This window comes from Gigantopelta aegis, chromosome 15 (genome assembly GCF_016097555.1).
Source record: "Gigantopelta aegis isolate Gae_Host chromosome 15, Gae_host_genome, whole genome shotgun sequence".
Lineage (NCBI taxonomy): Eukaryota > Metazoa > Mollusca > Gastropoda > Neomphalida > Peltospiridae > Gigantopelta > Gigantopelta aegis.
The window spans coordinates 25437605-25509693 of NC_054713.1; the positions used below are offsets into that span (position 1 = coordinate 25437605).

Genomic DNA, 72089 nt, shown 5'->3' on the forward strand with positions numbered 1-72089 from the left:
TTATTTGTGAGAGTATAGCTCTACTGAATAGAGAAGCGAGGGAACTTTAAGATGTACTTTTTACTTTATCAGGCGTGGACCACTGGTTGGAACGAGGGAAAGCCCAATAGGTCTGTCGATAATCGGCAATTTTACGATCCATCAAACTTGAAGAGAACATTCTACTGTTCCTTTTTCTTTTGTCCAATCAAAAAACAACCCCAAAAAACAAAACAAACAAAAACAAACAACAGCTTACCATTTGTGCTCAAGAAGTGTAGGAAGTTATTTGATAATGACCTTAATGTGAACGTTTACACCGTTAATAAGACCAAGGCCAAATGATGAGATGTATTGCATTGTGTGTGACACAATAGCCCGAAAAAACATGAATTGATTCGCACAGACCTACCTTCTTGACAGTTTATGTGCAAGAGCAACCTAACTTCTAGAAAAGTTTTATGTCCTTACTGACGAACATTTTTGGAATCCATTTTGTATTATACATGCTTAACTAATGAGTTTTATTTTTGATAAAGCACTTAAATGATTTTTTGTCAAATCAGTTTTATTTTTCACCTAAATCTAATGCAGATTTATGCCTGTCAAGTTTTCTTCTTCTCTCCTTTTCTTAGTATGAGAACAGAATAGATGTTTTACGACAGCCCAGAACGAAAAATACATCGGCTATTGGGTGTCACACTATGGATAGTATTGGAACAGAATAGATGTTTTACGACTCCACAGAACGAAGAATACATCGGCTATTGGGTGTCACACTATGGTTAGTATGAGAACAGAATAGATGTTTTACGACTCCCCAGAACGAAGAATACATCGGCTATTGGGTGTCACACTATGGATAGTATGGGATGAGAATAATTCTTGATACAAAGTCAGAGGCTGTGTACACGGTGTGTTGGAACCGTAGGGATATAAACATGATATTGATGGAAGTTGAAAATAAACACAACCTAAAAGAGACAAATTCAAACAGTATTTATTTACTAAAACATGTCAACATTTTCAGGGAAATGACATTTTAAAAAATAAATTACTGTCCTTTATACATATATTATAGTTTGTAGTTACAAATGTGTATACATCAAAAAGAAGAAACGACATATATTAAGCTTTAAGAGAGAGAAATGACGACCAAAAGAAAGTATACCGAAACACATTATAGTTTCATAGAAAGTTAGGTAGGTATCATTTGATGTAGCTTAACTAATTAGAAATAGTCGCATAGAGAGAGAGAGAGAGAGAGAGAGAGAGAGAGAGAGAGAGAGAGAGAGAGAGAGAGAGAGAGAGAGAGAGGTGCAATAGCTATTTTTATCCCTAATGATCTAATGATGAGGGCTTCTAAAATTTTGTTTTATAAAATCCACTAGTCACAGGATCAGTGATTAAAAACATTTAGTAGCCACGATTAAAAATTCACTAGTCCTACTTTTAGTAAATGCAATTTTACAAATGGGAATAATTGGATATAGGTCACCTAAAGATGGAAACAGAGCATAAAAACCCTTAGATATGGGGGGCAGGATATTTATATTTACAAAATGTACTTAAATGCATCTGACAACTTTTTTCACTAGCCATCGGGCATGGATATAGTAGTTATTTACTCATCCAACGTTGAATATCACTAGCCATGGAAGTGGGGCTACCATAATCTAGAAGCCCTGAATGATATTTGTGAACTCTCCAAATGATTATACCTTCGAAATACAACACTTCTATCCATTTGTGTTTTGTGTTATTTTTTTTTTACTATTTTGAAAACCCGATCGATATACTTTCGTTTGATCGTCAGTCACGTCGACCTTCCAGATCAACAAGACAATCAAATAATGGTACAAAATTAAAGGTAAAACGTGTTACGTTATACAATAAAGTAAAAACGACTATGTTATAACTTAATCAGGTCTTTCACAGGCACGCGGCTCAGTTCCTTCGTGTTCGTGTAGCCGCGTTCTCTGCATGCATAATAATGCTATTAAAACATCAAACTCTTTTCTTTATCATTACGCCGTGCAGCACAATTTGCTACATGACTGATGTCATTGAAAACTGCAAAGCATGCCACAAGGGATAAAACAACGCTTTTTAAGAAAACAAATGCATGCCGCACGTCAATAATATATTATGCTACAAGTATGTGTTCTATTGTATTCCAATGGGATATGTGTTCCAAAGACATTTAAATTGATCTTTTGAATTCTGTTTTTATAAATGTTAATGCACTTTAAGAAAGAAAAAAAACCCTTATAAATTAACCAGTTTTAGGCCTGACCACCACATACCTCATCAAGCGCAAGCATGAAGCCACAAATGAATATTGCATCTGAATCTCGAATTCTATTTCATTAAAATCGCTGATCCTAGATTTTAGACAGTACAAATATCTTCCACTCGCAAAGGTGGCGATTGTTTTTCAGTTGAAGCAATCGTATGTGGTGTGAGCCTATATATGACTGCTAAAAAGGCTCACGAAGTGGAGACCATCGCATATGCAGAAATAATTAAATGATGTTATAAAATATATTCCTAATCCAAAAGTAGATTCGAGACCAAATTAATGTTTACGATGTCCTGAGTTTGATTGTAAGCTTCAGGCCCCGTGCTTATAAACCTTAAAGACTAGACTTTAATAAAGTCCACACTTTAACGTCATGGCAACGCCATTCAAATAGCATTACGTTAAAGTTTGGACTTTATTAAAGTCTAGACTTTAAGTTTTATAAGCACGGTCTCTGGTTTCCGGGTCACACAGTTTAATATTACACAGTGAAACCAGCTCTAACGAACACTCGTATTGAACAGACAACTAATGCTGTGTGTGTGTGTGTGTGTGTGTGTGTGTGTGTGTGCGCGCGCGCGCGCGTGGGTACTCGTTGAGGAGCCATGTACTATGTTCAGAATGAGTTGTCATGCAGTGTGTTAAATGAATGTAATCGATCGTACGACTCGTCGCGCCACGTGCGATCGCTCTACCACTGAGCCACATCCCACCACTGACGATAATAACCCATTCAGACGACTATACCGCTCCGTGTTGCAGTGTTGCTGAGCAATAAAGTGGAAATTGAAACTTCATATACCGCAATGTCGGAGACCTCAAAGTGTGTTTGTTTTATTTATCGACATAATTCTGACATAGTCTTCACAGGAACCCGCTACATGTTTCATTGTCAGAACGCTATCGTTTGTTCTAGGACAGACCTAGACACTTGCGTATTTATATTGGTCAATAAAACCTCCAATAAACACTCTGTAGTTTAAGTCGTAGGTGCGTTATGTCTGCGAAATCTCTCTCGGGATTTTCTTTTCTGCAGAAAACCAGTTTACACTTTATGGTACAGTAGACGAGCCTCCAGAGCGATTTGATATGTCATTACCACTGGCTGTCTAGGCTGGGTGTGGGGCTCATACGCGGTGGATCTCTCGGGGCGCTGAACTGACACCGTGCTGGTCGACATGCAGGTTTAGTAGTTAAACAACGATTGCAAATGTGCATTCTAACTAGTACATTTGCATATACATATATAACGTGCTAAAATCTTATAACCATACTTTATTTTGAACGGCGACCAATAGGTATGTTCATGTGTGTACATGTGTATATAAACAAGCATATAACAGCTAAAACAAACAATAACACGAAACACTAACATCCCTTTTCAGACGACGTATGAGTCATTGAATATATTAGATACACCAGAGTTCATTAGTATATTTAAGCAGTTCAGTGGAATTTCTTCTCGTTCCAGCAAGCAGTTTAAGGGTTTTTTGTTAGTATTGCAATCTGACTTGACGAAAAAAGACAATCAAAAATGTTTTCGAAACAATGTACTATTTTGATATGCAATAGGCCAAGCTATAAATACAACAGCTCATCCATTGTGAAGATGCCGACTGCTCGTGGAGTTTGGAAATTACAATTACTCATTTTTTTAATCGTACATAATTTGCATGTCGAATGTTCAGCTAGTTCGAGACAGATTGACAAACGAATAGCTAAACATAGAGTCCAGTAGGATCAACAAATGAAGGCAATGTAATTTCAAACTCCAGGAGGTTTTTTACTGTGGGCGAGTATTAACAGCTTTACTGGAACGAGGGTTGGGCGTTTTTTGTCTACAGACAGAGTGCATTTAGTGGACACACACGTTTCTTAAGATTCACCATAAGTCTTTTGAATGGTTTTGCCTTGAGCTACAAGATACCCGGATCTTTGTGGTTTCTTTCTGTCAAATATTGAAGCTGGTCTAGTACCTGCGCCTGAAAGAAACAACATGTTTTTAAATTTTACTTTCCACTGAATGTTTATATTGATATTATCCCAACCGCCATTATACTTTTGTTCTGAGGTATCTTTGAATAAATGAATGAATGAACGAACGAATAAATGAATATGCATGTAACTTAAAGACTGTTAATCCAGTTCCAGAATTTATAATTTTTATTATTGCAAAAGACAAATACGACTGTTGTCTTATAGACACATTAAATCATGAATGACACTATCTGGCCCTTCCAGAATTAATGCATTTAATAATTCAAAAGTCAAACATTAATTGTGGTTTTAATAATTTCACATGTCTGGAAAAGACGAAGTAAAATTAAAACGTTTTCTTTAAAATAAGAAGTAAAAAAACAAATTGCGCCAAATAACGCTGTGCTGAATAAAGGGCAGATAATTCTAATCCTTAATTAACATAAAACTGTTGAGTCTCAAAACTAAAATAAATATGTTCAATACTAACCTATTAAACCTTCTTAAACACAATTGTTTGAAAGCGGCCAGCTTGAGACGATATCCTTTTGCGTCTAGCTTCGAACTTTTTATCAAATGTCAGTGTAAGTTGTAATAAGAATCCCACTTACTGTCAACTTGTTGTTCTTTTGCGTCCAACTCTTTCTCAAGAATCTGATACGTCTTTGGGGTGACCTGTCTGAACTTTGACCCTTCGTTCATGCGTGGGTCAATGCTTTCCTCCACCAGCTCGACACGCCCCCCAGCGGCCGCCTGTCCCGCTGCTTGAACTCTGGGGTCCTGTGTGTTAACCATACCCCTGAAACATATCAGTTATATCACATCATCCGCTAACTGAACTCTGTGGTTCTGTGTGCTAACCATGCCCCTGAAACATATCAGTTATATCACATCATCCCCTCACTGACCTCTGAGATTATGTGTGTTAACCATGCCCCTGACATATATCAGTTATATCACATCAACCCCTGACTTAACTCTGGGGACATGTGTGTTAACCATGCCCCTGAAACATATCAGTTATATTACATCATCCCCTCACTGAACTCTGGGGTCCTGTGTGCTAACCATGTCTCTGAAACATATCAGTTATATCACATCATCCCCTCACTGACCTCTGAGATTGTGTGTGTTAACCATGCCCCTGACATATATCAGTTATATCACATCAACCCCTGACTTAACTCTGGGGCCATGTGTGTTAACCATGCCCCTGAAACATATCAGTTATATTACATCATCATCTCACTGAACCCTGGGGTCCTGTGTGCTAACCATGTCTCTGAAACATATCAGTTATATCACATCATCCCCTGACTGAACTCTGAGGTCCTGTGTGCTAACCATGCCCCTGAAACATATCAGTTATATCACATCATCCCCTCATTGACCTCTGAGATTATGTGTGTTAACCATGCCCCTGACATATATCAGTTATATCACATCAACCCCTCACTGAACTGCGGCGTCCTGTGAGTTAACAATGACCCTGAAACATATCAGTTATATCACATCATCCCCTCACTGAACTGAGGGGTCCTGTGAGTTAACCATGACCCTGAAATATATCAGTTATATCACATCATCCCCTCACTGAACTCTGGGGTCCTGTGTGTTAACCATGCCCCTGAAACATATAAGTTATATCACATCATCCCCTTACTGAACTCTGAGGTCCTGTGTGTTAACCATGACCCTGAAACATATCAGTTATATCTCATCATCACCTCACTGAACTCTGGGGTCATGTGTGTTAACAATGACGCTGAAACATATCAGTTATATCACATCATCCCCTCACTGAACTGCGGGGTCCTGTGAGTTAACAATCACCCTGAAACATATCAGTTATATCACATCATCCCCTCACTGAACTGCGGGGTCCTGTGAGTTAAACATGACCCTGAAATATATCAGTTATATCACATCATCCCCTCACTGAACTCTGGGGTCCTGTGTGTTAACCATGCCCCTGAAACATATCAGTTATATCACATCATCCCCTCACTGAACTGCGGGGTCCTGTGTGTTAACCATGCCCCTGAAACATATCAGTTATATCACATCATCCCCTCACTGAACTGTGGGGTCCTGTGTGTTAACCATGCCCCTGAAACATATCAGTTATATCACATCATCCCCTCACTGAACTGTGGGGTCCTGTGTGTTAACCATGGCCCTGAAACATATCAGTTATATCACATCATCCCCTCACTGAACTGCGGGGTCCTGTGTGTTAACCATGCCCCTGAAACATATCAGTTATATCACATCATCCCCTCACTGAACTGTGGGGTCCTGTGTGTTAACCATGCCCCTGAAACATATCAGTTATATCACATCATCCCCTCACTGAACTGTGGGGTCCTGTGTGTTAACCATGCCCCTGAAACATATCAGTTATATGACATCATCCCCTCACTGAACTGCGGGGTCCTGTGTGTTAACCATGCCCCTGAAACATATCAGTTATATCACATCATCCCCTCGCTGAACTGTGGGGTCCTGTGTGTTAACCATGCCCTTGAAACATATCAGTTATATCACATCATCCTCTCACTGAACTGTGGGGTCATGTGTGTTAACCATGCCCCTGAAATATATCAGTTATATCACATCATCCGCTAACTGAACTCTGGGGTCATGTGTGTTAACCATAACACTGAAACATATCAGTTATATCACATCATCCCCTCACTGAACTCTGGGGTCCTGTGTGTTAACCATGCCCCTGAAACATATCAGTTATATCACATCATCCCCTCACTGAACTCTGGGGTCCTGTGTGTTAACCATGCCCCTGAAACATATCAGTTATATCACATCATCCCCTCACTGAACTCTGGGGTCCTGTGTGTTAACCATTCCCCTGAAACATATCAGTTATATCACATCATCCCCTCACTGAACTCTGGGGTCATGTGTGTTAACCATGCCCCTGAAACATATCAGTTATATCACATCATCTCCTCACTGAACTCTGGGGTCCTGTTTGTTAACCATGCCCATGAAACATATCAGTTATATCACATCATCCGCTAACTGAACTCTGTGGTTCTGTGTGTTAACCTTGTCCCTGAAACATATATATCAAGGAAATCAAAAATAAATAAATAAATAAATACCTGTTTATTTTTAAGGTGTATGATGATTCGTTAACACGACACAAGCATAACTGTTTTATATACCTCGGGATGACAGAAAATTCTTTATTTCGTATCAAAATAAGGCTTATATCAACTTCGCAAGTTTGGTTTAACGTAACCCAGTTTGCGTTCGCACATACTATTTAGGACATCATATACAGGGTCATACGGGTTACGCAAAATCGAAATGGGTTACCTGAATTTGTTTCTGAATTTGTCAGCGTAATGAGTTTCTTAAATGTTCCATTGTCAGAGGCCTGAAGATGAGATAAAATAAGATATGCTATCAGCCAAAGCAATTTGATGGTCACACTCGGTCATTTCCTCGCTAAACAGATCCAATGGGTTTTGATTGGTAGAATGAAAACTCACCGTTGGCTTAGGTTAGATCCACAGATGGTGGTTTATATGGTAAGATCTCAAACACGTACGACCATGAAATTAACATATCCGTTGGGGACATCACAGTTACTTTCCTATCAATTGAATTTTGTCAATTTGTTTTATAAATACATTTGCTTTCAAGCATATTATATTAGAATTCAGAATAAAACAACAATAGCCTTTCCGAGAAGCGCGGTGGTATGTGATACGCTTGGGTATGGTAATGTGACTTGCATGTGAGCGGTAGTGTTATAAGCCCATATAATATTTTATACTTTGTAGTAATGTTAAACTCAGAGATGCGACAATGCTATTAGGTATGGATGTGGTAATGTTATACACAAGGACGTAGATATACGCCGATATGTGGTAATGTTATACACAAGGATGCGGTAATGTTATACGCCAATATGTGGTAATGTTATACACAAGGATGCGGTAATGTTATACGCCGATATGTGGTAATGGTATACACAGGTATGCGGTAATGTTATACGCCAATATGTGGTAATGTTATACACAAGGATGCAGTAATGTTATACGCCGATATGTGGTAATGTTATACACAAGGATGCGGTAATGTTATACGCCAATATGTGGTAATGTTATACACAAGGATGCGGTTATGTTATTACGCCACCCACCCCCCATCGTTAATACCTGAGCAGTCGGTAACCCCACCCCACCCCACTTCGTTAATACCTGAGCAGTCTCATCTGATCTCATGAATGTTACATAGTGTACATATCCTTTGTGTCCTCTCGGTATTTTTGTACCTGGACAGTCGGTACCGCCCTTTGTTAATACCAGAGCAGTCGGTCGATTGTTTTCCCATAAAGCCAGTATTGTGTGTAATTAGTTTTAAATAGGTCGCTTCGGGGCTGTGAATGATAAGACAACATATTTTGGTGGAGAAAATCTAGGTCATGATATGTTTTACTAAACGTTTTCACTTTTCCATTTACTTTAGCAATGTATATATACTACTCAAAAGAATTTAAGGGTCAAACATTTATAACCAAATAAGTTTCAGAGTGTATTAGATTGATGATGTAAACAACACCAACATTTTTATTTATTGTTCCATATTTACAAAAAAAACACAAATAAACGTCACTGTATACAAGAAAGTCACATGACATGCTGTCAAAGTTGAAGGTTGTCAAACATGGATTTTACACATTAGAACATTCGTTTAATAGTGTGTGAATCCACCCCTGGCGCGAATACACTCGACACATCGTTGCCTCATGCTGTTGATCAGACGTCTGAAGAACTCTTGGGGAATGGCCTGCCACTCTGCCATAAGAAGTTGACCCAGATCATGAAGGTTGGCCGGAGGGGCATGGTTATCCCGAACTCTCCTGCCTAATTCGTCACAGGCGTGCTATATTGGGGCCAAGTCAGGCGAATATGCTGGCCAATCCATCCTGGCGATACCTTGTTGTCTGAGAAAGTCCGTTACCACCCTGGCGCGGTGGGATCTGGCATTGTCATCCTTCAGAACTGCCCCGCCGCCAATCTGCTGAAGGCCTGGGAGAACCAACGGCTGGATAATCTCATTCAGACAGCGGATTCCATTCAGATTGCCATCCACCACATAGAGGGGGGTCCTGTGGTGGATAGAGATGCCGCCCCACACCATGACGCTGCCACCACCGAACCGGTGACGTCGTCTAACGTTAACGTCAGCGAAGCGCTCCCCAGGACGTCTGTAGACACGAACCCGACCGTCGTTGAACTGGAGACTAAACCTGGACTCATCAGTGAACATCACTCGACCCCACTGAACACGTTGCCACCGCAGATGAAGCGTGCACCAGTGACGTCTGGCCGTTCTGTGACGTGGTAGGAGTGGTGGTCGAACAGCCTGGCGACGGCAGCGTAGATTATTGGCTTTAAGACGATTGCGTATGGTTTGATCAGACACTCGAGTTCCAGTCGCAGTCCGCAGATTGTCACGTAATCGGCGTGCAGTGGTTGTGCGTTGACGTAGAGCCATATTGGTGATGTAGCGGTCCTCTCTATTTGTAGTGCTTCGGGGTCTTCCCGAACGTGGACGATTTCGAACAGAATTCGTTGCTTGGTACCGTTGCCACAGTCGGCCAACGACACTCTGACTGACACCAAGTCTCAGAGCAACATTTCTTTGCGTATTGCCATCCTGAAGCCAAACAATAGCCCTTCCTCGATCTTCGATAGTCAGTTGAAGTCGTACCATTGTCGAATTTGGAGTGTGCACCGTACACGAACGCAAGCTCCAATTATACGGAAATTCAGCTTTGGGAACATGGAATACACGTGCAAAGTGTGCAAATGAAGCGCTTTGTGAAAAAGCAAGTTATGGGCACTTAGCAGACCTTTCGCTTTCGCCCTAATTTACGTGCAAATGTAAGCATGTTTTCGCCATTAGAACTAGTCGACAGTGTCAATGACAGTGGATTTTAATTCATTTATGGGTTGCTTAGACCCACTTTCGTCAAAATGGAACAATACCATGCGTGACATTATGGTCTAGCTAATATAATTGACATTCAGAAAATAATGTCGAAAATATCGTCTGATCCTTAAATTCTTTTGAGTAGTATATACATTGAGCTGCCTCTCTGGTTGTATCTGTTTTATGGTTTTAGTTTATACTTACCCTTTTATTTTATTTATTTTTTAGCTAATGTCACCCTGGCTCATGTCTAGATCTCCATGACAACTGCAATAAGTGGGGGAAATAGTTTAAAAATCGAAGTAATGTTTCGTTTGGGTACAAGCTGAAAATAAATCAATAATTATAATAGAATGAAAGATCCAAACATTTCTGAACAATCTTGAATTTTCTGAATAAATCATACTGCATATTGTTTACTTCGGTGATACTAAATACGGCATATTAACACAGATACTGAGATATTGTTATAGATACAGCCGCAACAGGTGGCCACTTTGCACCTGCGTATCCGACCTAACCTTTAATAATCATAACAATAGTTATTTTCATTTCAGCTTATTCCATCAGTAACAATTGCCCTCGCATGACCGGATACTATTTGAAGTAGGTGCAATAAAACAGAGTAATAAGGTCATTATTTTATAGGCTTTGGAAGTAACTAAAAGAAATAAGAACAGATTTCCAAGTATCGGAATTCAAAGCACAAAGCAATTACTGATATAAAGGCAGATGCTAGGAAAACGAACTCTTTGTATCACACGTCGTTAAATGTTCCTCCGTGTTGCTTAATAGATAATAAACTAACAATGCACGTGTGGGGAAACTGACGGCGTGTGCTTTGTATATGACCATTTCATATCATATGAACCTCACTATCGCATTAATAAATAATACAAATTAACAAGATACATACAACAAGCACACACACACACACGCACACGCACACACACACACACGCACACACTCAGACACACACACAGATACAGATACACATACACACACACACACACATATATATATATATATACATATATATATATATATATATATATATATATATATATATATATATATATATATACATACATACATACATACATGTTTCATGCACGTAAGCGGGATCGACCGCGTAGATTGTAGGCCCCATGCATATGGTTGAGTTAAAAGAGCTTCCTTTTTATGGAAGCTTCGATAGCTCAGAGCGTATCGTGGTTAGTCTTGCAATTTCCGGCGAATCGGTGCCACAGGTTCGAGTCCCAGCAACGGCATGGGACAATTTGTGAGGCCAGAAAGGATTTAATTATCCCCTGCGCCAGTGCGTTAATATCTATGTATGTAATAGTCAACCTCGACATACATACAATATATAGATATTCATACATCAATGCATACTAGCCAGTGCCAGGTCTGCCCACTGTTTCATGCACGTAAGCGGGATCGACCGCGTAGATTATAGGCCCCATGCATATGGTTGAGTTAAAAGAGTTTCCTTTTTATGGAAGCTTCGATATCTCAGAGCGTATCGTGGTTAGTCTTGCAATTTGCGGGCGAATCGGTACCACAGGTTCGAGTCCCAGCAACGGCATGGGACAATTTGTGAGGCCAGAAAGGATTTAATTATCCCCTGCGCCAGTGCGTTAATATCTATGTATGTAATAGTCAACCTCGACATACATACAATATATAGATATTCATACATCAATACATACTAGCCAGTGCCAGGTCTGCCCACTGTTTCATGCACGTAAGCGGGATCGACCGCGTACATTGTAGGCCCCATGCATATGGCTGAGTTAAAAGAGCTTCCTTTTTATGGAAGCTTCGATAGCTCAGAGCGTATCGTGGTTAGTCTTGCAATTTGCGGGCGAATCGGTGCCACAGGTTCGAGTCCCAGCAACGGCATGGGACAATTTGTGAGGCTAGAAAGGATTTAATTATCCCCTGCGCCAGTGCGTTAATATCTATGTATGTAATAGTCAACCTCGACATACATACAATATATAGATATTCATACATCAATACATACATACATACATACATACATACATATATACATACATACATACATTATATATATTATATATTATACCTACTTACCTACCTACCTACCTACATACATATGGTTGATTTGAACAGCATCGTTTTATGGATGTCTGAATAATTCAGAACGTATCGTGGCAAGGCTGCAAGTTGTGGGCGATTCAGTGCCATAGGTTCGAGCAACGGCATGGGGCACTGTGTGAGACTTCGTTACCACTAGACATTAATGCGTGTTTTATTTAACCGGTCTAAAATCGTTATCACTAAACAATAATACGTATTTTATTTAATAGGCCTAAAATCGTTATCACTAGACATTAGTGCGTGTTTTATTTAACCGGCCTAAAATATTTACCACTAGACATTAGTGTGTGTTTTATTTAACCGGCCTAAAATCGTTATCACTAGACAATAATACGTGTTTTATTTAACCAGCCAAAAAACGTCATCACTAGACATTAGTACATGTTTTATTTAATCAGCCTAAAATCGTTATCACTAGACATTAGTGCGTGTTTTATTTAACCGGCCTAAACTCGTTATCACTAGACATTAGTGCGTGTTTTATTTAACCGGCCTAAACTCGTTATCACTAGATATTCGTACGTGTTTTATTTAACTGGCCTAAAATCGCTACCACTAGACATTAGTGCGTGGTTTATTTAACTGGCCTAAAATCGTTATCACTAGACATTAGTGCGTGTTTTATTTAACCAGCCTACCTCTGAACTGTCAAGTCCAAGTCGTTTCCGGTCCGAATCATCTCCGCCTTAGCCCGGTCGTGCGTCCACCCAGTGACTAGAGTTCGGCAGATCTTGAGGATACCATCGCCGTCCATCAGTCCAGCCGTCCCCGCGATACCCTTCGGCGACACCTTGATGAGATCAGAAATAGTTCGGTAATAAACACAATCGTTAAGGATCCATACTTGTAACACTGGTGTGATCAGAAGTATTTGGTAATAAACACAATCGTTAAGGATCCATACTTGTAACACTGGTGTGATCAGAAGTATTTGGTAATAAACACAATCGTTAAGGACCCATACTTGTAACACTGGTGTGATCAGAAGTATTTGGTAATAAACACAATCGTTAAGGACCCATACTTGTAACACTGGTGTGATCAGAAGTATTTGGTAATAAACACAATCGTTAAGGATCCATACTTGTAACACTGGTGTGATCAGAAGTATTTGGTAATAAAACAACAATTGGTTAGGAACCACACGTGTCATAACGTTTATACGTTGAACTTGACCATAAACACCAGTTAGACTTCAATTACTAGCAGGCAACAACAACAACAACAACACACCATGATTTGATCTCACAATGAGCAATTAGCTACTACTGCATGTACACTACATATTATTACAGCCCTACCTAATACATTTAAGAACTGACCGCAATTATTTTTTGGTTCATGCAAGTATGAACCGAAAAAACGATGTGCACATTGTATGAGCCCGCGTAAATGGTCATACAAAAGTGTGCACATCGTGTTTTCGGTTCATACTTGCATGAACCAAAAAATAATTGCGGTCAAATCTTATAATTAAATTTATATGCATACTTTAACAATACATAACTGAATTTATTTTGTTTAGCTTTAAATACGCCTGTAGTATTGTTTGTGTAAACTTCATTGATACTTATGTCGTGTAAGAATGCGAACGTTCATTCACTATCATTTGAATCAGGTGATTTTTTTTGTAAGTGACGTCATTTCCTCTAGCTGCTGTGCATGTTTACGGATCGTTTAGTTATATTGGAAGGAATTGTCCTATTCGTGTTTAGTTTATATTTTATGAAAGTGAACGAAGAGAACGTGTCTAACATTTATGCTGTTGGTGGAACCGTTTAATTTTCGCCAACTGCTGTAGAACATCGCTTACAAGTAAGTTACAGAAATGAAGTTCCCTACATGATTTCTTTGGCCACCGACCGAGTCTCATGCCATGACTAGCGAAGAGGTTGGGGTTTTTGGGTGTGTTTTTTCTTAAAAATCAATGCGTATATAATATATATCTACATGTCTACTCTGCTATAGCATTTTCCAGTAATTTATCGTATACATTTATTGTAGCTTTCACGTGTGTTTACTTCAAAATATCTAAATATGATTGCCAGAATAATCCGGCTTGTTGTACAAAAGTAGTGCGAGTCAGTAGGGAGGGGAGAGGGGGGGGGGGGGGCAGTAGGCGTGGCTTAATTTTTTTCGGTTCATCGAGATATGAACCAAAAAAAGTAAGCACCTCTGGACCTAACAGATTGCCGTAAAGTGTATAGACGCAAAGAAAATTTAATTATAAATAAATAAATGAATGAATAGATTAGCTTGGGGATTTAAATGTTTTTGAAACAGTCAATAAGTTTACAGATATTTAGTAACTTAATATTCGTACTACAAAACAGCTCACGGTATTTAATAATATTTGGTCTAGTAAAGAAATGCTTTGGTATATAGATGCATCTTGCTTTATTGAATAAAACGGCATTGAAACAACGATATCTTCATCACATAACATTTACGTTCATCTCTAGGAATATTCTCCCACTTTCCAACTTCGATTGGTAGATTGTTTTTGGTAGTGCGATACTTAACACAAGTAGATATATTGGTTTTATTTAGTAGTAATAAATAAGGTTCCAAGTTAATGCTGTCTTTTAAAATTCTGTAATTAGTATCTCTGTTTGAACAATAAACAGTATCTTTCCATGTTGCAAATGCTGGCCCTTCAGTCTCTCTAAAATAACGTTACTCAAATTACCGTAGTTAACATAATTATCGGATAACCATACAAAACTAAATCCAGTTTATTTAAAAAAAAGTTCCAATAAATTTAAACCATTGATATATGTATAGGTTCCATAAACATAATCTAAAACTAATACCTTATATATTCTAGGAGATAGCTTATTTATATTATTACTATATTATTACTATATACCGTATTACACCAATAACTAATCATTCTAGCTTTCACATAGATAATAAGTGGGAATCTTTCAAGCTCACCACATATCATATATAAAGGTGTACTACATTTTACGTCAAGAATACTTCTCAGGACCCTAGTATGTACACTTTCAATAACAGAACAATTATCAAAACCCCATATCTCACAACCGTATAGTAAAATAGGTAAAATGGTTTCGTCAAACAGTTTAAGTTGGCAATCAATAGGCACACTGAGGTTACATATTCGAGATTTAAGCAACAGCGTGGCTTTTGTGGCTTGTTCCTCGATACGTTTCTTTGCTAATCAAAATGTGTGGTTCTTTGAAAAATACAATATTTAATTAGGCTAACCCAGAAAGTTTCAAACGGTATTGACCATAGTTATATCGTATATGTTTTCCACTCTTTATCCCTTGTTGGTGAAAAATAGTTTTATTAGATATACAACAAAGATATTTTCCTTCATACGCATAGAGGATCCTATTTTTAAAGGGGAGGAGGCTAATTTTAGTGGTAAAGGGCTCACTTGTTGTGCGGTTAGTCTAGGATCATCCCTGTCAGTGGGCCCATTGGGCTATTTCTCGTTCCAATCAATGAATTACGACTGGTATACCAAAGGCCGTGGTATGTATTATCCTGTCTGTGGGGTGATGCATGTAAAATATCCCTTTCTACTAATGGAAAACTTGTAGTGGGTTTCCTCTCTAAGACTATATGTCAAAATTACCAAATGTTTGACATCCAATAGCCGATGATTAATAAATATATGTGCTCTAGTTGTGTCTTTAAACAAAAAACAAACTTTAAACTGTATCATTGTGTTAACTGGACAGAACCGTAACCACGCTGTGGATATTCATTAAACCGGGCAATGAAGACAGCAGCGACAATAACTCACCGTATATTGGTGGCATACACATACTTTCGTTGCGGATGTCCCGCCGCTCAAGTGACGGTCAGTGATTGGCTATTAGCGATTGTACCACAAACACCTATATGTCGATCAAGTGACGGTCAGTGATCGGCTATTAGCGATTGTACCACAAACACTTATATGTCGATCAAGTGACGGTCAGTGATAGGCTATTAGCGATTGTACCACAAACACCTATATGTCTATCAAGTGACGGTCAGTGATCGGCTATCAGCGATTGTACCACAAACACCTATATGTCGATCAAGTGACGGTCAGTGATCGGCGATTAGCAATTGTACCACAAACACCTATATGTCGATCAAGTGACGGTCATTGATCGGCGATTAGCAATTGTACCACAAACACCTATATGTCGATCAAGTGACAGTCATTGATTGGCGATTAGCAATTGTAGCTACTGCATTGCACACATGCACACACATCGTTGATCGAGGGGTAGGGGTTGTCATGCGACCATGAAGACTCCAGCAGAACAGCGACGTATGCCAAGCTCAGACTACCAACTGCCAGCACAAAGTTGGCAGACTTTCTGCTCTCGCTCTCACTTCTACGACTGACCAGTTGCTAGTCTGAGCGCTCTTACAACTCGAGTCTCGACGTATAACCCATTAGTTGTTAATCTGAAATAACCCGTGGTTAGTTGGGAGTTGCGGAAATTACAACGCAACCGTCGAGTTGGCCAACTTCGTCGTGACAATTGACAGTACGAGCCTAGCATAACATTCCGATCCACGAGACAAACGGATAACTTGCGATCAGCCACATGTCCGATCAGTGCCATTTATCGGCTGGTGTTTTTCGTGCATTACCTATTCTAGAGGATTATAGTGGCATTCCGCATGCAGAGGGCATTATAGTTCAAATTACATGAATTTACGGCCAGGATCAAACAACTATAACTCTTTCATTATTAATGCATCGAACCAATCACATAAATATTGCTACGAGATCAAATTCGGCGAGATTAGGTTAGTTTGAGAAAATTACTTTCATTTAGATGTCGCGGCGTGGACTAATGAAGCCCTGCATGTCATTGATTTACCCTAATACCAGGCGAAGTCAGGAGCCCGGCAACAAGTGACTGGTCAACTGTAGTGTGTCATACTACTTACCATATATCCACGCATACAGCAAGTGCGAGTTTTACAACACCTCGCTACATCGTAACCTAAAGCTAGTTTGTGTCCAGCATGGTGATTCCGTCCACATTGACTCCCCCAACCCCCACTAAAACAACTTAGCTTACTTCATGTGCACTTTCCACAGATAGGAGTTTACATACCACACCCATTGTTGTACCAGTCGTGGGTTATTGAATGGGACGGGAAAACCCGAGTCCGTCGAGGATAGTCGAACCTGCCACCAACTACATCCCAGGCGAGCACTTTGCCACTGAGCTACACTCCGTGCCAGTTACGAGAGAGACCGGATCAACTAAGTCTCTAAAACTTAAATAATACTGTGAATCGATTAATAATCGTATCCAAAAGTGGCCAGGTTCCAGAAGCGTCCGAAGATAAATATAGGTTTTTGACTTATATTGAAGAATTTACTCCAGATGTTATAAGCAATAGACTGATATTGAAATATTTACTGTAGTTAGGGTTATGCAGGCCTCAAACTTGTATTGAATTATATATTACAGTAATGGTTATATATAAATCACACTTATACTGGACGATTTACGGTAGTAATGATTACACAGATCTAACACGTATATTGAATTATTTACGGTAGTTATAACTGCGCAGATCACATTTATATTGAATTATTTACGGTAGTTATGATTACACAGACCTCACACTAATATTGAATTATTTACGGTAGTTATGATTACACAGACCTCACACTTATATTGAATTATTTACGGTAGTTATGATTACAGACAACATTTATATTGAATTATTTACTGCACTTAGGCTCGATTTCGCTTTGTCATTTCAGCCATGTATCGCGGTTCTAAGTGGGTTCAAACTCCGTTTAACAGAAATTTCCATTTCTCGTTTCAGCTCGTATTCTTAATAGGCTATAGTCTACCGTGTGTTGTTAGAATACGGTTTGACCAATTTGATGCATCCATTCGTACATTGAAGACGAAGTCCTACAGTAACGTATTTTCACGTACTAGAATAATAGTTTCTGGCATGAGTCCTTTTGTATATAGTTTTTCTGACACGAGTCTCAAGAAAATCAATCGTCACTATAAGGAATGGATGCAGAGTTAAGGAATGGATGTGTGCTTGTAGACGGTTTTTCTAGCAAGGCTTTGTGGCACTTTGCTACTGGTGGATTGAAATAAAGTACTGTCGGAAATAGAATGAATGTGATTTTCGTCGATTATTTCTTACGGACAAGTAAATATTTTGTAAAAATCTATTTAATGATAGTCTACCTAATTTAGCATTTACTTGTTTTGGCTCTCATTGATGTACAAGGTGGTGTTTACTCTTGAAATTAAAAGAAAGATGTCAGTAAACAGGTGATTTGTGCATTTTATTGGAACAGACTATAACAAATTTTTGTCAACATGTGTCAATTTCATTGCTGTTACAATATGTGAGGGACTGTTTCTGATGACGGGTTACCCCTATCCCTCTCCAAAACAAAATATTTGTTGACATTTATACGTAACTTTTGAGCAAAACTGTCAAGAACCATTCTGAGTTTGTGATCTATTATACTGGTATTAAAAGTGCTATCTCAAAGTTGTATAATGATAGCTATTGCAAATCATGTTTTTATTAAATTTTGCTTTAATATTTAAAGACATTATAGCAAATAATTTTATCTACTAGTAGAAAATAAATTTTTATTGAAAAATATTTATCACAAACAGGACATTTTTTTTATTTAACGACGCACTCAACACATTTTATTTATGGTTATATGGCGTCAGACATATGGTTAAGAACCACACATATTGAGAGACTCGGGGAAACTCGCTGTCGCCACTACATGGGCTACTCTTTTCGATTAGCAGCAAGTGATCTTTTATATGCACCATCCCATATACAGGATAGCACATACCACGGCCTTTGATGTACCAGTCGTGGTGCACTGGCTGGAGCGAGAAATATCCTAATGGGCCCACTGACGGGGATCGATTCCAAACCGACCGCGCATCAAGCGGGCGCTGTACCACTGGGCTACGCTTCGCCCTATCACTAACAGATGCTCACATATAACTTCTAATATAGCACCTTTAAGTGGTTGCAAGATTTTGTAAATTTCTAATGTAGTTATATTGAATTTATATTCACTAAATATGCTGGTCATAATTTATAATTTATGCTGCAATTCAAAATAATCAGTTAACTTGCAGTTTTAAATTAAAAGTTTGTTTAAGGGTAAATGAAATTGACACATATCATCAAAATGTGTTATAGTCTGTTCCAATAAATAATTTGTAATGTAAAACTGAAGACTAATTTTTTATTTATTTATTTATTTATTTTTTTTATAAATAAATAAATAATTTTTAATGTATAATTGAAGACTGATAACCCATCCCGTACGTATTGGTATAGTTCGCTGTACTGCGGCCACTAAAATAGACTAGCCCGATATTTTTAGAATTTGTATGCTCCCAAATAACGTTATAAAAGGCGAAGTGTGATTGGTCAATATTTAAATTATTATTTACAGACGAAATGTTACCTGGACATTGGAGACTACGCAGTGTTGTTAGCAATCTGATTAACATTAGTTCTACTGGTCTAAATAAGGAATTCGTAATTCACATGTGATATCGTATACCCTCAGAATAATTCGGAATATTTTCATATTATTTTCAAATGACTGGCATGATTCTGCAAGTAAGGTTTTGATTGGTGGACATGAGCTACAGCTGGCTGCTGTTAGATCCACATGTAATAGTGGAGCTAATTTTAATTAGACTGAAAGGTGCCAGAAAGCCGTGCTTGCAAAACGGTCTGGCACACGTCCCCTGACGGTAATGCGCCCTTTTCATTAGTTAATTGGTCTTGTACCACGCTTTGGTGTCGGTCCCTTTGATTTTACCCGTGGTGTATCCCATAGTTAGACTCGTGTCAGAAAAAACAACTACAAAAGGACTCATGCCAGAAATATTGTTGTCAGACTGTAGAAACGTTATCTGGAATTGGAGTGGGTGGGGAGGGGAGTACAACTGTTGCTTAAATCTATTATCTTTCTTTTATTTGGGGGTTCGTTTTTTGTTTTGTTGTTGTTGTTGGGTTGTTTTTTGTTTTTTGTTTGTTGTTGTTTTTTGGGTAGATGAGCGGCTATAATGAGCAGATGTTGTCATATTAATCACATATCATATCATATTAATCAATAAAAAAGAATGAAAGATCGGATTATAACGGGCAACATAATATGTACGTCTGGTTTAGCTCAGCCAAATAATGATTTTGCAAGCACGGCGTCGTGGTTAGGCCATCGGTCTACAGGCTGGTAGGTACTGGGTTCGGATCCCAGTCGAGGCATGGGATTTTTAATCCAGATACCGACTCCAAACCCTGAGTGAATGCTCCGCATGGCTCAGTGGGTAGGTGTAAACCATTTGCACCGACCAGTGATCCATAACTGATTCAACAAAGGCCATGGTTTGTGCTATCCAGCCTGTGAGAAGCGCAAATAAAAGATCCCTTGTTGCCTGTCGTAAAAGAGTAGCCTATGTGGCGACAGCGGGTTTCCTCTAAAATACAGTATTAGAATGACCATATTTTTGACGTCCAATAGCCGATGATAAGATAAAAAATCGATGTGCTCTAGTGGCGTCGTTGAATAAAACAAACTTTACTTTTTTGTGTCAACGTAGGGGAAAAACCCAGTTTTGGTAAAATTAAATAACATTGTTTCAAAAACTGTATTATTTAAGGATACTGTGGTGTACTTCCATGTTAGTCCTAAAATAGACGGCAATCACAGGACTGTTATTTCGCCTTCGTATTCAATAAAATATCGCATATCTTAGTGTAATTTGTTTGACTAGTTCGTCACATTTTGACAATCAGATCACTTTATGACATTAGTATCAGTACATACAAATCTGTGGGAATAATGACCTAAAATCCACACACACACACACACACACACACACACACACACACACACACACACACACACACACCGCCCATCCTCCGACCCCAGTCCCACCTACAATTGAATTTGTGAAGGAAAATAATGTTATTTGTACTGTTTGTGCTTTTAAGAACATCGTTGATCACTCCAATGCAACTGTTTTTAAAACAAAATTGCTCAAATTATTTATGGTGGAATTTGAATGAATTTGTATCTATGTATGGGGTATTTCAAGCTCTGACTGTGAAAACGTTTCATCGGTGACAGTACATTTTTATTATACCATACTGATTTATTCACTCAACATTACAATCTGTATAAAAATTATAACGATGTAATGACTTTTAGATCCTGTATATAATTATAAAGTAAATATTCAGTAAATACTTTAAAAAGTCACTTTTTTCTTCTATTCCAATGTATTTAAAACTCCGTTTAAGTAGTGAAGATGTGTACTTGTGTTTGCTGGGTGTCATTTTAAGCAACACAGCTAATCTTCTCTTCGTTGGATTACAGAAAAGTTTAAAATTAAACATGGTTAACGGGTGTGAAACATGATTAATTAGACAACACACAGAAAAAGGAAACGTCATAGTGATTCATACACCTATTCACTTTATGGCCCGTTGTCACGGGGATTCTATAATTCCCGTAACCGAATAAAACACGATTATCAAAATGTCTCTCCTACTTGTATATCTATTAGATATCTCTGTAACAGGCGGTTAAACTCTAGTATGGCTCGTCTAGGTATGATCAGAGATACGATCTTATATAAAGTATATATTATTATAGCACGTTAGTTCTCTAGAAAACACAACAAAACACAATACACTTTGGAATCTGTATTATCCTACGCTGACAAATGTACAGCCGTAGTAGTTAATTAATAACAGCAATAATAACAACCCAGAACTGATCACTTAATTAGTTAATCTCTAGGTGTCTAGTTACACAATATGCGAATCACTTCACCGTTACACCACACCCACACGTGTGATAATTGAGAAACGCTTCCAGGAGAAGTTAATTAATAAAGGAATTACAACACCATTCCTAACTGGTTAATTTTTAATTAACCCTTACTACTCGTTCAGTAACGTGTGATAATTTAGGAACGCTTCCAGGGGAACTTAATTAATAAAGGAATTACAGCTCTATTCCTAACGGGTTAATTTTTAATTACCCCTAACTACTCATTCAGTGACCTTGTAACACAGAATTAATACTGGTTCCGATCAAAATAAAGACAATAACCTACAGTGTACCTAGGTCTCCTAGGATGACTGGCTAAGCTTTATATTACCAAATACTCGTATAATGTTAGAACAAGAAGTCTACGATTTACTTCGTCAGATGACCGAAGACACTGTCTAAAGAATATTGGTATAATACAGTATTAAAATATTTAAAAGTCACATCAATCACATCAAGGTTATACACAGAGCAGAAATGATATTTACCAAGTCCTAACGGACTACGTTCGTGATCCCCTGGAGCCTTCCTAGTTCGTTCTCTCGATATCTCTAAAACACTAGCTATTTATTATAAATCAGGATTTTGCCTGGGGGTACAAGGCGGTACCTCACGTATCATCTCATATTCTACCTCTACTAGAGTCGGTATATTTCTCTCTGATCGTCAGTCTCGCTGTCGCCAAACGCGAGCAATCTCCTGGCCATAAACAGCACTACCGGAGATATTACGTAACTACTAGCCACATGGCCTCCGCACCTGGCTGGGTGTGTATTAGGCGTACCGATCGAGGACCGTCGCGCAGAAGTATTACGTAACAAGTTGCCCATCTGGGCTTAAGTGCAATGAAACTGCACACGGCCCTCTAACACAATTAAAATCGCCACAGGCGAAACAAATTTAAGAGCATGTACCGTCACACCCGTGGATCAAACTTTTGTCCGGTGATCTATGATTTTAGGGGGATATTCCAGTAATATAAGGATATTTTTTATAATATGTGAAAACTTCAAGAAGGTGTAATGACTTTTAAATTTTGACCGAATAGTATCATTTCCCCTCAACAGTACCGACAAATACATACTCAATATAACGTAAGGCGTAAAAAAAATATTTGTGTTTCCGGTTTCCCGACCGACCCTAATTTTACTCTACGACCCTAAAAAAAAATTTGACTACCAAAAAAAACAAAAACAATATCTACCGCGATTTTTGCAGTCCGCAAACTAGGTTCGTAACCAGGGGTGGGGAAAAGCCCCCTTTTCCCGGTCTGGGACCGATTCTCGATCTCTGAGACCGAAATTATTTTTTAAAAACGGGCGTTTGCCGGTCCCACTTTTGTCATTTTTGTCGGTCCGAAGCACCTGTCCTTTTCTATTACAGGAACAAATTCCCATCCGCCAATTGGATCGGCCTCCCCAGACATTGGTATCTTGTGCATGATTTAAAATAATAATAAATAAATAAATAGTGGTCAGACTGACTGGTGTTTCAGACGTCTGTGATTTTAAAGTCTGCCATAAGTCGAACCTACAATCAATCTACTGCCACTAGGCTAGACATTTGTCAAAGCCGCTGAGCTGGTCACGAGATAAAACAGACGTTAACAATGACATCATTCTTGGTGAAAAAGCTACCAAGGTATTACACCCCAGTTAAAACAAAGGACCCAGCGTTTGCAACTGGTCACAATCAACACATGTCAACAACGCCTTTTTAACGGAGCTCTGCCGCCAGTGTCGGGTCGAGTGTCCGAGTCCGACTCCGAGGTAAGAGGCTGTTGTGAAATACAAAACTGCTTGAAATAGCATAAAATATTCTGAAATAATCTATAAATGTGTTTCTTGACTGTTCAATGTAGTGTATCAAATAATTATAAAGGACTTTAAAATTTAAAAAAAAGGTTTACACCTTTTTTTTTTTAAAGTGGGAGTGAGCTGGAATAGCTAAACCGGCTATCTTTAGAGCCAGGAGAGGTCAAATGTCATCCGATCGGCGACAACGTTATTTTGTCTAAACGTGTGCTAGCTCAAGTTGTCAAACGCTCCAACGGTGTTATTGTTTATTAATTTTCAGGATACAGTACTGAATACTTGTACTTTTTATACATATATGGGAGTTAAAATGCTTAACTTTTATTCCTTTTTTATATTATTTATTCCATTATGTAAAAAAATATAATTAGGTTTTTTTTCGCTGATGTGATCAAATATTTTGTTTTTCTTTCATGTTTTGATGTTTATGGTTTCGCGTTCATGATTCAAGATAAAAATATACAAATGTCATGATTTTGTTTTTAAAACACTATTTGGCAAATATCACCTTTTAAATGATTTTATAATTTTTATTTTTATTCCTTTCTTGGATTTATGAAGCAAGCCGGACGATTGATCCCTGCAGTAGACCACGTGCTGTGAGGTAGGTTGCATGGACTAGGTGACTGAAATCAAATAGATGACATGGATCACTTCGGGGTTTTTTTCTATCGGTAAATAACTCGGTATCATTGTAAACTATAGCATGCGTATAACAGATTGTCAATATTTAATAAAGCCGATCGTGCCTGAAAACTAATGACAATCCGTGGAACAGCTGTTACTTAAAAAGATAACAACACGTTCTGCCACAAGTGTGAGGTACAAGACAATGACGCGCGCCGAGCACGTGGTCGCAGTGAGCGGAATTCAATTACCAGGTAGCCGACCTCGTGAAAGATTAAATAAAAGAAAACACGCATCCAAACGGACATCCATCCACCATCCATCCAACTATACAACCATACAACCATACAACCATACATACATACATACAATATATGCATGCATTCATGACTGCATGCATACAAACATAAAACTATGCATGCATACAAAATACATCCATCTATACATATATACATACATTCATACCGTCACACAATTTCGATCGACATATGTTTTTGATACCTCGTTTGTAACTGCATGTATCAACGTGAACATAAACAAAGACGTGTCTTCTTTTCTTTCTTTCTTTCTTTTTGTTCAAGTCTACCAACGTTATATTTTAATTATAATACCATGAATATTGTCCCTGTTATCAGTATTTGCTAATGCAATATTTTGGTACTAATAAAATGCCTCACAGAGCGAAATCCAGTTACCAGAAATCCCTGCAAAGTTATCTTCTGCTACGCTGACATTAGTTTTGTCAAAGTTAGATGATATAACGGTGAACAGTAAAATTGACTGAAGGCTAGTTAGGTTACCTCTTACATCGTTCACTGCAAAGTTCTTTAAGGCAAGTTCTAGTGGGAGCCTGTTTACATTTAGTATAAATCAAGGCGGTTTGGTCGAGGTAGATTTGTCGATATACGTTCTCAAACAGCAAGCGATGAAGCAAGACGTGTGTGCCTGCTCTCTTGAGTTACCCCCCTCTCCCCCCCCCCACTGGGGGGGGGGGGACTCATTGCTAGTTACGGGAAGTTAATGGAATACCGCGTCACGCACACCGGGTCACGGGCAACCGTGACCTTGGTGTACGGTGACCCGGTTACGAAGCCAACCAGGAAGAGAAGAAGGAGGAAGACGGACGCGCCAGGGGCGGACCGGGGGAGGACAAAACCGGCAGCTCAACTGCCGGCGGCGACCTTTCCCGTAGTTCACCCCCAGCACCGGTCTACACCAGCGAGGCCAGACGATCCAGCCCAGCCGGATCTACCTGTCGACTTGCCAGAGGCGGACCCCGACCTGAACCAGGCCGTGATGGAATCGCCCCCCACAACTCCACAGACTTCAGCTCCCGGGACTCCAGCGTTGCCACCTACACCTAGGAAGAGTGCCGCCGTAGAGTCCCAGGCCCGTCTTGTGGCCGTTGGAAAGCGGAAAGCGATTGCGTCCCCAGGCGACCAACCAGTCAAGCCAAGCCCGCCGACTCAACCGCCGACACCGCCTACAGCTTCAGCAGAAGATCCGCCCTCTGGACAGCCTTGGTCACTCCAGGCCGGCAAGTTACCAACTCGCTATTCCAGGCTCGTCAAGACTAACATTGGGGATGTTCGTCGGCTACTCTGTGAACCCAGACAGGAAACGTACGAACCTCTACCACTAACTGATGGAGAATACACGGTGCGCAGGATCACGATGCAGGATGGGCGTGGGATTTGTCTCACCGTCCGCCGGAGGGGACTTTTCCACCAAGGACTGCTTCTCGATGAAATGGACAACCCGACCATCCACCGCGTCATAAAGACCGTTGCCGGGGAAGACTACCGTCCTATCACCGAGATTATCGCAGAGTCTACATACCGGCAAGCCCTCCACCATCTTGATGCATCCCTGTTCATCGCTTCTCCTTGACGACATCCCCGCTAACAACCTTTCCTAGGACAGGTAACAACCTCCTTTTTGGGCTAGTTAGACTTTAAACGTTTTAGAAGCAGTTCAAAATTCTTATGTTTATTTTTTTTATAAATAGTCTAACGCATTTTATTTTGGCGCCCGATCAATTGCTCAAAATCACCTTAAAAACCTTTTGGCCGAGCAGTCTTAACTATTTTGGGTCAAATTTTAGAGTCCAGACATGTTTTTGGAGGCAGTTACTCTTTGTAGACTTAGGTAAAATACAGGCTTCACCGAGGAATCGAAATTCAGCCAATCAGAGCACGGCTCCCACTCGGTGTTACTTCAAGTTTGCGAAGTGTCTGCTATTTGGTCCGCGCTCGCGTTGACTTTACTAAATGGCTTTTTTCCAAATTCCGCCCACCTCAAACTTACCCCCCCCCCTGCTCCGGAGTTAGTCACTGGCGAAGTCAGAGGCTAAATCCGTAGTGGGCGTGCCTGAACCTTCGTGGATAGGGGCACGTTAATAGAGTTGCCCATTGCCCCCCATTGTCGATATAGTTCTGTGCCTCTGTCAGTCGCTATAGCAGCTGCATGTTTACGGCAGTCATAGTTTGTGAAAAGAAAATAGTGTTACAACTTACAATGCACCACTGTTGGTATCGTCACAGTGTAACATTTACAACTATATTCAAAATATATTTATATTTTATCTGTGCATATACGATTCAGTAATTGTTCTGATATCACCTGTCGATTATGCAACAACTTAGTCTTTAGTTACTTAGAGGCTAGCAATCAGACCAATTAGTGTGAAACAAAATTACAGCAATCACGAAACATACCTATTAATTAGTATGTTAGTAGTTAGCGCATACAATTTATCATGTGAAAAATAATGGGTATGTTCCGACTAACAACACAATTCACAAAGTCTTAGCCTGGGTGTGTTGGCTAGGGCAGCACTGTTGGCGGGAGATCAATTCCCAAGGAACATTAAGATGTAACTATTTGAGCCGGGTCTTATAAAAGAAAACCCCCCAGAAAAAGACAGACCAAAGCGGGGACCCAAGGACGGCAGCCCTGCTGTCATTCCCTTGCGGGGTCCTCAACCGCAGTATGTTGCTAACTTATTAATCATGTGCTGGGGTGTCGTTAAACATTCATTCATTCATTCATTATTAATGATGTTTTATGTTGGAAAGTGAAATAGAAAACATACATCACTAACGTGTGAGTTCTGTTCCTTCATTTAACATTCCGGTAAAGCAAAACAAACAGAACTACTCTTTGTTAGTATTATGGACACAGGGCACAATTATTTACACTATATGGTTCTTTACAGCGTTAGTGGCTATAGCACTTTTATTAATATCAGTAGGCCCAGGGATTTGTTTTTAAGCCTGAGGGCAACATACCCTGAAAAGGACCATCCATATTGTCCAGTTCTTTCTCCCAGAATATTGGTTTAAACAAACACACCCACTAAACCTGGCCGGAGTACACCCATTTTACAAAAAAACAAACAAAAAAACACAAAAAAACACCCCACAAAAACCCACTACTTTTACATGGGCCGAGTTTACCACAAAACAGTCATCAATGTTAATAAGTTACACGTGTTTGCAAATTACATGCTCTCATGTCAATTTCAGTCTAATAGTTGCCACTTCAAAGCTGTCTACCATGAAATAATCAGTCAAACAGCAGACTACAAGCGCGGATATATTTCTGCATTTTGGTCAACCTAATGAGAAGATAAGTGTGATCTAATGTACAGTGTATGTAGTGTAGTTTCTCACTGGTATAGCATTGTTTTAACGTAACGTGATGCATCTTAATATAGTATTATAATTGTAGTGAATTACTTGATTGGATCATAATTAACAGTTTATATACCTTTATCATGCAACCATGTTCCCTGTGAGCCGATAACCCTTACATGATAATAAGTGGTATTATGTCACTGCCTGATAACATCTCCGTTGCTAGCATGATAACCTTGGCGTTGCTATTCGGAGATTGTACAACCGGTGGGCGCACTATGAGCACAGCACGTAAAAAATACAATGTTACAAAATGGTTAGATCATAAGGCTGATATGATTACAGCTAGTAAAATATATCGTAAAACTGTAAGTAAATATCTTAATAAACATAGAAGAAATGTTCAATGTAAACTACGTCATATGCAGAGTAAACGACCTAAGGATTTTTTGAGATTATTTAATGGAGTGAATAGAAAGGAAACACCAAATGATATTGATTTGAACGCTTTATATAAATATTTTGAAGCTGTAAATAGTAATGTAAGTGATGCAACGAGACCTTTCTAATGTCGACAATGCTCTACTTGATGCTGCTATAACTGAAGAAGAAATTCGTTATTCTGTAAGATGCTTGAACAATGGTAAAGCACCTGGTGATGATGAAGTAATCAATGAACACATATAATCTACTATTGACATTTTATTACCTTTCTATGTCACCCTGTTTAACAAGATATCTGACACAGGTATAATTCCTGACACCTGGATAAATGGTATCATTTTACCTATATACAAAACACAACGAGGATGCATCATTATCAGAGAACTATCGACCTATCACTATACTTAGCTGTCCAGGTAATTTTTAACCTCCATTTTAAATAAATGTTTAACGAAATTTATTGAAAATAATAGATTTCTCTCTGAAGTGCAAGCTGGTTTTAGAAGAGGCTGTTCTGAGACTGATCGTGTATTCACGTCACATTCTGTTATTGAGTATATGAGATGTCGCAATAAGAAATTATATTCTACATTTATTGATTTTAGTAAAGCGTTTGACCAAGTCTGGAGATCTGGACTTTGGTTTTAGGTTTTAAATATTGGTATATCTGGTAATTGTTTTAATGTTATTTTCAATATGTATCAACACATCAAATCCTGTGTACAGTTTGATGTCAAAATGTCTGAGCCCTTCTTGTGTCAATCTGGCGTAAGACAAGGAGAAAATCTGTCTCCCTTATTGTTTGCCATTTATCTTAATGATCTTGAAAGCTATTTAAATAATGAACATTGTAATGGTGTGAAGATAGATGATATTGCTTTAATAAACTTTCTTAAAATACTTATTCCACTTTATGCTGATGACACTGTTATTGTTGACCGGCCTCGGTGGCGTCGTGGTAGGCCATCGGTCTACAGGCCGGTAGGTACTGGGTTCAGATCCCAGTCGAGGCATGGGATTTTTAATCCAGATACCGACTCCAAACCCTGAGTGAGTGCTCCGCAATGCTCAATGGGTAGGTGTAAACCACTTGCACCGACCAGTGATCCATAACTGGTTCAACAAAGGCCATGGTTTGTGTTATCCTGCCTGTGGGAAGTGCAAATAAAAGATCCCTTGCTGCTAATCGGAAGAGTAGCCCATGTAGTGGCGACAGCGGGTTTCCTCTCAAAATCTGTGTGGTCCTTAACCATATGTCTGACGCCATATAACCGTAAATAAAATGTGTTGAGTGCGTCGTTAAATAAAACATTTATTTCTTTCTTTCTGTTATTGTTGCTGAAAATATTTTTGACATACAAAATTCGATAAATGTATTCCATAATTATTGTATTAGATGGAAACTGACTGTTAATACAGCAAAGACAAAAGTTGTTGTTTTGGGGTCAAAAAGTCGTAGACCTCCTGTGTTTACTATAGATAATAGCACGTTAGAAGTAACTGGTTGTTATAAATAACTTCGATTGTACATTTCAAAGAACGACACATATTCATGAGTAAAGAAACGTATCGTGGAACAAGCCACAAAAGCCATGTTTTTGCTTAAATCTCGAATATGTAACCTCAGTTTGCCTACTGATTGCCAACTTAAACTTTTGACCAAACCATTTTACCTATTTTATTATATGGTTGTGAAATATGGGATTTTAAAAATTCTCTATTATCAAAAGTGTGTATACTAGGCTCCTAAGAAGTATTCTTGGCGTAAAACATAGTAGACCTTTGTATATGATGTGTGGTGAACTTGGAAGATCCCCTCTTATTATTTATGTGAAAGCTAGAATGATTAGTTATTGGTGTAATACGGTATATAGTAATAATATAGTAATGTAAATACGCTATCTCATAGAATATATAAGCCATTACTTTCAGATTATACTAATGGAACCTATACATATAAATGGTTTAAATTTATTGAAAGTATTTTTAATGAAACAGGATTTAGTTTTGTATGGTTATCCCAAAATTATGTTAACTACGGTAATTTGAGTAACGTTATTTTAAAGAGACGGAAGAACCAGTATTTGTAAACATGGAAAGATACTGTTTATCATTCAAGCAAAGGTACTAATTACAGGATTTTTAAATACAACATTAACTTGGAACCTTATTTGTTACTACCAAATAAAACCGATATATCTACTTTTGTTAACTATCGTACTACCGAACATTAGCTACCAATCGAAGTTGGAAGGTGGGAGAATATTCATCGATAAATGTCGATGGTGATGGATATTACTACTTGTTTCAATGCATTTTTTTTCAATAAAGGAAGACGCATCTATATACCAAAGTATTTCTGTACTAGACCAAATATTGTTAAATACCGCGAACTGTTTTGTAGTACGAATATTAAGTTACTAAATACTATCTGTAAATGTATTGACTGTGTTTTAAAAACCTTTAAATCCCCAAGCTAATTAATTAATTAATTTATTTATTTATTTATTAGGTAGTGCTGCAATAATTTGTATTGTACATGCAGTAGTAGCTACCGGTATTTACTCATGTATCATGTCTATGTGATCTGAGTTCAAATAAAGTTGTGTCGTTGTTGTTGTTGTTGCTGCTATGTGTTATCCGGTTACAAGGAAATAAATCCATTTTATAATTTCTGTTTTGTAATAGGCGTCTGGATTGGTTAAAATGCTATCACGTGATCTAAAAAAAACCGTGTTCTTTCTTCCATGATCGCGAAAACTGCACTTTTTCTGTAAACAAATAAGTGACAATTCAGGCTTTAAACGACTCCGGTTTTGAACTGAGATACATAATGTATTTGACAGGCCACAAAAAACGAAGCTTCTATTAGAAGTTATAGCAGAGAATGCTCAACAAATCAAAAGAGAGACATGAGCGCAGCTTTGTCACATTTGACAAAAACATCAAATCGACAACTTACACGCGCGAAAACGCATTCGACTTCGTGCACAATTACGTGGCCTGTCCTTTCCGAGAATAATATCACACAATCACAAACTTCCTCTGAAATCTACACATACAGTAACACTGAAACCACTTTATTCCTTTCAAGTCCGTGTTCACATTCACTTTTCACTAATTCAACTTTAATTAAAATTTATAAAACCTTATGTAAATCATTATAATGAATCGGAGATTTGACGGAAAAAAACGAATGTAACTTTCTAAGGGAATTCCATTATTTGTGTATTGATACAGTTGTAAATCATTGTGGAATAGAGTTCGATTGGGTTTTTTTTATTATAGTTTTGTATGATGGCAATATTAATGCATTTGGAATTATAAGAATTATGCGCATGACAGTGGAATAACAGGTTAATAGGAAATGAGTTCTGCGAATGACGGATGTTTACTCAGTTTCAAGGTAGGTTGTCTTCTCATTTTTCAAATATCCATTTACAGGAATAATTGATGAACTGCATAAATAAATATCGCTCCCATTCGGAACGAGTTGGCATTTTGAATTAATGATTTAAAAAAAACAAAAACAAGTAGCTTGTTGCAAAAAAAAAAAAATGTTTACATTGGAACAGCGTCTGACGTCACCAGTAGCCAGTGACGTAGATCTTCATGTCACATACACTTGAATTTATTTACACAGAAAAAGGTATCAGAATTGTAATGCATACAATTGTAATGCGATACAACAGACTTTGAACCCTGAATGTCCACAATATGTTCCATTGCTTGTTTAGTAGAATGTTGGAAAAAAGACAAATTATCTATTATTGCACGTGCTATTGCAGCATTAAATATTTTCTGAAGCTGAATAAATCAATATATTGTGTGGAATCACTGGTGTAGCTGGGGTGTGGGGAGTGTGGAAACTGTCAAAATGAACCCTGCGCGTGCTGTAACCTCACTGTGGTGCAGGAGTGTAACATTCTCTTTGAGAATGGCCAATATAGCAAAAATCCCCTTGTTCTCTTCGAGATACAATTGAAATTTTGAGTAAAAGTCAGTGATATTTGTGTTTTTGCACAGTTCTTTACGCTGTTTCTATTTGAATCTTGAATTTTTGTATTGATGCTGATCATCACTTTATTTGTTTGCATTGCCATGGTTTGACACCCAGTGGCCGATGTATTTTTCGTGCTCGGGTGTCGTTAAACATTCATTCATTCTGTCACAATGAGTGTCATACCATCCATGCCGCACCACGTCCCCACCACACCATCCATGCCGCACCACGTCCCCACCATACCATCCATGCTGCACTAGGGGCGTACGCTGGGGGGTTCAGACGACGACCCCCCCCCCCCACACACACACACACACTCCCAACCACACCATCCATGCCACACCAGGGGCATAGGCTGGGGGGTTCGGACGACACCCCCCCCCCCACACTCCCAACCACACCATCCATGCCACACCACGTCCCCATCACACCATCCATGCCACACTACGTCCCCACCACACCATCCATGCCGCACCACGTCCCCACCACACCATCCATGCCTCACAACGGCCCCACCACACCATCCATGCTGCACCACGTCCCCACCGTACCATCCATGCTGCACCACGTCTCTACCATACCATCCATGCTGCACCACGTCCCCAGCACACCAACTATGCCGCATCACGTCCCCACCGTACCATTCATGCTGCACCACGTCCCCAACACACAATCCATGCCGCATCACGTCCCCACCGTACCATCCATGCCGCATCACGTCCCCAACACACAATCCATGCCGCATCACGTCCCCACCGTACTATTCATGCTGTATCACGTCCCTAACACACAATCCATGCCGCATCACGTCCCCAACACAATCCATGCCGCATCACGTCCCCACCGTGCCATCCATGCCGCATCACGTCCCCAACACACAATCCATGCCACATCACGTCCCCAACACACAATCCATGCTGTACCACGTCGCCAACACACAATCCATGCCGCACCACGTCCCCAACACACAATCCATGCTGCACCACGTCCCCAACACACAATCCATGCTGCACCACGACCCCAACACACAATCCATGCTGCACCACGTCCCCAACACACCATCCATGCCGCGTCATGTCCCCACTGTACCATCCATGCTGCACCACGTCCCCAACACACCATCCATGCCGCATCACGTCCCCATTCGTACCATCCATGCCGCATCACGTCCCCAGCACACAATCCATGCCGCATCACGTCCCCACCGTACCATCCATGCCGCATCACATGCCCAACAGACAATCCATGCAGCATCACGTCACCAACACACAATCCATGCTGCACCACGTCCCCAACACACAATCCATGCCGCATCACGTCCCCACCGTACCATTTATGCCGCATCACATCCCCAACACACAATCCATGCCGCATCACGTCCCCAACACAATCCATGCCGCATCACGTCCTCACCGTGCCATCCATGCCGCATCACGTCCCCAGCACACAATCCATGCCGCATCACGTCCCCACCGTACCATTCATGCTGTATCACGTCCCCAACACACAATCCATGCCGCATCACGTCCCCAACACAATCCATGCCGCATCACGTCCCCACCGTGCCATCCATGCCGCATCACGTCCCCAACACACAATCCATGCCACATCACGTCCCCAACACACAATCCATGCTGTACCACGTCCTCAACACACAATCCATGCTGCACCACGTCCGCAACACACCATCCATGCCGCGTCATGTCCCCACTGTACCATCCATGCTGCACCACGTCCCCAACACACCATCCATGCCGCATCACGTCCCCATTCGTACCATCCATGCCGCATCACGTCCCCAGCACACAATCCATGCCGCATCACGTCCCCACCGTACCATCCATGCCGCATCACATGCCCAATATACAATCCATGCCGCATCACGTCACCAACACACAATCCATGCTGCACCACGTCCCCAACACACAATCCATGCCGCATCACGTCCCCACCGTACCATTCATGCCGCATCATGTCCCCAACACACAATCCATGCCGCATCACGTCCCCAACACAATCCATGCCGCATCACGTCCTCACCGTGCCATCCATGCCGCATCACGTCCCCAACACACAATCCATGCCACATCACGTCCCCAACACACAAGCCATGCTGTACCACGTCCCCAACACACAATCCATGTCGCATCACGTCCCCACCGTACCATCCATGCCGCATCACGTCCCCAACACACAATCCATGCCGCATCACGTCCCCACCGTACCATTCATGCTGTATCACGTCCCGAACACACAATCCATGCTGCATCACGTCCCCAACACAATCCATGCCGCATCACGTCCCCACCGTGCCATCCATGCCGCATCACGTCCCCAACACACAATCCATGCCACATCACGTCCCCAACACACAATCCATTCTGTACCACGTCCCCAACACATAATCCATGCCGCACCATGTCCCCAACACGCAATCCATGCTAACATACAATCCATGCTGCACCACGTCCCCAACACACAATCCATGCTGCACCACGTCCCCAACACACAATCCATGCTGCGCCACGTCCCCAACACACCATCCATGCCGCATCACGTCCCCACCGTACCATCCATGCTGCACCACGTCCCCAACACACCATCCATGCCGCATCACGTCCCCATCGTACCATCCATGCCGCATCACGTCCCTAGCACACAATCCATGCCGCATCACGTCCCCACCGTACCAACCATGCCGCATCACGTCCCCAACACACAATCCATGCCGCATCACGTCCCCAACACACAATCCATGCTGCACCACGTCCCCAACACACAATCCATGCCGCATCACGTCCCTACCGTACCATTCATGCCGCATCACGTCCCCAACACACAATCCATGCCGCATCACGTCCCCAACACAATCCATGCCGCATCACGTCCTCACCGTGCCATCCATGCCGCATCACGTCCCCAACACACAATCCATGCCACATCACGTCCCCAACACACAATCCATGCTGTACCACGTCCCCAACACACAATCCATGCTGCACCACGTCGCCAACACACAATCCATGCCGCATCACGTCCCCACCTTACCATCCATGCTGCACCACGTCCCCAACACACAATCCATGCTGCACCACGTCCCCAACACACCATCCATGCCGCATCACGTCCCCAACACACCATCTATGCTGCACCTCGTCACCGCCACACAATCCATGCCGCACCACGTCCCCAACACACAATCCGTGCTGCACCATGTCACCTCCACACCTTCCATGTCGCATCACACCATCCATTCCACACCACGTCCATACCACACCATCCATGCCGCATCATGTCCCCACCACACCATACATGTCGCACCACATCCCCAATACACCACACACCATCTATGACGCACCCCGTCCCCACCACACCATCCATGCCGCACCACGTCCCCACCATACTATCTATGACGCACCACGTCCCCACCACACCGAATACTGAATACGAATTAAATGTAATATTAGGAAAAACAAATCAGGTTTTAAAGGGACATTCCTGAGTTTGCTATACTTTTTTAAGACGTTATCGACTAATAAAATGTTTCTACAGTTTGTACGATTAAACTTACATATTAAATATATTTTCTTGTTTAGAATATTAGTCGCTGTATATCAAATGTGTTTCTGATCGTTCTAATATTTGTACTAGGTTAATTTTCATTTTATTTCCAAAAGAATATTTTTTCGTACGTATGAAATTATTTGAAGACAAAATCCGCATTTATAAGTTTGGGCTTCTTACAAATATTAAGACGACCAGAAACACATTGAATATACAGACACTGATATTTTAGACAAGAAAATATAGTTAATATGTAAGTTTAATCGTAGAAATATTTTATTAGTCGGAAACATCTTTCAATGCAGCAAACTCAGGAATGTCCCTTTAAATAATTGAACAGACCAATAGTTAAACCCAACATACAAACAATATATAGATATTCATACGTACATACATACATACATACATACATACGTACGTACGTGCACACACATACATACATACATACATACACGCACGCACGCAGACACACGTACACACACATACATAATTACAAACATGCATACTCACATACATACATACATACATACATACGCATATACATACATACGCATATACATACATACATACATACACAAATATATACACACATACATATAGTTAGGTACACAGCAACATATACGTACAAACAGGAATTCGTAAGGTTATATAAAACGGTTACGTGCTCGGTTCATAATCGATCCCCGTCGGTCGGCCCATTGGACTATTTCTCCTTCTGTGGGATGGTGCATACGAAAGATTTCTTGCTTATAAAAAAAAAATATGATTATAAAAAAAAGTGCTTTAGTGGTGTCGTTGAACAAAACAAACTAACTTTATGTAGAAAGGTCGACTGTGTTGGTTACATGTAATAGATCGGTCGGGGCCGCCAAAACGTTGTGTTCCATCCAGTTCGATAGATGAAGCTTCACATTTTTGTTATACAAAATTAACAGTTAAAATATTTCACTAAATTAAATATATATATATATATATATATATATATATATATATATATATATATATATATATATATATATATATATAATGTATATGTATATATATATATATATATATATATATGTATATGTGTGTGTATATGTATATGTATATATATATATATATATGTATATATATATATATGTATATATGTATATATGTATATATGTATATGTATATGTATATGTATATGTATATGTATATATATATATATATATATATATATATATATATATATATATATATATATATATATATATATATATATATATACATATATATATATATATATATATGTATATATACGTATATATATATATATATATATATATATATATATATATATATATATATATATATATATATATATATATATATATATATATATTCGACAGTTGTGGAAACATACTCCCGAACGCCTTTATTTTACATAAAATTATTTCATGAGACAACCACCATGACTACCATCTCACCACCCGTGCCTGCCGCCACGCTCAAACTCTGAATAAGTACCCGCCTTCAAAAGTATGTAATTAAACTGTTCCTACAACACGGTGAACTCGTGTTTGTAGTAAAACCTTACACAAAACGTGACGTTTGTTTACCTCGAAAAACGGGAGAAAAGGTCGCCATTGAACTGAAGCTACACAGCGGGATGCAACCCGCCCTCGCATTCCTCTCTATATACGGATCTAGCGAGCGCGAAGCGGCCCAGCCTCCTGTTCGTGTTGCCGGCTTGTGCGAAGACATTTTGTGCATAACTATTAATGTATAAATGCGCTGCATACGTGCGTGTGCGTGCAAATAGGCTTACCGAAATTAAAGAAAAACTAGAAATATTTGGTTATAAATGTGAATGTATTTTAGTAATTGACAGCGCAGTTTGACACAAGAGAATGAAATAGATAAAAACCCAAGTTATTTTGTTAACATATCCGCCGGGCAATATGGGAATACACAATATAACAGCTATTCTATTCGCAACTGAAGGTTGCGGGGTCCAAGGTCACGCTGGCAGCTGCAATCTGTTCGTCATTCAGTCGGATGAAAGCTCGGCATATTGGATGCATGTTACATATTTGAAACTAATATCTGTTGATTTAAATGAGAATCTGACGATGACTAAATATAACAACTAATCATCCATGCATGGTGGTAGGCCTATATATTTGTTAGTGGTCCCCCGGCGATCAGACTGCTTACACCTACATGAAATAGCTACCAATCACAAATATGTAAAAGTTTCCAACAGGTACTCTCTTACCCACGAAATATTTGAGTTCACCTGTTTTCACCTGAATGGTAGGATAACTATAGGCGTGTGTTATAATGTAGCTATTGAAACAAACCTGCGCAATAAACAGTGGAAGTCCGAAGTCCGCCCCTCCCTGCATTTTGAATCCCCATGGTTGACTTGTATCATATCTTCTCAGTTTAACGAGAACTACATCACCAGTGGCCATCTTGAGTTTGGTAAACAGCTCGCCAGCACAGACTGTGAGCGCAGGCAGCAGACAGCGAGAGTAGGCTCAGTGCGTGGATCAGTTACTGTACCTAGTTTACCTGTCTACCTCCGTCTACTTACGTCTACCGCCACACCACCGGCAGCCTGCCACTCAACACAAACATCACCGGGACATGTGCATAGCATGCTTTGTGTGTGTGTGTGTGGTGTGTGTGTGTGTATGTATGTATGTATGTATGTATATATATATATATATATATATATATATATATATATATATATATATATAAATTAGTGTGTATGTGTGTGCATTTTAGTGTGTGTGTGCGTGCGTGTGTTCTTATATACACGTGCGTATGAACATGCATATCTTTGGATGTGTTTTATACATGCTAGGGGTATTAAACATGAGGAACAGTAATATAGTCCTATCCAGCTGGACAAAGAAGGAAAAGGACACTCCAAGTATGTTCTGTTGTTCATCTAGTTACGGACATAATTTCTCTACATGCGTGCGTGTATGTGTGTGCGTGCGTTTATGTGTGTGCGTGCGTGTATGTGTGTGCGTGCGTGTATGTGTTACCAACTGTATTCAATGTCATTGTAAACACACCATTACATGCAACATCCTTCAACTGTTTGAAAGGTTCTTACGAGGCGTGTCACGGGGGTTGATGGCCCCTTTCAGAGATTTGATCTTATCTACAGTTCTTTACTTTAAACTTAAAAAAGCGAACATTAAAGATACTATTTGCTAATATTACATGCAAGTCCAATTCAGTATTGTTTGTCTTTACATACTCATGAAAACAAACCCAAAGTGCAACACATTTCATATATAATCCTTCATTAAAAAGGCACGAAGTTTAATTATTTCAATTTTAAAATGTTTTGAATGAAAGCTGTATCTACTGTCAAGTCACAAAGCTATAACAGAAACATATCTATAGTGTGTTTCAAAAAAAAATAAAAAATTATCATCCTATCAACATACGTTGATGTTTGACCTATATTAAAGAAATGATTGTAAAACATAATTCAAGAGAAATTACTGTTTTGTATTTTGTAGAAATAATTTTATTTAAAATAAAGACGTTCGTGAGTTATTGATGATTAAACTGTAAAGTGACTAAACATTAGATACTAGTATATAAGGTGGTTGGGTTCAGTATCATCTAGTGGTGTCTTTAAACAACACAAGCTTCAACTTTAACTTTATAAGGTATAGTGGCATGGCTGTTGATTATGACATTTTCCACCTCCACCAAGGCTATGCCAGTGATTCCACAAAATATATAGAGGATATACTCCCCGAGTGTCTTGTGATATCATAATTTATCAGCAGAGTTGATAAAAGTATGAAATCCGGGGCTTGCCGAGGATTTTATACTTTTATCAAAGACTGCTGCTAAATTATGATATCACAAGACACGAGGGGGGTATTCTTTTTATCATCCATTATTATTCTTTTCAATTGCGACAGTTGTAAACAATGTCAGTAATGTGGGTTGAATGTCAGCGGTAGACTCGTTAACTAGCAAGAGCCAATTTCGCTAAACATCGTAAGCTACGTTTTGCACGTAAACGTAAATCTACGACTGAAAAGCATTTCACAAAGAAGTGTAAACGTAAGTTACGAGTAAAGTTAGACGTAAATCTAAGAGTGCCCTCGACCACAACTAGTCGCACACGTTAATTGCTACATCCACTTCGACAATTCATGAAATGGTAACACTTTTGGTTTTTATAAAGTGTTTAACAAATTAACTCCCTTTATTAATCCAGTTTTGTTACCTGTGTCATTTGATCCACTTAGGGCGGGATTTAGCTCAGTCGGATGAGTGCTCGCTTGAGGTGTCAGCGTCACAGGATCGAACCACTTCGGTGAATCCATTCAACTTATTTGTTTTTCTTCTGGTTCCAACCAGTGCATCACAGCTGTCAAAGGCCGTGGTATATGCTTTCCTGTCTGTGGGAAAGCGGATATAAAAGATCCCTTGCTGCATTAGGAAACAAATGTAGCGGGTTTCCTCTAACAACTACTTGTGAGAATTACCCAATGTTTGACATCGAATAGCCGATGAATAACAAATCAATGTGTTTTAGTGGTGTCGTTAAACAAAAACATTTTTTTTTTTTAATCCACTCAATTTTAAAAAAAAAAATTCAAATAGGCTGATAGCGTTCTATTAAGACGAGTCTGCATATTTTTTTATATATGCAAATGTATGCAGAAAAAAACCCAGACGATATTTTCCCCCAGTACCTATTTCCTGCACCAGCTCCCATTAAACGCAGGGCCATACCGTGATCTGGACATGGGGGTGTGGTAAACTGTCCTGAAAACGCGTCTCTTGTTTTCATTACGAATATTTCGGACCTCGGCTCATTTGCCTTGCACAAACTCAACTTGCTGCTATTACAATTATGTGACACCCCTCTCCCCTTTACAACTGTCTAGATCCGTCCCTGCTATCAAATGTATTATTTTAAAACTTATATTTGACGCACTGTACCATGTTTTACTTTCATCTTTTTAAAATTCAACATCATATTTTCTCTATAGTTTAGAAATAAAAGATATATCCATGCACAAATGACTGCCTGGTCAACTGACTATTATTTTGATTGGGGTGAAAAAACAAACACCCCCCCCCCCCCCCCCCCCAAAAAAAAAACAAAAACAAAAAAAACAACAACAACAACAACAAACAAACCCAAAAGATAAAAAAAACACCCCACCCAAAATACACCCGAACAGTGGCGTAGCGTGGGCAGGGCTACCGGGGCGGTTGCCCTGGGTGCAAAATTCTGGACTGGTGGAAGGGACTCGGGGAGTGCTAACGGTCTACTGGTTAGGGGGCGCAATATTTGTTTTGCCCCGGGCGCTGGCAACCCACGCTACGCCACTGCATCCAAACGTCATCTTGCATTTTGCCTACACAAATAATAAACTCGTTTATGACCTGAGGAAATTTTAGTTGCGGAACCATGGGGTGGACATGACTTCTTTTTTTTTAATGCAGACCCTTTTTGCAGTATATCTACTACTTTGTTGAAAAACAACGAATTGAAATCACCATAATTGTTTTTTTTTGTTTTGTTAAAGTGCATATCGACTTGTTCAAATCAGGCCAGTAGGAACCGGAGGGGGCCTAGTGGTACGTCCAATGCGTATCAATCCGGATCAATGCGTGTTGATCTGTATTGCGTTTCGCCGTTGACACGCCGCCGACCAATGCGTATCAATCCGGATCAATGCGTGTTGATCTGTATTGCGTTTCGCCGTTGACACACCGCCGACCAATGCGGGTCAATATAGATCAACCCGGATTGGACCGAGACACACCAAATACACTTCCTAGAGCTAGGAATGTGTGGAATTCCAACAAATGACGTCATATATTCTACAGGATTGTGGGATATTGGGAAGTTCCTTCTCGCGTCAAATACAAAATGGGGGAAACTTGCTGACCATGGTCTTCCGCAGAAATATCGTGTTTAATTCAAATATGGTCGGACGATAGTGTACAAGGCCAGTTACATGGTCTCATACGAAATAAGAAGGTTTATGTGAGAATTGCATCTGAAATGGAATCCAAGGAACGCCGCCATTTTCCAAACGGAATGTCACATGACTTACACCATGTGATCTAAACCGACCCGTGCTGATGCGTATTCGCCAATGTACCGTTGACACACCAGAATCCAATACCGTACTGACCCGTAAGCGTGTTGCTCAATCCACATACATATGTGAATTGAGACCAAAACGGTTTGGCACCCGTTATGAATAAATTCTGCTATACGTAAATTAAGGTCCAGAGGGTAATCATTATTACCATATAGCACTGTATGGCGGTCAAAACCACCATTATAAAAATACATTGTTGTACGAATGTTATCATAAAGAGGACAGATATATAGGAAATGTAACGTATCTTCATATAGATGCTCACAACTACAAATGGAATTATCAAAAATATGTCTTGTATATCTATGAGCGTCAAGTTCTCTGCATTCTAAACATTCTGCATTCTACAATGAATTATTTGGTTTAGGCGTGATCCAAATTCTAAAAATTTCTTATTTAACCCATTTATCGGCGGGAATATACAATTTTTTTGTTATTTTTTTTTTTTAAGATTCTATTTGTCTTATATTTTCATCAATACTATTCCACTCACGAACTACTGAGGATAAAAACGATTTTCCGTATAATTCTGTTCTTGCGTGAATATATTACAATTGGTCAGCATTACTCAGTGATTGATTTCCTTAAACTGTTTTGGGTACCAGCGATGATAAATACTGTGGAGTTATGCCTTTAACCATTTTGCAGTACATGCTCTGGAGTTTGGGGTTCAGTGTTACGGTGGCTAATAATGTACTACACGCTGTTTTAGGGGCCCCAAGGGATCCTTCCTTTTCTTTTTTGTCTGGTGATGGGTTTTAGTTAAAAGTTCAAATATCACAACAATATGAGCCTCCGTATTTTAAAGTGCTAGATCCGCACTCGTTGACTCCTACTGGATTCTTCCTGGAAATTATTCAATAGATATATTTATTGGCTATTGGTTTATATAGCTTGTTTCTGTTTTATAATAGATATACATTTATAGTTGTTCAGTCCATGCGTTGTTTGATACTGATAGTTGTTCAGTCCATGCGTTGTTTGATACTGACTGCTGAGAGTCATGGGAATGATATTTGTTCAGTGTTACCGGCCTCGGCCGGGTGGTGTCGTGGTTAAGCCATTGAATATAAGGCTGGTAGGTACTGGGTTCGCAGCCCGGTACCGGCTCCAACTTAGAGCGAGAATTAACGGGTAGATGTATGACAACTAACCTACTGTCCTGGAAAGATAGCCCAAACACATGAGGTGTGTGCCCAGGACAGCGTGTTTGAACCTTAAATGGATATAAACACGGAAGATGGACACAACAATACATACCAGGACAGTGTTCTCTGTCTGCAGTATTTGAATCACAAGGACGGTCACAACAGTACATACCAGGACAGTGTTCGCTGTCTGCAGTATTTGAATCACGAGATGGACACAATAATACACAGTGTTCTCTGTCTGCAGTATTTGAATCATAAGGATGGTCACAACAGTACATATCAGGACAGTGTTCTCTGTAGTATTTGAATCACAAGATGGTCACAACAGTACATACCAGGACAGTGTTCTCTGTCTGCAGTATTTGAATCACAAGATGGTCACAACAGTACATACCAGGACAGTGTTCTCTGTCTGTAGTATTTGAATCACATGGTCACAACAGTACATACCAGGACAGTGTTCTCTGTCTGTAGTATTTGAATCACAAGATGGTCACAACAGTACATACCAGGACAGTGTTCTCTGTCTGTAGTATTTGAATCACAAGATAGTCACAACAATACATACCAGGACAGTGTTCTCTGTCTGTAGTATTTGAATCACAAGATAGTCACAACAATACATACCAGGACAGTGTTCTCTGTCTGTAGTATTTGAATCACAAGATAGTCACAACAACAGTACATACCAGGACAGTGTTCTCTGTAGTATTTGAATCACAAGATGGTCACAACAGTACATATTAGGACAGTGTTCTCTGTCTGTAGTATTTTAATCACAAGATGGACACAACAATACATACCAGGACAGTGTTCTCTGTCTGTAGTATTTGAATCACAAGATGGTCAAAACAGTACATACCATGACCGTGTTCTCTGTAGTATTTGAATAACAAGGATGGTCACAGCAATACATACCAGACAGTATTCTCTGTCTGTAGTATTTGAATCACAAGGATGGTCACAACAGTACATACCAGGACAGTGTTCTCTGTCTGCAGTATTTCAATCACAAGATGGTCACAACAGTACACAATGTTCTCTGTCTGCAGTATTTGAATCACAAGATGGTCACAACAGTACATACCAGGACAGTGTTCTCGGTCTGTATTATTTGAATCACAAGATGATCACAACAGTACATACCAGGACAGTGTTCTCGGTCTGTAGTATTTGAATCACAAGATGGTCACAACAGTTCATACCAGGACAGTGTTCTCTGTCTGTAGTATTTGAATCACAAGATGGTCACAACAATACATACCAGGACAGTGTTCTCTGTCTGTAGTATTTGAATCACAAGATGGTCACAACAGTACATACCAGGACAGTGTTCTCTGTCTGTAGTATTTGAATCACAAGATGGTCACAACAGTTCATACCAGGACAGTGTTCTCTGTCTGTAGTATTTGAATCACAAGATGGTCACAACAGTTCATACCAGGACAGTGTTCTCTGTCTGTAGTATTTGAATCACAAGATAGTCACAACAGTTCATACCAGGACAGTGTTCTCGGTCTGTAGTATTTGAATCACAAGATGGTCACAACAGTACACAATGTTCTCTGTCTGTAGTATTTGAATCACAAGATGGTCACAACAGTTCATACCAGGACAGTGTTCTCTGTAGTATTTGAATCACAAGATAGTCACAACAAAACATACCAGGACAGTGTTCTCGGTCTGTAGTATTTGAATCACAAGATGGTCACAACAGTTCATACCAGGACAGTGTTCTCTGTAGTATTTGAATCACAAGATAGTCACAACAAAACATACCAGGACAGTGTTCTCGGTCTGTAGTATTTGAATCACAAGATGGTCACAACAGTTCATACCAGGACAGTGTTCTCTGTAGTATTTGAATCACAAGATGGTCACAACAGTACATACCAGGACAGTGTTCTCTGTCTGTAGTATTTCAATCACAAGATGGTCACAACAGTACATATCAGGACAGTGTTCTCTGTCTGTAGTATTTGAATCACAAGATGGTCACAACAAAACATACCAGGACAGTGTTCTCTGTCTGTAGTATTTGAATCACAAGATGTGTCATTTGAAACAAGTTTCATACCAGGACAGTGTTCTCTGTCTGTAGTATTTGAATCACAAGATGGTCACAACAATACATACCAGGACAGTGTTCTCTGTCTGTAGTATTTGAATCACAAGATGGTCACAACAATACATACCAGGACAGTGTTCTCTGTAGTATTTGAATCACAAGATGGTCACAACAGTACACAATGTTCTCTGTCTGCAGTATTTGACTCACAAGATGGTCACAACAGTACATACCAGGACAGTGTTCTCGGTCATATTTGAATCACAAGATGGTCACAACAGACAGTGTTCTCTGTCTGTAGTATTTGAAGATAGTCACAACACATACCAGGACAGTGTTCTCTGTCACATCACAGTCACACAACACATACCAGGACAGTGTTCTCTGTCTGTAGTATTTGAATCACAAGATGGTCACAACAGTACATACCAGGACAGTGTTCTCTGTCTGTAGTATTTGAATCACAAGATGGTCACAACAAGTACATATACCAGGACAGTGTCTCTCTGTAGTATTTGAATCACAAGATGGTCACAACAGTCACAACACATACCAGGACAGTGTTCTCGTGTCTGTAGTATTTGAATCACAAGATGGTCACAACAGTTCATACCAGGACAGTGTTCTCTGTAGTATTTGAATCACAAGATAGTCACAACAGTACATACCAGGACAGTGTTCTCTGTCTGTAGTATTTCAATCACAAGATGGTCACAACAGTACATACCAGGACAGTGTTCTCTGTCTGTAGTATTTCAATCACAAGATGGTCACAACAGTACATATCAGGACAGTGTTCTCTGTAGTATTTGAATCACAAGATAGTCACAACAAAACATACCAGGACAGTGTTCTCTGTCTGTAGTATTTGAATCACAAGATAGTCACAACAACACATACCAGGACAGTGTTCTCTGTAATATTTGAATCACAAGTTGGTCATAACAGTACATATTAGGACAGTGTTCTCTGTCTGTAGTATTTCAGTCCCAAGATGGTCACAACAATACATACCAGGACAGTGTTCTCTGTCTGTAGTATTTGAATCACAAGATGGTCACAACAATACATACCAGGACAGTGTTCTCTGTAGTATTTGAATCACAAGATGGTCACAACAGTACACAATGTTCTCTGTCTGCAGTATTTGACTCACAAGATGGTCACAACAGTACATACCAGGACAGTGTTCTCGGTCTGTAGTATTTGAATCACAAGATGGTCACAACAGTACATACCAGGACAGTGTTCTCTGTCTGTAGTATTTGAATCACAAGATAGTCACAACAAAACATACCAGGACAGTGTTCTCTGTCTGTAGTATTTCAATCACAAGTTCTCTGTCTGTAGTATTTCAATCACAAGATAGTCACAACAACACATACCAGGACAGTGTTCTCTGTAGTATTTGAATCACAAGTTGGTCATAACAGTACATATTAGGACAGTGTTCTCTGTCTGTAGTATTTCAGTCCCAAGATGGTCACAACAATACATACCAGGACACTTTTCTCTGTCTGTAGTATTTGAATCACAAGATGGTCACAACAATACATACCAGGACAGTGTTCTCTGTAGTATTTGAATCACAAGATGGTCACAACAGTACACAATGTTCTCTGTCTGCAGTATTTGACTCACAAGATGGTCACAACAGTACATACCAGGACAGTGTTCTCGGTCTGTAGTATTTGAATCACAAGATGGTCACAACAGTTCATACCAGGACAGTGTTCTCTGTAGTATTTGAATCACAAGATAGTCACAACAGTACATACCAGGACAGTGTTCTCTGTCTGTAGTATTTCAATCACAAGATGGTCACAACAGTACATACCAGGACAGTGTTCTCTGTCTGTAGTATTTGAATCACAAGATAGTCACAACAAAACATACCAGGACAGTGTTCTCTGTCTGTAGTATTTGAATCACAAGATAGTCACAACAATACATACCAGGACAATGTTCTCTGTAGTATTTGAATCACAAGTTGGTCAGAACAGTACATATTAGGACAGTGTTCTCTGTCTGTAGTATTTCAGTCACAAGATGGTCACAACAATACATACCAGGACAGTGTTCTCTGTCTGTAGTATTTGAATCACAAGATGGTCACAACAATACATACCAGGACAGTGTTCTCTGTAGTATTTGAATCACAAGATGGTCACAACAGTACACAGTGTTCTCTGTCTGTAGTATTTGAATCACACGATGGTCAAAACAATACATACCAGGACAGTGTTCTCTGTAGTATTTGAATCACAAGATGGTCACAACAATATATATTAGGACAGTGTTCTCTATCTGCAGTATTTGAATCACAAGATGGTCACAACAATACATACCAGGACAGTGTTCTCTAGTATTTGAATCACAAGGGTGGTCACTACAATACATACCAGGACAGTGTTATCTGTCTGCAGTATTTCAATCACAAGATGGTCACAACAATACATATTAGGACAGTGTTCTCTGTATGCAGTATTTGAATCACAAGGGTGGTCACAACAATACATATTAGGACAGTGTTCTCTGTCTGCAGTATTTGAATCACAAGATGGTCACAACAATACATACCAGGACAGTGTTCTCTGTAGTATTTGAATCACAAGATGGTCACAACAATACATACCAGGACAGTGTTCTCTGTAGTATTTGAATCACAAGATGGTCACAACAATACATATTAGGACAGTGCTCTCTGTAGTATTTGAATCACAAGGGTGGTCACAACAATACACATTAGGACAGTGTTCTCTGTCTGCAGTATTTGAATCACAAGGGTGGTCACAACAATACATATTAGGACAGTGTTCTCTGCCTGCAGTATTTGAAACACAAGATTATCACAATACATATTAGGACAGTGTTCACTGCCTGCAGTATTTGAATAACAAGATGGTCACAATACATATTAGGACAGTGTTCTCTGCCTGTAGTATTTGAATCACAAGATGGTCACAATACATATTAGCACAGTGTTCTCTGCCTGCAGTATTTCAACCACAAGATGGTCACAGGAAAGTGTTATCTGCCTGCAGTATTTGAATCACAAGCCTGGAGTTGGCTGCCTCTTCGTTGTGCCGTGGGTTTAATGGAATATCTTGTCCTACATTGCTATGACTGGTGATTAAACTGTACAACATTGGAGATCTATGAGTAAGTTAAACAACTTGTTGTTCACATAGCACTTGACAACTGGTGTGGCGGTACGTAGCCCAGTCGTACAGCGCCTGCTTGATGTGCGGTCGGTATGGAATCGACTCCCGTTGGTGGGCCCGTTGTGTTATTTTCCATTCCAGCTAGTGCACCACACCTGGGATATCAACAGCCGTGGTATGTACTATTCTGTCTGTGGGATGGTGCATATAAGAGACCCCCTACTACTAATGAAAAAAAATGTTAGCAGGTTTCCTCTCTAAAACACTATGTCAAAATCTGAAATCTGGAAATGTTTGAGGGTCTTAGCACCAGCTATAGATATTTCAAAATATGAGAGTGTACAACATCTGGAAACAATGTGTTTTTTTACTCTTATAGCTAGCAACTAGAATAAACAAAATTGTAATGGAAACAAGCCAATGCAAATGCTTCTGAAACTTCTGTGTAATGGGCTGAGCTAATTACTTTATCCATGTTGAATTTGTTACATGTTCCAAGGTAACTAATAGCTCTGTCTGTGAGCTCTAATAAAACTAAGAATGAGTGTTTGAAATCTAAGATCAGGTACATGGATGTAGGACTCTTCTGCTGGATGTCAGACTCTCTGTCCTTGTGGTCGTCATGCAGAAGGAAAGCCTTCCGCTGGATGTCAGACTCTCTGTCCTTGTGGTCGTCATGCAGAAGGAAAGCCTTCCGCTGGATGTCAGACTCTCTGTCCTTGTGGTCGTCATGCAGAAGGAAAGCCTTCCGCTGGATGTCAGACTCTCTGTCCTTGTGGTCGTCATGCAGAAGGAAAGCCTTCCGCTGGATGTCAGACTCTCTGTCCTTGTGGTCGTCATGCAGAAGGAAAGCCTTCCGCTGAATGTCAGAGTCTCTGTCCTTGTGGTCGTCATGCAGAAGGAAAGCCTTCCGCTGAATGTCAGACTCTCTGTCCTTGTGGTCGTCATGCAGAAGGAAAGCCTTCCGCTGGATGTCAGACTCTCTGTCCTTGTGGTCGTCATGCAGAAGGAAAGCCTTCCGCTGGATGTCAGACTCTCTGTCCTTGTGGTCGTCATGCAGAAGGAAAGCCTTCCGCTGGATGTCAGACTCTCTGTCCTTGTGGTCGTCATGCAGAAGGAAAGCCTTCCGCTGGATGTCAGACTCTCTGTCCTTGTGGTCGTCATGCAGAAGGAAAGCCTTCCGCTGGATGTCAGACTCTCTGTCCTTGTGGTCGTCATGCAGAAGGAAAGCCTTCCGCTGAATGTCAGACTCTCTGTCCTTGTGGTCGTCATGCAGAAGGAAAGCCTTCCGCTGGATGTCAGACTCTCTGTCCTTGTGGTCGTCATGCAGAAGGAAAGCCTTCCGCTGGATGTCAGACTCTCTGTCCTTGTGGTCGTCATGCAGAAGGAAAGCCTTCCGCTGGATGTCAGACTCTCTGTCCTTGTGGTCGTCATGCAGAAGGAAAGCCTTCCGCTGGATGTCAGACTCTCTGTCCTTGTGGTCGTCATGCAGAAGGAAAGCCTTCCGCTGGATGTCAGACTCTCTGTCCTTGTGGTCGTCATGCAGAAGGAAAGCCTTCCGCTGGATGTCAGACTCTCTGTCCTTGTGGTCGTCATGCAGAAGGAAAGCCTTCCGCTGGATGTCAGAGTCTCTGTCCTTGTGGTCGTCATGCAGAAGGAAAGCCTTCCGCTGAATGTCAGACTCTCTGTCCTTGTGGTCGTCATGCAGAAGGAAAGCCTTCCGCTGAATGTCAGACTCTCTGTCCTTGTGGTCGTCATGCAGAAGGAAAGCCTTCCGCTGGATGTCAGAGTCTCTGTCCTTGTGGTCGTCATGCAGAAGGAAAGCCTTCCGCTGAATGTCAGACTCTCTGTCCTTGTGGTCGTCATGCAGAAGGAAAGCCTTCCGCTGAATGTCAGACTCTCTGTCCTTGTGGTCGTCATGCAGAAGGAAAGCCTTCCGCTGAATGTCAGACTCTCTGTCCTTGTGGTCGTCATGCAGAAGGAAAGCCTTCCGCTGAATGTCAGAGTCTCTGTCCTTGTGGTCGTCATGCAGAAGGAAAGCCTTCCGCTGAATGTCAGACTCTCTGTCCTTGCGGTCGTCATGCAGAAGGAAAGCCTTCCGCTGAATGTCAGACTCTCTGTCCTTGCGGTCGTCATGCAGAAGGAAAGCCTTCCGCTGAATGTCAGACTCTCTGTCCTTGCGGTCGTCATGCAGAAGGAAAGCCTTCCGCTGAATGTCAGACTCTCTGTCCTTGCGGTCGTCATGCAGAAGGAAAGCCTTCCGCTGAATGTCAGACTCTCTGTCCTTGCGGTCGTCATGCAGAAGGAAAGCCTTCCGCTGGATGTCAGACTCTCTGTCCTTGCGGTCGTCATGCAGAAGGAAAGCCTTCCGCTGGATGTCAGACTCTCTGTCCTTGTGGTCGTCATGCAGAAGGAAAGGCTTCCGCTGGAGGTTGAATAGCGTAAAGAAAGTAAACTGGTAGTCATGTCGAGCCAGCTTGGCCTTTTTAAGAATACCGGTACTAGAAAACCAATTAATGGAGGGAGTTCTGAGTCGACTGCATCCCTCACATACCAGAAAGCAAATATTATAGCTGTTCACTTATAATAATCCTGTACATTATCGCTATCAAAGGTTAAGGTTTCTTTGTTTAACGACATAACTAGTACACATTGGTTAATTAATAATTAATCGGCTATTGGAAGATTTTCGGCAGCTGACATCATACAACATAAAAGTCTGTCGCCATGTTTCTACTGCATGTACTTTGTAATTAAAATAAACAGCTGAAATAGCAGCCTGCTTATCAGTTTTAAAATGGAGAATATATACATTTTTGGAAGTGGCGTATATATTGCGAGTTTACCAAATGCTACCGAAGAGTGACATTTGACTATAATATTGTTCGTTTATGTTCAGATATTACATTTAAACCGAGATATTGCAGTTTTAACATATCTCCACTAAAGCAGCACTCTCAAAGTTGTGTAATGACCAGAATATTAAATTATATTATATCAACATCCAAGACATGACGTTACATTTTGAATTTGAATTCCATGCCTATGTTGACAAAGAACTCACTGTCATCTTATATGTATGTTATAGTTTCCTATCGTCAGTCGGTGACGAACAATAGATTATTACTATACATAGTCCTCACTACCTTTATTCATTATGTGACAAATTAACAAAATACCAAAGTACTACCCAAACCACCCCTTCCCAATCCGCCAACTTGGCAGCCTCGTGTGACCCAAGCTCGATTTCACGTTGGTTCCACCACTGCAGGAAGTGCTAGAATAATGATTACCGTTAGTATTGGTGATTGGTGTCAGAGCCCGGCGAGCCTCATGGGAATTAATATCGCATAGGCGTCGAATAATACTGCCACCTGAAAGCCACGAATATAATAATTCGCTTTCTACCGGGTGGGTGGGGGTATTATCTTCCGGGTTTACCAATCACGATCTATCTATGTCGCGGTACGAAGTGTATCTCTCTCTCGTGACGCAAACACCTCAAACACCAAGTGAGCTAAATATATATTTGGTGCGCCATTTTTGAAAGAATGATAGAGATACGTTTGATAGTTCCGGTTATAGTTTACTAGAACAGTGTATAACTTGACAGGTCTCTGACAGGTATGGCCACGTTGTTGGACTTCTGACTGGATTAAGAATGTATTTATTCGACTATTTCCTTTCTATTGTTCTTTGTTTATTACTATATGCCGTTTTATTTTCATAGTTAGATACACGCAATCCAGCATCAGACAAGTGCATATTGTGAGAGGGCTTGGCATCGGATTCTGACGAGTTCTGTTTGTTTGTATTCAGCATTTTTGTCAACGCTCATGGTGAAACATGAAGTTACGACCCATTTTGATGCCGGGCCCATTTCGTCGTTGTTGTCACGGGGATTCTATAATTCCCGTAATTGAATAAAACACGATTATCCAAATATCTCTCCTAACTGTATATCTATTAGATCTCTCTGTAACAGGCAGTTCAAAACCACTTTAGCTCGTCTAGGTATGATCAGAGATACGATCTTATATAAAGTATATATTATTATAGCACGTTTAGTTCACTAGAAAACACAACAAAAACACAATACACTTTGGAATCTGTATTAACCTACGCTGACAAACGTACAGCCGTAGTAGTTAATTAATAACAACAATAATAACAACCCAGAACTGATCACTTAATTAGTTAATCTCTAGGTGTCTAGTTTACACAATATGCGAATCACTTAACCGTGACACAACACCCACACGTGTGATAATTGAGAAACGCTTCTAGGAGAAGTTAATTAATAAAGGAATTACCACTCTATTCCTAACTGGTTAATTTTTAATTAACCCTTACTACTCGTTCAGTAACGTGTGATAATTGAGAAACGCTGCCAGGAGAACTTAATTAATAAAGGAATTACAACACTATTCCTAACTGGTTAATTTTTAATTAACCCTTAACTACTCATTCAGTAACCTTGTAACACAGAATTAATACTGGTACCTATCACAATAAAGACAATAACCTACAGTTTACCTAGGTCTTCTAGGATGACTGGCTAAGCTTTATATTACCAAATACTCATATAATGTTAGAACAAAAAGTCTACGATTTACTTCGTCAGATGACCGAAGACGCTGTCTAAAGAATACTGGTATAATACAGTATTAAAATATTTAAAAGTCACATCAATCACATCAAGTTTATACAACAGAGCAGAAATAATATATATATATTTACCAAAGTCCAAACGGACAACGTTCCCTGGGAGCCGTCCTTTTTGCTTCTCCCCGATATCTCTAAACCCTAGCTATTTATTATAAAATCAGAAAATCGCCTGGGGGTACAAGGCGGTCCTCCCCCTATCATCTGATATTCCACCTCTCCCCGAGTCGGTATATTTATCTCTGATCGTCAGTCTGGCTGTCGCCAATCCGCGACCAATCCCCTGGCCATAAACAACACTACCGGAGATATTACGTAACTACTAGCCACATGGCCTCCACACCTGCTCTGGGTGTGTATTAGGCGTACCGATCGAGGACCGTCGCGCAGAAGTATTACGTAACAAGTTGCCCATCAGGCTAAGTGCAATTATGGAACTGCACACGGCCTTCTAAAACAATTAATATCGCCACAGGCGAAAACAAATTAAGAGCATGTACCGTCACAGTTGTTTAAGTATTATTTTATTGCAAATGACATGCGTAATGTAAGGGAGTTTGTAAATAAAAAGTGTCATTAATAATGATGCTTGATATAATATCATCTATGATTGGTTTATTTAAAATTGCCACACTGGTCGTTATCGTGGTGACCTAAACAAAATATTGCCTTAACCAAATATAGACTCAAACGTTAAGTGAAATATGGGGGGGGGGGGGGGGGGGGGGGGGGGGGGTTGGGGGGGTTAAAGTACAAACCAAAAATATAATATGTAAAAAAGATATTAAAATGTATTTTTATCGAATAGTAATTTTTTTTTTTAATTAAAAGCCGATGAAAATTGTTATGCTATGAAAAATAAATCAGTCAATCTATTGTACCGCCGTGCATGTTCTGAACATAGTTAATCATCTTTTAACAAACATGAGTTTATTTTTTTTACATAAAATGTTTTGTAGAAAAAACAAATCCATCATAAAGTCTAGGAATAATGTTTGTCGCTCATTGGTTCTCGGCACCAAAGGAAGAAAGGAAATGGTTTATTTAACGACGCACTCAACACATTTTATTTACGGTTATATGGCGTCAGATATATAGTTAAAGACCACACAGATATATAGAGAGAAAACCCGCTGTCGCCACTTCATGGGCTACTCTTTTCGATTAGCAGCAAAGGATCTTTTATATGCACCATCCCACAGACAGGATAGTACTTACCACAACCTTTGTTACACCAGCTGTGGAGCACTGGCTGGACCGAGAAATAGCCCAATGGGCCCACCGACGAGGATCGATCCTAAACCGACCGCGCATCACGCGAGCGCTTTACCACTGGGCTACGTCCCTCCCTCTCGCATCAAAGCTACAGAGCTAAAACATTTACACATCGACGTCTCGTCATTTCCCGTGGTAATCGTTGCATCAATTTCGGATACAACAGGGCCACGGGCAGTTAACACCTCTTTGACAGTGCTGTCGTCTGACATGGGAGAATAAGTGGTAAAGCGCTCGGCTGTCGTCTGACATGGGAGAATAGGTGGTAAAGCGCTCGGCTGTCGGCATGTGCACATTCCTTTGAAATCACACTGGCGGTTACTAGGTATGATGCTGGTAGACAGTAGGCCCACTATACCCCCCCCCCCCCCCCCGCCCCCTCCATCGGGATTTTTCAAGATGAGTATATCTTTGAAGCCTATCCATAGACATATTCAAATCAGCTTGTCTGCAGGCAATCTGTTGGTGGGTGTGCCTGTAGGGCACGTTTGAGTGTAGGCACCCTATTTATTTTTAACAGGGCAAATTTCTGATCAAGGTGAATATTCTACATAATTTTCAAAAATATTTGAAAATAATTCTGGACTATATCACTGCGTTTACTTTAAAGCTGGGTTACTGGTGAATGTATTCCACCAAAAAATAATACACTTTTGGCATCTGACTAAGCATAGTGAGTCAATGAATTTGAAATGTCCTGAGTATTACAAACATAGTATATGAAAAAACTGCATGGCAATGTTGCATACATATTTTGAACCAAATTATGAATGCTATTAATGCTAAAATACAGGTTCATAACAACAAACCACAAAGTAATGCAATATATGTGGTATGGATATAGTACCGGGGATATACTCGCCAGCAAAAGTTACGCAGTTCCCGATATACGTAATTCTCTATGTACATGTGTATATATATATACTGTACCTAAAACATTCTGAACCTTTTGTCATTATATTGTATTTAATATCTGAGGACAGCATTACTTAAATATGGTGCAGTACATGCTGTCTAGACCATTTACATGGATATTTTGAATATTTTTATATTACACACAAGTCTTACAAACATAAAAAGTGAATTTACATACCATTCTAGGCAAGTCTGCATTACATATACAATTTATCTATCTCAGAACAGTTCATCTTACAATAGCTAGTTTTGTTTGTTTGTTGCTTTTTGTAATATTTTAGAATTGCAGTTCTATTTATATTATGCTTAGCTTATGTTTTGGTGTATATAATTGATATCTACATAGAATATTGTCATCAGGCAAATATCTAGCACTATAAATATTTAACTTTCATTCCTAAATCTCAATCATTTTATGTGACCCAAATATGTTGTATGTGAAGTTTACAATTTTCTATTTCTACATCCTTCTTTTTATTCTATAAAGTAGATGTTAATAACAATTACAAAACAATATAATATGAGGTATGAATAATTATATACTTCTCAAAATAAGTTACTACTAAGCAATGCCAGAAATGTATTAATTTCTATGTATACACATTGTCACGGGGATTCTATAATACCCGTAACTGAATAAAACACGATTATCCAAATCTCTCTCCTAACTGTATATGTATTAGATCTCTCTGTAACAGGCAGTTCAAAACCGCTTTGGCTCGTCTAGGTATGATCAAAGATACGATCTTATATAAAGTATATGTAATATAGCACGTTTAGTTCACTAGAAAACACAACAAAAACACAATACACTTTGGAATCTGTATTAACCTACGCTGACAAATGTACAGCCGCAGTAGTTAAATAATAACAACAATAATAACAACCCAGAACTGATCACTTAATTAGTTAATCTCTAGGTGTCTAGTTTACACAATATGCGAATCTCTTCACCGTGACACAACACCCACACGTGTAATAATTGAGAAACGCTTCCAGGGGAACTTAATTAATAAAGGAATTACAGCTCTATTCCTAACTGGTTAATTTTTAATTAACCCTAACTACTCATTCAGTAACCTTGTAACACAGAATTAATACTGGTACCTATCACAATAAAGACAATAACCTACAGTGTACCTAGGTCTTCTAGGATGACCGGCTAAGCTTTATATTACCAAATACTCGTATAATGTTAGAACAAAAAGTCTACGATTTACTTCGTCAGATGACCGAATACACTGTCTAAAGAATATCGGTATAATACAGTATTAAAATATTTAAAGTCACATCAATCACATCAAGGTTATACAACAGAGGAGAAATGATATTTACCAAAGTCCAAACGGACTAACGTTCCCCCTGGACGCCTTCCTATTTCGTTCTCCTTTTTGCTTCTCCCAGATATCTCTAAACCCTAGCTATTTATTATAAAATCAGAAAATCGCCTGGGGGTACAAGGCGGTACCTCACGTATCATCTGAAAATCCACCTCTCCCAGAGTCGGTATATTTCTCTCTGATCGTCAGTCTGGCTGTCGCCATCGTCGCCAAATCACGGTTGTAAAAACCGCACTCGCAGAGGTATTACGTAACTACTCACCACATGGCCTCCACACCTGCTCTGGGTGTGTATTAGACGTACCGATCGAGGACCGTCGCGCAGAAGTATTACGTAACAAGTTGCCCACCAGGCTAAGTGCAATTTGGAACTGCACACGGCCTTCTAAAACAATTAATATCGCCACAGGCGAAAAGAGATTAAGAGCATGTACCGTCACACACCCCCACCTCAAAAAGGATATTTCCTCTACTCTAGGAATAGGGAAATATACTACATTAAAACAAAGGTGCGTTAACCGACGCATACGGGCATTTATAACACATGTAATAATAAGGTGACTACCAGTAATCACACTGAGTCTCTGAGTCCCTGGTATACAAAATAAAATATATATAAACAAAACAGAAATCAAGAATGTCAACTCATTATCATGACTTTCAACTTCGGGACAGGGCATCAGCGATTACATTGGATGTGCCCTTGATATGTTCAATGGTAATTGGGTATTCTTGCAGAAGAAGACTCCATCTCAAAACTCTCTGGTTGGAGGCTTTCATTAGGATGGTCCAGTCCGTCTTCGTCTTCTGGGAACAGCACAGCTCCAGCACCCACGTCACTGGCACCCACAGCTAGCTTGAAAGGCACTCGGTAGTCTGGTGCTGCCATCACGGGAGGGGAGTAGCGCATCTGCTTGATACGGTTGAATGACTTCTCGCATTCACCTGACCAATGGAACTTCGTTTCCTTCTTTTTCAGCATCGCACGTTTTCCTGGTTTTCTCCGATAGGCATGCTGTCGAATCGGTGTAGCGTTGGGTTCCAAGCGCACATCTTGGCTTAAGGTATTGGTAACCGTTGGAAGGTTCTGACAAATGGAAACATTGTCTTGTTTCAACGTAGTCAACTTTGCTCGCTGGGGGCTCAAGTCTGCTAGAATCTGGCCGTTGGCCAACTTGACCTCTGCAGTCTTGACGTCATCACAGGAAATTGAGTGTCTCTCAATTTGGACCGGTCTCTCTGGAACTATCGGCAGTCTGTCAAAATAACCTTTTAGCAAATTGATGTGACAATACCTACTTTTCCTAACCCTATCAGGAGTGTTTATCACATACCCTGTCTCATTAACCCGTTTGTGCACAACATAGGGTCCGAAATACCTGTTCTGCACAGAACCCCGTCTAATGGGAAGGTACAGCAGCATCTTATCCCCTGGTTTAAATTCCCGACTCCTAGTCTTCTTATCAAACACTGATTTTATTTTGCTCTGAGCTTGGCTCAGTTGCTTCCTATCCTTTCTATCTCTAACTCTCTTATTCATTAATACTCCCTTGTCCACAGTTAACAAGGTAGTGCGAGTTGCCAACAATTTTGGATCAGCCCCCTGCTCTAGAATTAACTCTTGTCTATTACAAGGTAAATCCCCTCTATCAAACACAACTGGTTCATTTCCCCTCTGCGGGAGATCAACCGGTTCCACCACATTTAATTCCTCAGTTGACGTATCTACCATTTTACTGATAACCTCATCCACTCCAATTTCATGGCTCACACACGTATCAGACAAATCACAAATATCCTCTGGGTCTCGTGCTAACCTACTGGCCATAGCCCTAGTCTTTATACACACAGGATATTTAATCCCATCAACCTTACACTCTTCTATTAGTAAAGGGCTGTCTTTGATTAACAATTGGTCACATTTCGGCTGACAACACTGACTAGTCAAATCATTACCCAACAAAACTCCTATGTTTTCAACAGGCAAATCCTTTACAACACCCATAATGACTGGTCCCGTCACAAACTTCGAACACAAGAAAACCTTATGTAACCTGACAACCATATTTTCTCCAGTAACCGAGGTTAAAGCCAAACTACGTCCTGTATCTGAATTCTCAATACCAGCTAAAAACTCTTGCGTGATCAGACTCTGACTACACCCGGTATCTCTATAGATTGATATTGCCTTAGGACTCAATTCTTGTTTCACATCACAAACCATACCAGTGGACACATACGGGTTTACTTTCTCTGCCATAGGACTAACCATTAACTCTCTCGCTAACGGAGCTGACCTCACTAAACCGATCACGTGCGCATTATTGCGTTTCCTTTTAAAACAGTCCCCGACAAGATGGTTATCCTTTTTACAGTAACTGCAATGTGGACGAAAAGTTCGTGCATTGGTTGATAATGCAGGTATATCCTTACTTTGCCCACCAGGTGCATTCCTTGCCTGACTAGCTGACCAACTAGAAGACTCTCCCCGATAGTTACTTTCCCGGGAAAAACCTGGCTGAAATTTCTTCTTATCACCCTGTTGTAAAGAGCTACCTTGTACTGCCTGAGCTTTGTGTATTAACACGTAATCATCTGCCACTATGCCTGCCTCCTCTATCTTTTTGACATCACGATCCTCTAAATGAATACGTAAGCTAACTGGTAATCCATTTTTAATGTCCTGTAAGATCAACAACTCCCGTAACTCGGTATATGACTCTACCTGATGAGACACCACCCATTTATCAAACATCCCTGCCTTCTTAGCCACAAACTCACTATAAGACTGACCCTGCGTTTTTCTCAACTCGCTATACCGTAAACGATAATCCTCAGGTCGTAATTCATACGCCCTCAACACCACCGCCTTAACTAGGTCGTACTGACTTGCTCGCTCATCACTCATTGAATTATAAGCTACACTAGCCTTCCCCTTAAACTTAGACACGGCTAACAATGTCCACTTAGACTGCGGCCAATTTAGCTGCTTAGCGGCTCGTTCAAAAAGTTGGAAGAACATATCTACCTCCTGGTCATCAAATACAGGCACTGATCTATAAGCCTCCGACATGTTAAAACCATTTCCTGCCTCACGTCTAACTTCTTCAGTATTCAACTTTAACTCATGTTCCACTTTTCATTTTGCTAACTGGAATTCTCTATCACTATCTCTCTCTTCTCTCTCTCTCTCTCTTCTCTATCTCTATCTTCCCTATCTCTATCTCTATTTTCTTGTTCTCTATCCCTCTCTTCTCTCTCTCTCTCTCTCTCTCTCTCTCTCTCTCTCTCTCTCTCTATCCTTCTCTTCTCTTTCTCTCTCTCTCTCTCTCTCTATCTTCTCTATCTCTCTCTCTATCTAATGCACGTTCTTCTCTTTCGTACTCAAGTTTTTTAAAAGCTAATTGTTGTTCCACACTTAACTCATTTATCTCTATCTCTGGAACAATCTCACTGTCTTCCATAACAGGACTATCACCAAAAACTTCCTGGATAATAATTGTCCTTATATCTCCTAAGGTTTTAGCTGATGTTAAATCAATTTCTCGCTCACCCGCGATTTCAACTAACTCGGCCTTACGTGCTCGCTTAATCTCCACTACACTGAGCGTAGGCCTATCCAGCAAATTCTTATCCATGTTTAGATATGACGCACTTAATATTAATTAATTTTCTAGTGAACAATGTGCTACTTCTGGTTATTTGTAAAAATAATTTATAAAGCCCCCATTTACAAACAATACTTTTTTAAAATATGCATGTCCCGTTTCAGATCCGGGACGAGCGCCCCAATTTTCTACTCCTGTCACGGGGATTCTATAATACCCGTAACTGAATAAAACACGATTATCCAAATCTCTCTCCTAACTGTATATGTATTAGATCTCTCTGCAACAGGCAGTTCAAAACCGCTTTGGCTCGTCTAGGTATGATCAAAGATACGATCTTATATAAAGTATATGTAATATAGCACGTTTAGTTCACTAGAAAACACAACAAAAACACAATACACTTTGGAATCTGTATTAACCTACGCTGACAAATGTACAGCCGCAGTAGTTAAATAATAACAACAATAATAACAACCCAGAACTGATCACTTAATTAGTTAATCTCTAGGTGTCTAGTTTACACAATATGCGAATCACTTCACCGTGACACAACACCCACACGTGTAATAATTGAGAAACGCTTCCAGGGGAACTTAATTAATAAAGGAATTACAGCTCTATTCCTAACTGGTTAATTTTTAATTAACCCTAACTACTCATTCAGTAACCTTGTAACACAGAATTAATACTGGTACCTATCACAATAAAGACAATAACCTACAGTGTACCTAGGTCTTCTAGGATGACCGGCTAAGCTTTATATTACCAAATACTCGTATAATGTTAGAACAAAACGTCTACGATTTACTTCGTCAGATGACCGAAGACACTGTCTAAAGAATATCGGTATAATACAGTATTAAAATATTTAAAGTCACATCAATCACATCAAGGTTATACAACAGAGCAGAAATTATATTTACCAAAGTCCAAACGGACTAACGTTCCCCCTGGACGCCTTCCTATTTTGTTCTCCTTTTTGCTTCTCCCAGATATCTCTAAACCCTAGCTATTTATTATAAAATCAGAAAATCGCCTGGGGGTACAAGGCGGTACCTCACGTATCATCTGAAAATCCACCTCTGCCAGAGTCGGTATATTTCTCTCTGATCGTCAGTCTGGCTGTCGCCATCGTCGCCAAATCACGGTTGTAAAAACCGCACTCGCAGAGGTATTACGTAACTACTCGCCACATGGCCTCCACACCTGCTCTGGGTGTGTATTAGACGTACCGATCGAGGACAGTCGCGCAGAAGTATTACGTAACAAGTTGCCCACCAGGCTAAGTGCAATTTGGAACTGCACACGGCCTTCTAAAACAATTAATATCGCCACAGGCGAAAAGAGATTAAGAGCATGTACCGTCACACACATACTTAGGATTGCCTGAAGCTTTTATTATTAAAAAAACAAATTGACCTGGCTTTTTTCTATAACATATTGAGGCTTCATTATTCAAATATGGTTAAGTATATGGAGTGTATATACTATGTTCACAAATTTATGAAGATGTCCCTCTGTTCTTAGTACCAGCCAATTATAAGTACCTTTCCTCGGCATGTGTGTTAAAACATTTACAATTCATCTATCTCACAGAAGCTTGTACTATTTTTAAAAACATATTTGTCTTTAAATTGTGCTTAATTTATGCTTAGGTTTATATAATTAACATCAGATATAGTCATCAGGCATATCTAGCACTTGACTTTCTTTTCTATTTAAGTCTTATTATCTGACTCAAATATAATGTCTATTATGTTCACAATATCTGTAATTTCTTATTTTCCCTCTGGGCCTTTGCTCTTGTTACTCCCTCAATATGTCAACAGCTCTTGCATTATCAGATCACAAACCATCCAATTCAGCTTCAGTATTTCTTTGGACATTTCTCAGCCATTTCTACGTGGTTCAGGAATACCCTGGACTTTGTGATATGACTAATACCATATGAGACCATGGCAATTTGCTCTCTTCCAATTTGCTCTATTGGTACAGCATATGTTCAGGGAATATCTACTGGATGGAAGGTTTCCAACTAATCCACAGTAGCATAATAACAGCATTCGTGGTTTGACACTATATTTCTCATGTGAAAGGGGTCCAAGCCACACTTGATCTAAGAAATCCCTACAAAGGTCTTAAGAGATTGGAAGACCTTTTAAATGAAAAAAAGAAAACTGCCCTCAGCTTCTTGGGAAGAGGGTTCTATTTGTAAGACAAAGTACATGTTTCAAATGCAAACCATGTCTGGGGGTGTTGTAAAGTACACAAGAAGATGCAGAAACAAAGATTATACTTCAATGTCTGTACATTGCTGCCAGTTCACCATCCCAGATACGAAAAAATTTATACACTCAACTTGGCAAGAAGAGGCATCTTATAGATGTGCACAGCATCATTAAGGATGCAGGGAAGACACCAACTAGCAACTCCAGCTGTGCTTGCCATTACTGGCTATGATACCAACAGTGCTTTTATGCAGAATGGAAAACTGGAGGTTTTGAATATTCTCAAGCAACACCAAGACTTCCTTGAAATGTTGTTAGCTCATGGAAGTTCAGCAAACATTGATGTTCATATATTTAAGAAGCAGATCATTTCATATACCTTCTCTATAGGGGTGCAGGGGCGAAATAACATACAAAAACATCATGACTTGATAAATATCTGGAAATGTTTGTTGCCAAAGCAAGGATGATAACATTGAACTACAGCAGAGTATAAATCAGCCTTCTCCACTCTACATGTACATATTCACTGAGAATGCACATAAAAAGAACAAATTGCCAAGTTGTCATTTGGTATCAGTCATGTCAGGCAGTCCAGGCTATTCCCCAACCAAATTGTCATATGGCTGAGAACTTTTAGAAGGAACACTAGAGATGAAATAGTGATATACTATGAGCGCTGATGGACAAACTGATGGAGGAACCAGAGCAGACTCTGGAGAAGAAGAATACCAGAAATTATGAACATGACAGATATATTTTAATTGCATAAATATACAAAGGAATATGAAAAGAAGTCAAAACTTTCCTAGACAATATTTGATGTAGAAACTAATTATATACACCTGAGCATAAGTTAAGCACAATGTAAATATAAAGGCAAATCTAAAAATATTACAAACACAGACTAGTATAAGATGAACTTCTGTGAGATAGATGACTTGTACATGTAATGCAAAAGAAATTATGGTAGGTACACAAAACTGATGCTTTAAATTTTTAACACTGGTGTTTAGTAAAGAGGGACATCTGCATAATATTGATGCACATACATGTATACTCAACAAAATTAATTAAGGGCTAGTAAACGTTCTGATATTATAATATAATTCTTTGTTACTGTCATATTATTTTAGCATAGTTTTGGTCATATATATGGCTTCTATACATTGTTTCAGTAAACTTTTACTGGTTATACACGCAAAAAACACTGGGTATTTCACATACTTATGAAAAATATTGAAATGAGCATTAGGCAAGTATTTGTTACACATTTGTTCAGAATGTTTTTTGTCATTGTGTTCCCTCAAAATTGTTATTTAAGTCATTAAGTTTAAGAACATGTCACAATGCTGACAACTTTCAACGGAAGAAGTTGTATTTCCCCCCATATTTAAAGAAAAATGCTAAAATATCTATTGGACCGTAATTAATTTTGTTGAGTATAGTATAGGCACATATACTGAACCATATTTGAATAATGCTGCCTCAGTATATTAAATACAGTGCAATTTTTAATAGTAAAAGGTTCAAGCACCCCAAAATATGTGTAATTATAGAAAATAATGCATTTCAGGCATTGCTTAACTTTTGCCGATGAGTATATCATTATTCATACCACATATTGCATTGTTATTTGGTTTGTTACTATTAACATCTAGTATAGGATGAATATCATTCAGTTTGGCCTTATATCTGTTAAAAATGTATATGGATGACAACTTTATCACTACATTTAATTCTTCAATATAGCGTTTTTGGGACACAAAATGTGCAACGGTACACCCATTCAAATGGTGATATTTTTTTAATCCACCAACATTTTTGCTGAAGACAAGCAGATATTAAATTCATATATAATGAGGTATCTGAAAATATTTGTCTCCAAAAATCCCGGGGGGGGGAGGGGGGGGGAGGGAGAGAGGGTTTCGGTATCTGGCTCATGGACTATGGATCATTGTCGTCCGGGTCATACCCTAATCTTTTGACTCAGTTGCCATAAGAAAGTCAGCATAGCAGAAACAGTGGTGTCACTGAATAAACAGCGATCGCTGCCTTCTTTGTCAATTAACAATTAATTAGTTAACCAATCAAGACAAATTAATCCTACTTTTACCAGTCCACAATTTCTCAAAGCCATAAGTCACATGACTAGTTGCATTCTGTAACAATCGTCGTCTGCTCGGTAAGATCATCTTAGTACCTTATTCAATGGTTTAGATAATTTCATTCGTTCATCTTACAGATGAACTGTTGCAGTAACTGCATGTACAAGTCGTGTGTTTACAGTTGGCAACTCTTTTGGTGGTTGGTTACATGCTCGCAATACCGGTACGGCATTCATTTCGTATCGCGCGATTCATGTCTACCTTTTTAAATAGTTTATTTATTTTAACACACAATATTAATATCGACACACAGACATTTTTTCATATAAAAGTTTTCCCTGAGACCCCAACATATATCGACACAAACGTAATATTGACTCGAACGTATTGACTCAACCGAGATAAAAACATGATATACACGTTTTGGCCGGGACCGGCCAGTCATATCGACACAAGCGATATATCGATTCAAGCAAGTTCGACACAACGGGCCACTCTCCCAGAAGTTTGCATAGTAGTACCTTTGTAAAAATAATGTTTTTAAAATATGATGTTTTATGGTCATGTCTTATCTCTAGGGTCAGGTGAATGCATTTCAAATTCATACAGCGATCTTTACATAGGATTTTATTATTTTTATAAAACAAATTTCCGGAACAGGGTCTGATAGCAATGGCTGCCATGTTACAGTGTTGACATACAACGTACTTTGTTTTCTTTTTAAAAAATAGAAATATATTATCCGTGATGAACATTTACTGATGCATATTTTTAGTAGCCCATCAAAGAGCAAAATAACACGAACATATTTAATTTCTTTTAACAAGGAACACTGAGAAAGCTTCCAATTCCCACAAAAATAGAATGTTGAACGCAATTATTGCATGCTCACACAATTAAATGGCCAAAACAATAGGTGTGCAAAATAATATTTGCGACACCTTAGTACATTTTAAAGCTAGTTCATGTTGAACATGTGGTTATGTAGACACTTGATCAAAATATTAATGTCACTGTGTTGACCGTTACGGTGTTGAAAAAATTTAACAAAAACACACAAATTTTCATCTCATTATTGTTGATTAGGTATGTTGAATTGCCAAGCTATATTCGTAGCGTCCATTTATGATGGTTTCTGAATGAATCATATTCATTTAATACATCAATATATTAAGTATGCCCGTTACGGCGTTGACAGAGAATAAACATACGCCGTGACCCATTTCTGTTTTTTTGCCTGGTCATTTGTAGAAAACTAAAATTGACGGCGCTTTTCGTTAATATCATTTGAAAAGAATGTGGTTTCCTCTACTTGGAAGGAATCATGTAACATGTTTATCATTATGTATCATAGTCTGTGTGTGCTGACCGGCGTTATGTTGTTGACGTATTATTTACAAAATTAGTGAACAGAAGGAGATTAGAGAAGATTAGAGAAGGATAATTTTGTCAAATAAACCATAAATGTAATTTCAGCCTGAGAATACATGTTTTCCATCTTCAAGTCTTTATTATAATCGACTGGTTGTTATAAAATACTGAATGAAATCAGTCTTGGGTTATTTTGATTTAGGTTCAGTTTCATGGCAATTTCAGGTTTTTCATCCTATAAAATCAAACATTTGTTCATATATTCAGGTGCCTTTGAGCTATAAAAATTTCTCTGTGAGATTTTAATTAATATTTAACTATCTAAGTGATGTTTATCTCAGTTGTGTTACTTTTATAAATTGTAGGGGTAACTAACGCAGTATGACACGTGTCGGGGGAATGACTCATACATGTATATCCACGCCTGTCTGTTTGCTTTATGTCTCTCTGTCCGGGATTTACCTCAGTCGGTAGAGCGCTAGCCTGAGGTACGTGGGTCGCAGGATCGAACCTCATCGATGGACCTGGCTTCCATTGTGTTTTTGCAGTTCCAGCCAGTGTCCCATGACTGGTATACCGTGGTATGTACTGTTTTGTCTATTGGAAAGTGCATATACAAGATTCCTTGCTGCACTGCCTAAAAAGCCTCTTTTTCTTAATAAGTGTTTACATGGTTTGGGTGGGGGGGTGGCGTCTTCTTAATTTTCTTTTTATCATAATTTTGTTTTCTACAAGTAACATTTAATTATTTAATTTCCAACGTCTAATATTCCAAAGTTTAATGTTAAACACATCCTACTATTTAAATGCTATTTTTGACTCAGCAGTACGAAATAATAATGTATACATACAGGTAAACAGTGGTGATGTACATAAATAGATATAATTATATTATACGAGCTGTGGAGAGTGCCCAAAAAGAACTATTAAATACAGCTATTTCTCAAATTTGTAGCAAGATATAAATATTTACCTAAATTGCGCATCTGCTTAATATTATGTACAGTAAGCAGTTGAGTAAATTTAAAGACAGATGGCTTTTTCCAATAATATGGCCTAATAAGTGAAATTCTTAAATTGTTATAATGGATAAACCGATATAAAATAATATTCATCTTCAATTTCATCAACACATTTAAAACATTTTCTTTCTGATTTATCAATATGGTTCACTGGTGGTTTGCTTTATTCAGCAAGTCAGAAGTACAGTATTAGTAGATTCTCCGTAATTACTGGTATTCGTGAATATTTATTCGTATTCGAGACTCCATATTCGTGATATGTATCGTATTCGCCACTTGATGTATTCGTTGCAGGTATACTGCGTACATATTCAAAACGCCAAATTAACCCAGAATTCTTTGTGGTCAACTGATAAAAGAAATAAAGATGGGGGCCATGCGATATTTAGCTACACGTTATTCGGGGAAACCCTCTTGTCGTCAAGACATTTAAACATTATTATTCTAGAGTTCATTATGGAAAGATTATACGTGGGGCCGATAAATTTGTAGTTATTTATTACATATATTATAAATGAAAAATAATGAAATATTGTATTTTTCGTACTTTTAAGATTTCTGAAACATTTCTTTTCTTAACTGCACTGTATATAGTAATGAACTATATAATTATGTTTTTGCAACCATGAGTTAAATGATATATAATAATGATGATAATGATAATAATTAAAATGGTAAATTGATAATAGTTGAATGAACAACTATACCATAGTAGAACAAGAATCAAATAGAACCCGGGTTAGTTATTAGAAATAAGCATAGCAGATTTAAACTTTATATTATTCCGGCGTTGCCTCAATTGTGGTCATATATTTGTCCCATTATATGACCCTCGGGACTAAATACACCTCATGGGGCAACATACAATATAACGAACATACAAACCTGCAACAAACAACACTAGGACCTGGTATGTGTTTGCACAGGTCTTTATACTGTGTTTTCCGACGCCATATAATCGTAAAATAAAAATGTGTTGAGTGCGTCGTTAAATAAACCATTTCCTTCCTTATACTGTGTTTTAACCTAAGTTTGGAATTGGCATTCATCCATACACTTACCTGTGTTTCACACCCAATGGCCGATGCCTTATTTTTGCCTGGCTGCTGTTAAACATCCATTCAGTCATTCAGTCATTCATTCGTATGACAGACAACGTACTCAATTTGTATCTGCATAATTTAACTTAAATTACAAATACATTTATTTGGAAATTCAGATTTTGATAATCAAGGAAATATCGACATGTTTAAAATGGTTCACCAGTTTATAGTTGCAAGCAATCGTTTTGATAAATTTTGACAATCCATTCTCTCTCTTCATCAAACACTACGGCTTGTCAGTTCGTGGTTAGAAAAAGAACGGTCCATGCCATCCCGGTAGTAATAAAATATACATGATTACTTCTCGGCCGACACCAATTGTGTCTGATATTTGGAATAAAGCGTGCTCTCAAAGTTAGCTTGTTGCGTGATCGCGTTTTCTTTGGCGAGGATGCACCAACCGCTGTATGCATAACGGATCGGCCAATATATAATTTTGCATGTGGAAAAAGTAATCATATTTATGTACGCCAACACTGCAATATAACTAGTGTCAGGGCCGTTTCTGATCAAAATCCTAAGGTGGGGGGAAACTACTTTTTTTTATAAACAAATGAAACACTATACAAATTAAACCCTGAGATGTGTATGCTATTTTCTGGAGTAAAAAAAAAGGTGAGATTCTCAAGGGGGGCCCCTGCGCACCCCCCCCCCCCCCCCCCCCCCCCCCGGAGGGTACGGCCGATTGTCCTGTTCAATTATTTAAATCCTAAGTTTTTACAAATGGACCCGACATCGGTAATTTTAAGAAATAAACAAAAACAACTTAGTAAAATTAATGGTTTAGGGGTTTGTAAAATTGTTTATTTAGATACTTACTTGTCTGAAAATTATTTTTAATGAAAATGTTCCCCAACCGTGAAGAAAAACCTCACAAATCAACGACAAGCAAACAATAACAAATCGGATGTTGATTGCGTGAAACGTGCACGAGCAAACAAACCAAACGGAGTTTGTAGCATAACGCAGTTAGAGGCGTTGACAATACAGCTATTTGCATAATAAAAGCACGACTCTATCGTGTACATCAAAATAATGTGCCTTTGTATTTTCCTATCAACAGACATCGACATTTGACCTGTATAATTTAGGAAACGATTGTACAACCTAATTCAAGGTAAATTAATGTTTTGTGTTTTATAGAAATAATTTAAGAGACTTTCGGGCATACTGGGTGTTAAGACTTTAAAGTAATTTAAAGTTAGATATGTAAGAGGGTTGGGTGGGAATCGGGTGCGGCATGGGTGTGGTGCTCATTGTCACATAGTCTACCCCCACCCACCCCCAAACACACCCACTCGCCAACCCCACCCCCGGCTACACAAGTGATTTCACACAACAGATTGATCAATTTAGCTCCATGAAATAATTGTAACTATTGGGTTGGGTTTGCCCATACGCGGATTTAGTGGGGGAGAGGACCCGCCCTTTCTTGTTTTGGTTTAGTAATGTGTGGTTTTTTAGGGTAAACGTGTTCAAATATCAACATTACGAGCTACCGTTTTAGGAGTTCTACCACGCTATTTGTCTTCGAAATAATAATTAATAAATATTCATAATACACGATTTTACATCATCTGGAATGTTTTTCGATTTACCCATCTTTTACTCTCAAAAAAAAGAGTAAAGTTTGTTTTATTTAACGACGCCGCTAGAGCACATTGATTTTGTATCTTATCATCGGCTATTGGACGTCAAACATATGGTCATTCTGACACTGTTTTTTTTTAGAGGAAACCCGCTGTCGCCACATAGGCTACTCTTTTTACGACAGGCAGCAAGGGATCTTTTATTTGCGCTTCCCACAGGCAGGATAGCACAAACCATGGCCTTTGTTGTGCCAGTTATGGATCACTGGTCGGTGCAAGTGGTTTACACCTACCCATTGAGCCTTGCGGAGCACTCACGGTTTGGAGTCGGTATCTGGATTAAAAATCCCATGCCTCGACTGGGATCCGAACCCAGTACCTACCAGCCTGTAGACCGATGGCCTGCCACGACGCCACCGAGGCCGGTTTTACTCTCAAAAATGACAGTAATATAGAATACTATACGAGTTTTCGCTAGATATCATTTTTACGAAACGAGTGAACTTCCCAAGGTATCTGACCTCACTTTCGTTTGGTCAGATACCTTGGGAAGTTCACTCGTTTCGTAAAAATGATGTCTAGCGAAAACGAGTGTGGTATTTTATTTATTACCTACCTTCAAACAATTGAATATTTGTCATAAAAAAATTAGAAATTCCTGCATTTCGAATATGTAAACATTTTATACTGTGGCGGAATGATATCACAAGACTGTGCACTACGGTATGTCCCAAAGGTCGCCTCTTAACAAAATAGTTTGTTCTACTTCCGGGTTTTTTAAAATTCATATTTCGTCCCCAAACCAGTTCGCTACCTCTCTGGTCGTCCCAATTTTACATATATACATGTATAATTTTATTACAGAAAAAAATGAATGAAATATATAGTATAAGTTGTGGAATGTTGACAACGTAATTTTTCATGAATGAAAAAAAAAGTCCCGGTAGACTTACTGTCCAACCAATGAAAAGACGTACATCCGGTACGACCCTCGTTGTGCGTACCGTATTTGTACGACACCGCTATACGTTCACCAGGTGGGTGATAATATGTTTTATCACCCACCTGGTGAACGTATAGCGGTGTCGTACAAATACGGTACGCACCACGAGTGTCGTACCGGATGTACGTTTTTTCATTGGTTGACAATGAAGCAGTAAGTCTACCAGGACTTTTTTTTTCATTCATGAAAAATTACGTTGTCAACATTCCACAAGTTTTACTATATATTTCATTCATTCATCGGATGTCGCGAGACATTTAAATTAAAAATAATAATAAAATATATAAAATAAATAAAATTGAATATTGTATATATGTATTATTTCTATAAACAAAGCTATATACACCTTGAAAAATAAAATGCACAAATAAAATATCGTAAACATGTATCGTCTGCTACCGATTTTGTTTATTTGGCAACTCGAAAGGTAGTTTTTTATTTTTTTAAACTTAAAATAATATTTTTTGTAGAATTATGAAAAAGTAAAATATACCGACCTGTAAACAGCGTTGTTTGCTTGTTGTAGAAATTTAACAGGGGTCAAGGTTAGTAGACCAGTTTTTATTTTAATGTGGCGATGCATTGTAATAATATAGCTAATTTTGAATTTGAATGACGTCAGAATTCCAATGACGTCACTTTGCACCTCCTTACAGGTTCCATTAGACCAAATAAATTCCTATTGCCGATAATGTTAACGTTTACTAATAAAACTGATATAAGCAGCGTTTCAACACACCCAGGAAGTACAGCAATAGAAAGTGTGGCACCTCACATCTAATCTAGCTGCAAGAAAATGGGGGGTCACGTATCATTTAAGAGATTTAATTTATGTTTTTAATAGCAACCGTCATTTTTGCTGAAAATTGCAGTTCCATTTTTGGGGGTACCCCGCATTAGTTTCAACCTCTGGTATATACTGCATAACAACTGTATAACAAATAAAAGTGTATTTATTTATTCTCAATGGATAATAGTATTTGCACAAATAATCAATGTCACATATTACTACCAATCACACCCACAGCTGCTTTTACT

At 39.3% G+C, this 72089-nt stretch overlaps 2 protein-coding genes across 2 annotated transcripts; both read right to left on the reverse strand.

The window, feature by feature from the left end:
* Window positions 1-963: 963 nt before the first annotated feature.
* LOC121390064 (PDZ and LIM domain protein 3-like) lies at window positions 964-38894 on the reverse strand. The gene is made up of 4 exons (XM_041521772.1): window positions 38629-38894; window positions 12994-13145; window positions 4870-5057; window positions 964-4263 (listed from the first exon to the last, which is right to left on the reverse strand). The coding sequence occupies exons 1-4, from the start codon at window positions 38740-38742 to the stop codon at window positions 4157-4159; spliced, it is 561 nt and encodes a 186-aa protein (XP_041377706.1). The 5' UTR covers window positions 38743-38894; the 3' UTR covers window positions 964-4156.
* Window positions 38895-48674: 9780 nt separating this feature from the next.
* Window positions 48675-54973, reverse strand: LOC121389730 (zinc finger CCCH domain-containing protein 13-like). Its single transcript, XM_041521381.1, has 4 exons — window positions 54871-54973; window positions 52018-52195; window positions 49391-51322; window positions 48675-48813 (listed from the first exon to the last, which is right to left on the reverse strand). Exons 1-4 carry the CDS (start codon window positions 54971-54973, stop codon window positions 48675-48677), a joined length of 2352 nt encoding a protein of 783 aa, XP_041377315.1.
* Between the last annotated feature and the right edge of the window lie 17116 nt (window positions 54974-72089).

Excerpts from the sequence above, each read along its gene's own strand:
- LOC121390064 (XM_041521772.1), bottom strand. The coding sequence starts at position 38,742 with ATGGCCACTGGTGATGTAGTTCTCGTTAAACTGAGAAGATATGATACA. Across the intron at positions 5,058-12,993 it reads TTGGACTTGACAGTTCAGAG|GGGTATGGTTAACACACAGG; the intron begins GTAGGCTGGTTA and ends GATATGTTTCAG. Across the intron at positions 4,264-4,869 it reads AAAAGAACAACAAGTTGACA|GCGCAGGTACTAGACCAGCT; the intron begins GTAAGTGGGATT and ends TGTTTCTTTCAG.
- LOC121389730 (XM_041521381.1), bottom strand. The coding sequence starts at position 54,973 with ATGTCAGACGACAGCACTGTCAAAGAGGTGTTAACTGCCCGTGGCCCT. Across the intron at positions 51,323-52,017 it reads TGGCGGATTGGGAAGGGGTG|TACCGGTATTCTTAAAAAGG; the intron begins GTTTGGGTAGTA and ends TTGGTTTTCTAG. Across the intron at positions 48,814-49,390 it reads CAGAAGAGTCCTACATCCAT|ATCTCCAATGTTGTACAGTT; the intron begins GTACCTGATCTT and ends ACTTACTCATAG.